This window comes from Triticum aestivum, chromosome 7A (genome assembly GCF_018294505.1).
Source record: "Triticum aestivum cultivar Chinese Spring chromosome 7A, IWGSC CS RefSeq v2.1, whole genome shotgun sequence".
Taxonomy (NCBI): Eukaryota; Viridiplantae; Streptophyta; class Magnoliopsida; order Poales; family Poaceae; genus Triticum; species Triticum aestivum.
The window spans coordinates 728,516,797-728,588,885 of record NC_057812.1 but is presented as its reverse complement, the minus strand read 5'-3'; the positions used below and the strand labels follow the sequence as shown (position 1 = coordinate 728,588,885).

Below are 72,089 nucleotides of genomic sequence, written 5' to 3'. Positions count from 1 at the left end.
AGGCACCGATTTTCACTAGCCGGTGCTCGCATTGCTCACTTCTGGGCTGGCCCAACAATGCGGAGAGCCGCTAACACCTCGATTCGCTTGGTAGAAGCTTGTTAACTGGTTGACGGTTGATCAATTGACTAATCAGCAAAATATATGATTTATTTAATTTTTAAAAAGTGCTTTATAAATTTCTCAAAATTTGGGAAGTTTTTTGTGAATCTGGAAAAAGTTCATGAGTTAAAAAAAGATGAATTAAAAAACAAAGTTTATGAGATTGAAACATGTTCATGAGTTTTAAAAGGTTCATAAATTTCAAAAAGAGTTCGCAAGTTTGAAAAAGGTTCATTATTTTTTTAATGTCCATCAAATTCAAAAACAATATCTCAAATGTGAAAAAAGTTCCTAATTTTGAATAAAAATTCAAGAAACAGAGAAAAAAGGTTCAAATTTCAAAGAAGAAAACGAATGAACGAAAACCTAAAAAAAAAACCAGAACAGAAATGAACATGATCCAAGTCGCGTCATTTGGGAGACTTAGGGTAAGACGCCATAGGAGATTCTTGCGTTGCTGACGGGCACCATGTCAGCTACCGATGTCGTGGAGCTGCCGGTGCCCGCTCTGCCGGATGATGATGATGCTTTGTATACTCTGATTACAAAACGCTCAAGGATTGGTACGTTTGCGTGCCTAGCGATTGATCTAGGGAAGAGTAAGCTGACAATTTGACAAGCTATATATGGACATGGAGGCAGGTGACCTACTCACTGCATTTTGTTTGTCTGATCCACACTCGAACAGCCTGACTCCTGTAGATCAGATCATGGCTACATCACACAAGCTAGCCATAGGTACATGCAATAATGTGTGCAAATCTCATGGCTTTGACAACCCAACCAATCCATCGATGCATTCATAGTACAGCTTAGCTTGATCAAGTTCCGATTGATTAACTGAGCAACTTGGATTCATTAGCTACCTTAGCTAGTACTAATACATTTCTTAGTACATGCTTAGTTTGACCCAATTGCAATAATTAGCTGCGCAACTTGAATTCATTAACTAGCAAGTACTGCCACTAAAACGCTTAAGAGCCTAGATCGGAGAGCTAGGCAAGTGCATGCCCCAACTTGGCCACTTGGATAAAATTAACTAGCTAGAAAGGCTGGAGCTTAGATCGGTACCTGTTTTGCTGTTTATATTAACTCCTAGTGTCGAGCTTTACAATGCTGACTAGCTGTAAGACCCTAGACAGGCCGATAATATTAGGGCAAAACGACGTATGGACAGTCAATAGATTGATTGAGCAAGTCTTCTCTTCACCCCTCTTGGATGAATTTGTCTTAATTGAGAAATGTATGTTGTTCGGTGTGGAAACCATCGGACTTAGTCCTTGCTAGTTGAATTCAGAGAGGACGACGCAACTAAAGTTGTATCCCTCGATGGAGGGATTATGTGATGGGTAAACTTTTTCCTTCATCGCTAGGAGCGGCCATCATGGATCTTCACTCATCAACTAGGGCGTTTTTATTAAGCATCCTGCTGATGGACTAGCTAAGAAAACACTATCTTCTTACAGCTATTGCAGCAACTAAGCAGGACCCTGGAATCATCAACCACGGATATCCTCCACCTGAAGCTCCACATACATGCTTCAGCTCTCAGGGAGGAGAGCCATGGATCTGGCGGATGATCATATCTTCATGCATTTTCTAATTGTTTATCGGTATACCCCTTCTTGGACCACTTAGTCTGTTTAGTTTGAGGGTGTGATCAACTTGCATATTTTAACTGTTCGATTTCACGGGAGAACAGTGATATGCGTAAATTAGGATCAATAACGACTGAGTCAATCTGAAAGTCAGATTGTAAAGTTGGCGATTATGCTTCACAAAAGCTTGTAGATATTGCTCTGAATTGTAGGTTGGAAATGAAACGGGAAGTACTTCACAAGAGCTTGGACATATTGCTCTGAGTTACAGGTTGGAAATGAAACAAGTAAGTGTATTCATGTTCATGTAGGTATACCTAGCCATGTTTGGCCATTCTGCTTTGTATGTTCAGATGAGTAGATATTTGATTCTATAAAATGAGTTGGAACTGGAAGTTGGTTCTGAATCCTATGCTCCATTAAAACGAAGTCTTGAAGTTAGCAGCTTAAGATCTGCTTCCTCCATCTAGAATTAGTTGATGGTCGAACAGATGTATCTATCATTGAAATACGTCTGGATACATTCAATTGAGCGTCAACTAATTCCGACGTCTGGATACATCCCTTTGAGCGTCAATTAATTTGGACAGAGAGAGTACCAAACTTGAAGAGTATATGAAATTGTCCAAACCACACAGTAATGAACAGTTTATGTACGAGTTCCAGATTAGAACAAATCAGTTCACCAGTTTGCACCGGCAGCCTTGTAAATAACAGGATGAAATTGAAGACATCTTTTGTATGCAGTACTACTATTCATGTCAAGCAGCACAAGTCTGAACAAGTGTAGCAAAATCTTATTCTTTGTACTAGCTTCTTTCTCTGTACACTGTGTAGTGACAAATCAGCAAAATATACATGATCTAGCTAATTAAGTTATTTTTCTTCTATGTATACATGAAATGACTAGATGGTGGGCGTCATGATGTTGAGCAGTGAAACTCTGGTCTGCACAATGCTCCTGAACACCAAGTCGCAGGCGCCGTCGCACTCGTGGAGGCACCGTTCCAGCGCGCACAGCCTCTCCATGGCCACCTCGGCCGTCTCCTGTGCGGTGACCTTCCTGGTGGCGAACGCCGGAATAAACGTGGCCGTCTTCTTGCAAGTCGACGCCGCAGACGACATGGACGCAGCGGCCGAGAACAAGGCCGCGGAGGCCGCAGCGCTGGCAGCGGCCGCCTCCACAAGAGCATAGGCCATCTCGGCCTCCTCGCCGCTAACGGCGACGAGGTTCAGGCGCGCGCACTTGGAGGAGATGGTGGAGACCGACGCGGCGAGGCGGGCGAGGTCCTTCTCGGCCCTGTGCTGGGACCTGGAGGCGGACGCGAGCCTGCCCGTGTCCCCTCTGCGGAGTGCAGTGCGGGACTCAGCGGCGGCCTGCCTGAGCTCTAGGAGGCACTCCTGGAAGCCCCTGGTGCGCGTCGGCGAGGAGGAGGAAGGCGTCTAGAAGGCGGTCGCCGGTATTGCTGGTGGTGCACTGAAGCGCGGCCACGGACGCTGGGAGGAGGAGGAGGTCGGCGAGCGCGGCGTGGAGCGCGTGGATGTTGGCGAGGCCGGCCTGGAGGGAGGCCGTGTCCTGGATCCAGGAACGGACGGCGGCGATGTGGGCGTGGAGGTTGGCGAGGAGCGGGTGGGAGGAGGTCGTGCCGGGGAGGCTGACAGAGCGGAGGTGGCGGGACGACTTTGAGAAGGACCTCGTCGGGGTGAGAGGGAAGGAGATGGAACGGCCGAAGTTGGGAGCCATTTCGGTGGATCGGCGGCAGGCTAGCTAATTGCTTCTTCTTCCTATTGTGCGTGAGAACTGAGATGAGATGAGATGTGAGAACTGAGGAGACCGTAGACGTGCTATATATGCAATGCCAAGGAGGAGGGTGGCTTGACATGCAAGTGGTGGTTGCACGTGTGGGTTGCCGGACAGCGGCGTACGTACGTGGGGGACATGATCCGCCGGTGGAGGAGAGGAGGAGGTTGCCGGGACGCCTCAAAGTCAAATCTCAACGTACCAAAGCAACGCCATCGAACCACCATGGCCGTGCATGTGCATGTGCAGCGGCCGTGCAGTGTGGATTAGGTGTCATGTTGGGGGTCGACTTGGTAGCACAGGTGTTGGACATGCATGCACGCACGCACGCTCAAGATGTATGAATGACCTAGACTGGCACTGCTAGCTGCTGGCGCCGTTGGACAGCCGGCAGGACATATGATTGGAGTAATGGAAGATGACTCATTGGGCAGGACAATGCAGCGGAACACGGACATCCACGATCTACCGTTGGATGGATGATGAGTCCAGGTCATCCTCAACGCACGCAACGTGCAAATTGTGCTGTTGCTCAAGGTATATTCGGTCCCATCTACGCAAGTTTTGGCATCTACGCACATGCCGGAGCGACTATCTTGGCGTACGTAGGCACGCCAACCGGACACGCGGATGGCGAGTGGCGAGTGGCGACGAGATCGATGGGATGAGAACTCCGCAATAATCGGATCCGAGCCGGCGTGCAATTTTCTCTTATGCGTTGCAAGTTGGGAGACATGAGAGATTCCATTTGTCGCTTCGTTCAGTGGAGACGAAAACACGCACACCACATGCATGACCTGCATGGTTGGCTAAACTTAGGTGGATGGACATATAGTTCCCTCACTTGACTATTAACGATGCCGGAAAACGAGAGCAGCGCCGGCGAAGACTGTCGACCCGAACGAGGCTGAACCATGACCTTGACAGAGACTGGACGTTGCTGATAGCAGCAGAGAGCTACAATGTCTTAGATGGAGCTACGGAGGCGAGGAAGAGGGTTGACTGGTGCAGGTTCGAGGTGCAGGGTCGTCGCCAACGCTAGAGAACATGAGACTTCGAGAGATGAACAGGGTGGTGGTTCAGGGGAAGCCGTTGTAGTGAGGCTCGAGGGGAGTGAGGCGGGGATTGGGAGGCGGTTACACACGTGTTAGTTGGTGCCGCATAGGGAAACATATCATGTGGAGGAAGAAGATGTACACTAAATTGTCCGAAAGGAAGAAGAAGCTCACTTGGCCCCTTGTTTCAGAGCCAACGCTCACAAATTCAACTGCCCGAAACGTTTTTCTCAGGCAGCCGAGAGATAGGTCCTCCCCTAGTTAATTCCGTAACATGATGATCCTTACCGGGCTAGATCCAGTCTTCCGGGGTTCGTGCCTATTGCGGCTCGTTAATGCCTACCGGCTAGGGTTAATCAGCGTCAAGATGTGGACCAGCTTTTAGTGCTCTCCTTTTTCGGTGACGGCGAAGGTCGTGCGTGCTTGGTAGTCACGGCCAGGGTGGCACGTAGCAGTACAACCGCTTGCATTTTTCTTATTTTTTGTTGCTTGTATAAGTATAGTCTTTTTATTGTTACTATTATGAATACGAGTAGTGTATACCTACGGGTGTATATCTTAAGAGAAAAATGCCGACAAAACACACAGTACGTACACATATGCGATTGTACAGCAGTTAGCTAGAGCTAACTGCAAAATTAGACACTCATTTGGAATCCAACTACTTCCACACTAACTTCTTCCGTATCTTTATCGATCCATCAATCAATTGGGGGCGCAATTATACGCTTCAAGCAGTGCATGTATGATTGTGTAGATTTGACGCTTAATGAATGGTGCATGCGCACGAATGGGTTGTCGTCGTCTTACAACACTGCTGATCATAATCCATAATGTTGTACACGAATGGGTTGTCGTCGTCCTTCCACCCAATTCTCTAGGAACATACCTACTGTTCGTCTGGTAGCAGCTGCTACTAGCCTACTACCCAGATCGACCATACTGATTTTAGCTAATCATGCACCAGCTGCATACTCTGCCTGGACAATCCTAGTAAGCTAATCATGCTGGTTTCCGTAAACACTTGATGAAGCTTCATTGATGATATCTCCATGGATACAATATTAGTATGCTTGTAGCCACCTCGATAAGCTACTAGTTAATCGTACATAGGGAAAACCAGCTAACCACCGGATATACCAAGAGAGATTTGATTCTAGATAAATTATATGTGACAAACGGTGTAACTGGGTTATGCACACTATTAGAGCCTGTGGTGGTCCAGGTTAATGACAAAATTGAGCCATATTTCAAAACTCACAAAGGGCTAAGACAAGGGGATTGACGGTATCCTGGACTAGGAGGTACTCACCACGTCGTCTCCCGATCTATTAGATTGGGCCGAGGCCCCCCATGGCCGTATACTCATGGGCTAGTTCGGACAGCTGCCGCATACAAGGAAGATTTCACAAAGACTTGGCGATCAAGACAAGGACTTCACCCCACCGGCGTATTCGGCTAGGACTCTTGTTAACCTAGGCCTCTGGTGCATTATATAAACCAGGGCCAGGCTAGTCAATAGAACATACAGAACAACAAATCATACGATGGCTAGCTTCTAGGGTTTAGCCTCTCTGATCTCGTGGTAGATCTACTCTTGTACTACCCATATCATCAATATTAATCAAGCAGCACGTATGGTTTTACCTCCATCAAGAGGGCCCGGACCTGGGTAAAACATCGTGTCCCCTGCCTCCTGTTACCATCCGCCTAGATGCACAGTTCGGGACCCCCTACCCGAGATCCGGCGGTTTTGACACCGACATTGGTGCTTTCATTGAGAGTTCCGCTGTGTGATCGACAAAAGGATCGATGGCTCGCCTGCAGATCAACTGCAACTTCGGCGTCTTCGTCACCAGTTCGACTGGTCACCTTGGTTCGACCAAGAATTGCGCCCCGTGTTCGGATCACCATGTTCGGACGAGGGCCTTCATCAAACATCAACTCCGATTTCTATCAAGATCATGGAGGAATCATCTATGGAGCTCGGGGGCTCAACGTCAACATTGCCCACAAGCGACCGCGCTGTTTTTTTTGGACAGCGAACTCGCATCTGCCGCCACCACCACCTCGAGTATCGCTTTGGTGGAATTGTGCGGAATTGAATCTATAACAACCCTAGAAAATTTCGTCGAGTTCCGATGGAGGAATCTCTGGCAATCCACGATATACCGGAGCCCTGTCAAATTTGGATGGGAATTTGGATGAGTTTAGGGCGTGGTGTCCAGCTTCTAGCTCGGACGTCCTTTGGAAGATCCAACTGTTGATCGGCTGCGGAATTCTTATATCTACCACCTCTCAAAATTTCAGCTCGATTCGACCGTCCAAACTCCGGAAACCTTCCGATTAGTGCATCACTTTTTGGATCTGTTTTCTGCGCGAAAACGAATCCGACCCGAGTTCATCTTTTTTATGAACGGGATTTCGGACATCCCTTTTGAAGGAAGTTTTGTATGAGGTATTGTGTTTCGTTCCCGAACACATCCCACTAACTTTAAGATCTTTTAAACATGATCTTCAACATCATGCTGGTGTCAAACCAGTCCGGCAATATTACTCCACGGCTGTCGACCTGCGCTAGACACGTCGTCACTTTAGCCGAGTTCAACTTCTTCAGATCATCATCTCGGCAAGCCGAACAAGAGTCCGGCATCACGAAGGATAAATCATCATCAACATCGCCGCCCCACGGATTACACGGAGCGGGCATACCGGCACCGTCGCACGGTCGCTTCATCAAGCCGGCATCGACCACGTTACGACCTGCATCGACAGGGCCGCACTATTGCTTCTCCAAGCATGTGTCCGTCACGCCGACCTACTTCGACTCATCGGCTGACGTCGAGACTTCGACATCTCGGCTGGACCGGGGGCTTCGCCATCTCTTCATCAACCTACTCCGGACACTTCGGCGTCACTAGCCGACCAGCTCCGTCACGTTAGCTGAGCCGAGGGCTTTGCCTCGGCGAGTCAACCTTAACCAGCATTGCCATGCCGTCGTTTTATCGCCCATCAGGCAATGGGTGTGCGGAGCGAGTCCCAATTTTGGGAATCACCTTCCTTCGGATTGCTACAACAAATAAACCAGGTGCTATTAATCTCAGTATTGCTTGCTTGTTTGGGTTTATTTTTCCCAAGGAATTATTACTCTGGTTTGTCCATGATATGTACACAGGTCTATCAAATGGTGACCGCATTAGCGATGGTCGCGTGGTGGTTCGATCAGTTTCCGTACATAGTCCGGCGAACGCCGCATCCGGAGCTTGGACCGACCTGTGAATTCAGGCTTTGTCACGCCTTTACTACATCACGCTGACGCCCTGCATCGACATTGACTTCGGCGCCAGGCCATATTTCTTCTATTTCTCACTTTGCATAAATTATTTATTATGCACCATTTTTTTAATTATCATTATTACTATTATCTCTGATTTGCACTATTTTTTGTGCACAGGAAAATGATCCGGAGACTTCGGCGTCACTCTGCCGGTCTGCATTAACCGTGCTATGTCACCACTTCGGCGTGTCGAGCTCTCCGCTTCGCCATCTCGGGACCAGCTTGGGGGATGGACCCTTCCCCGCATCAAGCTCGGACCGCGTCATCAATACCGAACACATTAACCAGCTAAGTCACTTTCATGGTCAAAGCTTTAATTTCTAACTTGTGTTCGGTTCGACCAAGCATTATACTTTTTTGGAAAAAAGTTGCTTGTAAAAAATTTCCCTGTCCAAACTTTGTTTGTGACGCATAAATTCAAATACCCAATTCATTTGGGGGCTTCCTCCATGAAGCTTTTCCACTTGCATATGATTATACTTGTACGGCTTCGTTCCTTGTTCGTGTATTACGCCACAATATGCACCATATTGACTTAAGCGATTTGCAAGCTGGGTTGCCTCACTCCTGTGTTTACCCCTACGTTCCCGATTGTTCGGCTAGGGAGTAAAGGGAGCACCTCTGCGATTGTCACGATCGGGTCGCCCGAGCCGGACCTTAGACTGGGTGAAGCCGAAAGCTAGCGCTCTTATAGTTTTCAATGATGGTCGACACACAACAGAACTCATGAGTATAAAAAATCTATTGCACAAGTCTCATAATAACAATGAGCACCGAAGAAAGGTATCGGTGGGGGTACTATTTTCTTCGAAGATGTTTCTTACACTTCACGGTAATATAGCACAAGTTCCCTGAGCGCGCTTTGTCTGTTACAGCCTTATGGCCTGATTGCCTGGTTATTGAAAACACCGTCGATATTCTCGACTGATGGAGTACATAACACTTTTCGGTCCTTGACCGAAGAGCGAGAAGCTGACGGTCGGTTAAGACGCGTTTAAAGTTCGGTTGAACATAGATATGATATAAGTGCTTTGGTACATGCAATCATTCTTCTACCCAAGTCACTTGGGGCTCTTAAGTTTATTTGAGCCGTTTTATAATAAGTGTTCTTCTTCTTAGTTGTTGCAAAGTTTTATTATTATTATTATTATTTATCACTCTTTTTTTCGACACGAGTGTGCGGTCACTAGCAGGGGAACCTAATTTCTCTGTCAAAACCGCTAGAGTTTAGTTTGCTAAACTGGCCTGATGAGAAGTACTCCGCCCTCGGGATAGGAGGTTAAAGCCGTAGGCTGACCCGCTTGAAGTCTTGAGATAGGATGTATCATGTTAAAGCACGACAAAAGCACTTCTTTTTTCTAAGACCAACTTTCGGATTGGCACCGAACACTTGATATTGTTCGGACGTCATGTTTTTACTGACGTTTCTTGGTTTTCCAAGCTTTTTGGCACTTTTAAACTATTTGTGCTTTTCCAGCATTAGTCTCGCTGTGCAACGCCGGACACCTTTAGGGATTCGGCAAAAACATTCTCAGATATTGCTATATATGCATCGGTTTCGAATTGTGTCTTCGGTCAATAGTTGGGTTGCCCCGCTCCTGCACTTGCTTCCTACGTTCCGTTTTGTTCGGCTAGGCGTGCAAAGGGAGAACCACTGTGATTGTGCTTCCAGCTCACATGGTTAAGCACCTCAGTGGAGAAAGCCGAAAACTGACTTTCACAATAAGCGTAAACTGGTCAGCGATCCGATGACTATGTTAAATGATGAGCCGTTCATAACATTGGCCGAAGTGTTTACGGCTTGACCCCGACTGTCGCCAAACACTACCGGGGGCTATTAACTGGCCTCCCAAACTAAATCCTCCATATTTTGCTCTTACATTAGAGCTGAGGTTTAATGATCATGCTTAGCATGACAACCCAAAGAAAGGAACCGATAGCGGGACTATTTTCTTTGGAAGACATTTCTTCTGTTAAACAGTAATATAACTCTCTGCGTACCTTTGTTTATAAAACCGTATGGCCAGATTGCCTTGTTTGTTGTAAATCTTTGCCCTCATAAAGACTTTACAAAGTAGGACAAACACTCCTCGGCTACTGACCGAGGAGGTGGAAGCCGATGGTCGGTCAACAAAGTTTTGTACAATGCGGATCCGAGCATTAATGACGTAAAGTACTTGGATACATAGAGTCATTACACATAATTTGTGATTTTACTATGGATATTGATCCTTAATTCAGCCACCCGTGCCTGCATTAAGGCTCGGGGGCTACTGGGCTTCGGGCTTATTATTTATAAATATTAAAGGAGCACATTGATCCCCTGATCTGGTGTTACCACCTGACCAATGTCTCGGGGGCTACTGCATTGCTTGTCCAATGCCGAAAATTTTATGTGCAATATAGTTTCCGAGGAGATTTTGATCGTCAGGTTGGTCGGCCGCACCCAACCTGAGTCTCGAAGACTGAGCACGCCGCTTTTACTGTTCCGAAGTATTCTGCCGAGCTTGGACATGATCCTCAGGCCGATTTTGCAAATCAACCTGATTCTCAGCGGCTACCGGGATCAGCGGTCTTACGTCATCCTTCAGGTGCATCTCAGGTTTTAGACCGATACACACCTTGAGGGCTACTGGCTATATATCTCAGCAGAGAATAAATTGCACCAATAAAAAATATTCACAAAAATCGGCCCACATTCGGGGTGGTGCACCACCTCGAAAGCAGCCCGGCATAAAGCTCGGGCGCTAGTGGCTGGCTCCATAGAGGGCATTTCCGGCATTAAGCTCGGCTAAACTCCTTCAAACTTCTTTGAACCAAGGTGATTTACGACACCTCGGATATAGTCCGGCATTGGAGCTCGGATACAGTCCGACGTTGGAGCTTGGATATACAGTCCGGCGTTGGAGCTCGGATACATAGTCCGGCGTTGGAGCTCGGATACATTCCGGCGTTAGAGCTGGGAAGCGGTCCGGCATTGGTGCTCGGTTGCAAAAGATACCTCGAATACAGTCCGGCGTTGGAGTTCGGACGCAAGAGGACGCTGCCGCCCGGGAACAACTTCAAATCCGAGGTGTGGCATAAAAATAACAAGGCATTGGTAAAGGCCGAAAACTTAAAGGGGCTCCTCGGATACCCCGACGTGTAAACTCGTCGAATGCATTTCGGCGATCCTCAAGATCGAAGATAAAGAAGATTTGTTGAACCAGTTTTCAAGACCGACGACCGAAGATGAAGAACAATTCGGAATAATCGAGGAGCGTCCCTAACTTGAAGACCGGTTCAGGGGGCTACTGACGGTGTCCTGGACTAGGGGGTACTCACCACGTCGTCTCCCGATCTATTAGATTGGGCCGAGGCCCCCCATGGCCGTATACTCATGGGTCAGTTCGGACAGCTGCCGCATACAAGGAAGATTCCACAAAGACTTGGCGATCAAGACAAGGACTTCTCCCCACCGGCGTATTCGGCTAGGACTCTTGTTAACCTAGGCCTCTGGTGCATTATATAAATCAGGGCCAGGCTAGTCGATAGAACATACAGAACAACAATCATACCATAGGCTAGCTTCTAGGGTTTAGCCTCTCTGATCTCGTGGTAGATCTACTCTTGTACTACCCATATCATCAATATTAATCAAGCAGGACGTATGGTTTTACCTCCATCAAGAGGGCCCGAACCTGGGTAAAACATCGTGTCCCCTGCCTTCTGTTACCATCCGCCTAGACGCACAGTTCGAAACCCCCTACCCGAGATCCGCCGGTTTTGACACCGACAGAGATGCTCTCTCCCATTTATTATTTGATTTAGTTGCCGATGCTTCGGCCATTATTACGAAAAAACGAAGCAAAATGACTTTGTGAATGGAGTTCTTCGGAGAATTTCCACAAAGGAGTCAATATGTCAAGATGTCGCAATATGTTGATGACACATTTTTTTCTTCTACAAGATGATGAAAACAACACTAAAAACATAAAATTCATTTTGAGTGCTTTTGAAAAAATGTCTACATCGGAGTAGGATATACTGCTAGACCAGAGTAAAGTACATGCCTAGATCGGAGTAGGATATACAGCTACACTGGAGTAAAGTCCATGCCTAGATCGGAGTAGCATATACGGCTAGAATAAAACCACTTCGATCAAACTAATGAGCAACTAGGAAGGCTATATGCCTTAGACCGGGGATAGTTCTGCTGTTTAAATTCCAAGCGTCGTGTTTGGCTGCGCTGATTAACTGTGAAAGACCGACCCTATTAAGCCAAATGGCGAACTGGTCAATAGATGGATGGATAGGCCATACCCTCTGGTCTGGGGACGTGATTTCACTCCAAAATAACTCACTTTGACTAGAAAAAGTATGCTAACATTTTAATCAAGCAAAACTACAAACAAATTCAAAACCAAAGTTCCGCTATATATATATGAGTTACTATATTTCTCGTAATAATTTAGTGCGTATATATCTTTCTGGCCATGACAGTTTTTTTTTTAAAAAGGAGGATGACTCCCGGCCTCTGCATCTGGGAGATGCATGCGGCAACTTTATTGATTATTCTCGATAACCTTACAAAGTATTACAACAATATGCCTGAATCCGCCATCTTGACATCATATGCCACTACTCCTATCCATATGATGAAGGGGCGCTAAATGGGCCAAATACCCAGTCCACTCACCTAAGCCTATTATCAAAAGCCAGAAGCCCCAGCCAAGCCACATACCGGTTCTGGGGCATAAACTGGTCTGACGCACTCATATGTGTCGTCGCCGCCATCTTCCATTGGTCCGTCTTCAGAGCAGATATTGAGGCTTCTACCTTGTCAGGCCACTCTGCCATCGACGCCACCATGACGCCAGACAACAACCTCCTCCTGTGCGAGTCCATCACCGTGCATTGGGTGCCGAGTCTCCACTGCACCACGCCACCGAGATCTGCCGTCATCAATGTGTAGGATGAAGCACCGCTCCACCAAAAAAACCACCCACTGGTCCCTCGATCCCGTGTACGCCTCCAAGAATGACGCCCCCAAGGAGGAAACGACACCAACGCGCCGCCGTCATCTGATCTACTGATCTAGGGTTTCCCCCAGAGGTAGCGGATAGAGGTCTCGAGCTTCTCCACGGCGATGCCTTCAAGAAGGTAATGACACAAAAGAGTGCCGCCAACGCCGGTCTTGGCATCAAGCCGAGAACTAGGTTTTCACCCGGATCCGCTCGAGGAACCTCCATCAAGCATCATGTGCACGAGTCGCCGCCGATCTGAGCCGCCGCACATTGAGCAGGTCACACCGGCCAGATCAGATCTGTCCGAAGGGCAAACCACACATGGCGCCGACCCAACCACCAGGCTCTCCATGCCGCCGCCACCGAACCGAGGTCAGATGGTCCATCGCCGCTGACCCGTCCGCCGCCGCCGAACGTAGCCAAGGTCGCTGCCTGAAGCAGGGCCAGCCGTCGCACCTGCCACCATCCGCCCTAGGCCGAGGCGGCCGCCACGCGCCGCCGGAAGGCAGACCCGCCACGCCACCAAGGCTAGATCGGCCGTGCCTCCACACACCGCGGGGCTCCGCACCGCCCCCATGGCGCAGGAGAGAGGGAAGGCCCCCGCCACCGCAGTCAGCCCCCGCGCTATAGGTCGGCGGCGTCCTTCGGCGGCGGCGGAGGGAGGGGTAGAAGGACGGGGAGCCCCCGGCGGCTAGGGTTGCGTCCCGGCCGTGTCGCCCGAGCGGGGGCGACGCGGGGGTGCGGGGTGCTCTCAAAAGTGTGGCTTTGTCCCTCTGGCCGTGACAGTTCAACTGTCCATATTTTTATCCACTTATTATTTATTAACAACACATTTGATAAAGTTTATTCGTGTCAGAGAAAACCGTGTTTGTATTTCAGTGTATGTCAGCACCTCGATCAGGGCAGGCCAGTAGATCAAACTAGAACAGCTAGACTGGCGCATTTTGGTGTTAATTAAAATTCCCAATGTCACCTTTGACAGTGTAGATTTGCTGCAATTCCAAAGTCAAATTAACTCCAAAGCTCTTGATTCTTTATCTAATAATAAATGCCGGAGACTTTCATAGTTCTCCATACGTCATGTGTTTATATTCGTTAACTTTTGTGTAAATCTTAAAGTTTGACGGCTGAGATTTAAAAAAAGGAAGATTTTTTTTGGCTAAACATAACGATTCACACGTTTCTTAGGCGAAGCACACCCTAGAGAAGGAGGGCTGCTCGAGCACGCCCATTCAATTCGGTTTTCTTTCCCTATAAGAATCGTGGAGGCACAAGGGGAATCGCCGGAGGGGTTCTACAAGGTTCTGTTCGCGAGGTTGGGGATGGACAACGTGGAGATCTCCTCCTGCTCAGCGTCTCCTCCAACCCTCACCATCTCCCTGGCGTCCGTCTCAGCACACAAGTTCTTCCGATGAAGACTTTGGTAGCGCCGCCAGCGATCTCGCCCAGAAGCCCAGCGCGCACCAAAGCCGTAGCCCCAACGGGTGGTGCAGGCGCATGCTTCCAGTCCAACGGCCGACGGGCTTGAAATTGGGCGCGCGGTGGCCATACTGGCGCCCAACAAGGAGGTACGCGAGGAGAGCGCGTGGGGTACGCGACGGGAGGCCCTGCACTAAACTCCGCGGACAAATTACTTGGCGTAAGAACTTCAGGCTTTGGTCGTACGGGTAGCAGCAGAAGCCCACATGTACTTTGCTGCATCATTGGTTCGACGGATGGAATGGACGATGTATGAATTTGATTCCTTCTACAGATCCGGCTGCTGGCAAATTGCACCAGCCTGTCCCTCGACGGTTCAGTGGCACTCCAACATGGCACACTCTTCCTCGAGTTGAGACCCCCGGTGCGGGCGTGTGCCTCTAGCAGGAGTATCTACAAGCGTCGGTTTTGCTCGATGCCTCGACACCATCGTTCGCAATCTGGAGGAGGGGGTTGGTAAGACCGAGGTGTGGCATGGCAAGAAGGTGGAGCGGAGGAGTACCTCGTTCTCGAGCGTGCAGCAGGCACTACCCAACGTCCGGTGCGTGCCAGTGGAATGAGCTGCTGCTCTCGGGGCTTTAGATGGAAGCATGAATTTTGCCATCTGTTAACCTGAATGCCGAGTTGCTGACTTGCCTGAATGATTTATTTTGGAGCTTCAACAAAACCTACAAATTGAGATGAATATTCAGAGATATAAGTGATACAAACTGCCAATTATTGGGAAGAGCAGATTTTCGTACTGAGGATTGTCGTACCAGATGTGGAATTAGAAAGAGCAGATTTTCTAGAAGTTACAGCCATGCAAGACAAGTCATGGCACAAGAAGCCAACGGTGGAGGGAGAATCACGGTTTGCAGAAAGGAGGCCATGGAGTGAGACCTTGCCGGCAGAAGGCCAGTTGCAGTTGATGGAGGGCCCATGGCAGCGGTCAGAATCCAATCGCTGCTGACCTGAACGACCGATACTCGTCGGCGAAAGGCAGTGGCTAATCTCCGGTGGATGTCTAGAAGGTATTCGCAGCGATCCAGATGATCGAAGACAGACCCTATCAGCTCATAAACGCACGAAGATTAGAGGATTTATTCACCTAGATGGTGAATAAAAGAGAGGGGGTTATCTACTAATTGGTGTTCAAGTGGCTTGCTAGAGACTCATCTCTGATCCATGTTGTTCATCTGATCTCTGATGGTCCACGACAGAAATTTTCTGATCTTCATGGAAAACCAGTTTTACTGGACACTACGCCACTGATATATGTGCACAGTACCGGTTGCAGCTGATAGTATGATTGGTACTCAATTTGATAGGTAAAGTGCTAATGCACAACTGAGATGGATGCTACTGAATGCTTGCCTCAGCCATATCTGCCTCTCCAAACTGAATATTTTGAAATATTGAAAAAGCTTATTGAGACCATTGATAGTGCTTCTCTACTACTCGAAGGTAATAGATGGCGTTGCCTCGGCCATGTCTGCCTCTCATAACTGAATGTTATGTCTGAAAATATCCAAAAAAAACTTATTGAGACTATTGATAGTGCTTCTCTACTACTGGAAAAGGATAATGAATAATCAATAGCCAATAATGTGATTATTTTCCATTTGAATCCACTACCCTTTTTTTGATGGATTTGTTAGCATCAAACTTTCCCGTCTTTGTAGAGTCATGTTGTGTTGTTTTTTCTTCAGTTGAACACATTGAATACTGTCTAGAATGCAAGCAATTAGGACATGCTTCATACAGTACTTGGGGATGGTAAAAACCATACGGAGTGTTACTGTGTAAATTTTTCTGCCTTACATAAGTGCTACTTATCTAATCTCTACTATTGAGTGAAAGGTCATCAATCCATGTATTGATTACTATGATTAACCAATTTAATATTTTTCTTGAGTAATGTTAATTACTGTCATAGATGGACGCATCTAGATTGTTAGGGAGAAGAGTTCATCGGTTTATTGCATGGAGAGAGCAGTAGCGTTGTCCATCTTTTTGTTCTCAAGGTGGTGATGTGATATAATTTTTGTTTTATCTGGGTGTGATATAATTGCTAAAATTTATTCGTTCCAAAGAATGGTGGCCTTTTGAATTTGTAATTTAGAAAAGGTTGAATCCCTAAAATATGTGCATCCCCGTTGCAACACACGGCCCTTTTCCCTAGTAACCACTCATAGATCATTGACTAATTTGCTTTAGGTTGCACATCTCAATTGCTCAATAAATTTTAGGGTACAGTGGTGGGCGTTAATTAGGAGTTTGGAATGGATAGATTAGGAAATTAGATGGTTATTTTCCCATCTTTTAATCTATTTGGTGTTCTACACCATAATAGCTTGAGGTTTTGCTCCTAGTTTGTACGTTGGAGATGAAAACAAAATAAGTACAATATTTATCCAAGTTATTTTTTTTCTTCTGAAAGGAGGGCGAAACCTATTGATTGATGCACTACAAACTGATTAATGTCATTGATTGGTTACTCGGTTTGCATTTGAATATGAATACAATTTTGTTTTCCTATGTAAGTTGGAACTGGAATTTGGTTCTGCAGTTTGACCACTTCTCAAAGAAATTGACTATCGACATGGTTAGCACAGATTGAGATCTACCAGTCAATTTCATACCAGTTGTTCACTATATCTGTTGTAACAATGAAGAGTTTATGCATGAGTTCCAGATTAGAATAAATTGATTCATTGTTGTTGATATATCAATGTATCACTTCCATCAGATAGGTGTTTGGTAGCATTGGCTAGAACATGCACTTCTACAGTTGTTACTTTGCAGTTTGCACTAGCTCCCTCTGTGCACAACACCTTATTTTATATTATGAAGTTTGTAATGAAGTAGAATTCTAAAATATGGAAGATACTAGCAAGCAAGATTATCTTCTGTGTACAAATCTTTTATTTTTCTGTATTAAATTTTTTACACTATTGTGCAGTACCGTATCAGTAGAATATTTATAACTTAATTTGTTGGGTTTCTACATATTTCCTTGCTGGTGAGAAGGCTTAGGCGCGCGCTCTTGGAGAAGACGGCGGAGACGGATGCAGCGAGGCAGGAGAGCACCTTCATCGGCCCTACTCTGCGACCTCGCAGCGGAGGCTAGCCTATGTGATATATGTGCGTGGGGGACATGATCCGCTAGGCCGAGAGGTTGGCGGTGCTTCTGTGCTGCGTTGCCCGCCTTAAGTCAAACTCAAAGCTCGACGCAAGGCCATGGCATGCAGGATAGGTGTGGCTTAGGTGTCATCTCCGGAACCGACTAGCCAGCAGTGTGTTGAACATAGACAGCGTCAAGATGATCTGTGCTATGACGCACTGCTGGCCGGCCGGACATAGAATGATTGAAGTACTCATTGTGATCTACCGCTGGATGGATGACCAGGTCAGGTCATCAGCAACGCGCAGTAGGTGGTGGTGTGCGTTCGTGTAAACTGTGCCATATCTCTAGCCCTAGCCAGTCGCCAGCTTGCTACGACGCATATTTTTTTAGCAAATATTCGATCGCAGCGATCCATCTTGGGTGGCCGCCAAGACAGCCAGGATCGCACATGCTGGCACGATTATTTTTCTGTGTAGGCACGTCAATCAAGACTGAGAACAATCGATGAGATGATGAGACATCCGCAACAATCGGATCCGAGAGTGCGTGTGATTTTGTCCCTTCGCATTGCAAGTTGGGGGACATGAGAGATTCCAAATGTGCATGTAGCAGCAGCCTAGATAGCAGCAGCTACCTCTTGGTGCCCTCCATCCATCACCATGTGTCAACATGTACGTAACACTAGCTGCTGCTCGCTCTTCGGTGGTTGAATGGCTAACTAAGAGCATCTAGAGCCGCATATGACAAATATGACCCTTTAAACGCGTACGGACGTGTTCACGGATAGTTATCGGACACTCCTCAAATAGCGTCGTCCATATACATGTATCTCATACCCTTATTTTCTGTGAGAAATGTTTCTCATATCCAATCCGCTATATCCATACAAATCATGCAACGTCGATCAAACTATATAGATCAGCAAACGGACATAAAAACGGACATAGGCAAGCACAATACTTTCACCAAAAGATCACGATCCGATGTTTAAAGGACCACCAAAGTTTACATAAACGACGGACAACTTGAAACTACATCTAAAACTTGAAATTAAACTGAAGAAAAGCGGATCTTCACCACTTCCGGTCGCCGGTGCAGCTGTAGCCGTCGGCGGTTGGTGGAGGATCGTCCGAGTTGTCGGACGAGGAGCCGCTGCCATCGTCATCGTCGGAGGAGGAGACGATGATGAGGCCCTTGAGGCGCCGGACGGCCCGGTCTTGCTAGCACTTGAGCTTCGCCAGCCGAGCCGCCTCCGTCGCCTTCTCCTTGGCCTCGCGCTCGGACTGCTCGACAGCTAGCCGGAGAGCCTTGTCGTTCTTTAGGCAGAGCAGCCGAGCGCCCGTCTCCGCCGTTGTAAGCGATCGGCGGTAGACCCACACTAGGAGCCACTCGTCGCCGTCGGGCTCCGCCGGTAACCCGCGGCGGCGGCGGCAGAGCTCTCTGTCGCGTCCCTCTCCCTTGCCCGCTACCTCTCGTGGCGGGCGGCGCGCGCCTCCGACTCTGGCGGGCGCGTCCGGGCCGACGGGGCGGTCACAAGTACCTACCGGTGCCTGCGTGGGGGAGTAGCAGCCGGCAGGTGGAGTGGACGGCGTGGGGGAGGCACGGACTGCATAGCCCGCGCGGAGCCAAGCTTGGGCCGAGAGGATCCAACGCCGGCTTCCTCGCTGCGCCTACGAGGGAGAGGTTGGAGAGGCGAGGCGCCCGATCTGGAAATGCCACCCGTGTCCACCTTGGACCTTTCGAGGGCAATGTGGAGGGCCAACTCGTCGGCGGCGGCGGCGGACGAGCGGCTGCCGGCGCTCGACATGGTCGCTGCACTCACCGGAGTCGTCGGAGTCATCGGAGTGGATCAAATTGGAGAAATCGGAGGGAAGAAGAAGAGACGGATCGAGAGTGGAGTGAGGTAGGGTTTTCGGATTGAAGATATTTATGGAGATGGAGTGGGGTCAGGATGGGCCGGGCTGATGTGTCGGACGCACCCGGGCAGCCCTGGATATAAGGAGTGCCGGACAGTCTGGACGTTTGAGGGTCTTTTGAGGCGTCCGGCTGGGTCAGATTTTTGTGACTAGCAATGGCCGGCCCGGCCGACTGTAGATGCTCTAAGCCACTCAATGCGAAGAAACAGTAAGTACACATGGGGTCAAACGGATGACAGCTCGATCTAAATGCAAAACTGGACATTGCACTGGGACTCCAACCTGTACGTGCGCATCATGTCGTGGAATCGCTTAAGTTCTCCACTGCAATTATATGCGTGATTGTTATAATTTAATAATAGCTACTGATAATAATTTGCGCACGAATGGGTTGTCGTCGTCTTCCTTTACAATTTGTACTAGCTACGTACCGGTCGTTTGGTAGCATAGCTAGCGGCCACTCAAATGTACTCCCTCTATAAACAAATATAAGAGTGTTTAGATCACTAAAATAGTGATCTAACTGCTCTTATATTTCTTTATGGAGGGAGTATCAATCAGTTTGTTTGTGCAGGCACACGTGCATCTATTGTTTTACCGGGTTCAACCAATATATATCCAGGTCGATCAACGGATTTCCTTGCTAAGACTTGCCTACAGAATGATTTAACTGAAGAAAATTGCGGGTCTGTCGGCCAATATGCCTGCATGCTCTGCTAAGCCAATATTCCAAATGAACTCATCGTGCTTGTTTGGTATGCGCTTTTTCTTTAAAAAGGGAAATATATTAGATATCAAGCGCTTGTTTGGTATGCGCTTGAGTGCTCTGGAGCATCGTATGTGGAGCTAGCTACCTAACGACTAGATATCACTAAGACATTTGATTCCATACAACTTATTTACACGCGCTGGTTTTCATAATTCAATGATATATTTCTTCTGCTGTTGAAATGAGCGCAAGTGAGATTAATACAAGCAAATCTACAGCATCAAAGTTAGTTTTAGCCAATCTTTGGTTTTAGATTGAGACCCGTTCGACCAAATGTATGTAACTAGTGACTCATTAAACTGAAGGGACTAAAAACACACTCTACTCATTAAATAGATCAATACATGTAGTTTTTACAGGTAGTTGGAATAAACTAGATTTTAGTTTTTTTTTGCAGGGAAACTAGATTTTAGTTTTAGCCTGAATTGTTTGCACGGAGACATAACCAGTAAAATTTGACCAATCAAGCTGACATGGCGAGAAATGACTCTGGAGTGTGGACAATCGAGATTAGTCTATCTTGGATATTAAATGCTACTGAGAGATGAGATGAGAAATCTAGAATTCTAGACGAAAATTAAATTAGCTGTAAGTTATTTGTTCTTTTTTTGAGTTAAACTTAGCAACAAGTTCATGGAGATAGATTATTTCAAAAAAAAATCATGGAGATAGTGATATGGACTTCTCTCACCTGCAAATTGTAATTAACCAGAAGACTTGCATACGGTAGCAGAGATTCCATGAACCATCTCCAAATCAAGGATAGAAGATAAAGAAACAAAGGAGACCTAGCCATGGATGCATTAAGATAAACTACTTTGGGTCCAGCAGGACAATGATCATGTCCTTTATAAGTGGGGGCATTCCAGCACAGAAGATGAAACACTCCATCACCACATGATCAATTGTTAAGTTTGAATGGATTTCTTGTGTTTGGATCAGTGTTTGAAGTATATATGAGATTTGTATGGACGGCATATATATCAAGATATCCTAGCTTTTACTTTGCTTCAATTACCAAAATGAACAACGGCAGGCATACTTCACTCCAAGTCTGATCGTTAGCTACTCATCTCAAACAATCCGTTTAAAGGAAATTGCATATTGCTATTGTCCAGCGAACTTGCATAAGGATTAAGGAACTCATACCGTTGGAACTACAGTACGCTTGCAATGAACTTACAAACATTGGCAAGAGACAAAGACGAAATGACAACAACTTTTCTTCGACTACTTTTAATAAAAGGGATTTCTCTCCCAGTTTAATCAAGGAAATAACTAGAATTATGCACAGAGTTCCAAAAAGTATAGCATGTAAAGAAGTAGCAACATCCTGGAGGATACAAAGATAGCAATATGGAACATCCACCCAAAAAGACATCTTGCCGGAAACTTAACTATATGAAACATCCGCCCACAAGGACACATGCTACCCCGTAGCCAGCAAGGGAGAAACGAAACTGAAGATATAGCAATTCCTCGCAAACAAGACAATGTCATTGTTAAACACCTCGGCTGCTGCGTCCAAGAGTCCTCTAGATCTAGGTCCAGGAGCCATCATTCCCTTTTCCTTCTGCAATGACAAACACTGTAAGCAAGAGAAGTGAAAATATAGCCCCAATACGATGAACTAGCATTATTATGAAGAAGTCTTACTTTGCCGGTAGCACGCCAAGGATCATATCCTTCATAAGAGGGGGGGGGGGGGGGGGGGGGGGGGGGGGCAGCTCCTGCACAAGTGATCAAAGCCGTCCGTGTCCACCAGCGCCCTCAGGTTGTCCGGACACCGGAGGAACTCGCGGCACGCCTTCTTCAGTCCATGACAACTGTGCTGCCTGGCAAGCGCCAGGATGCTCGTTACCGTACCCACACCGATGTGCTCGCAGAGCTTCTTCTCGCACATCAACCTCAGCCTATGGATATTGTACCTGTCCGCCGCCACGAGCAGGTGCTGCAGCAACACCATGTCCTCGTCATTGGTCTCCTCCTTCACTGCGCACAACGTGTCACCGTAGATGAACCCTAGCATTGCCTTGAACACCGTCGCGTCCATGTCGTCTATCTGCACGACCGACGACGAGGTGCCTGCATTGGACCGAAGAGTGACGCCCTGAAGACAGTAGAGTGGGCTGCCAGGACGGAGCGGTGAGCAGCGATCGTCTTGCCACCAACATAGAAGACCACGTATGTGCCCTGCCCGGCCATGAGAAGGTCAGCAAAGTTCTGTTGCATGTCGGATGGTGGCACCGCAACAAATCGAGAAGTGCCGCATGTTGGATTTAGGACCACGATGTCGCACCGGATGGTGAAACTGTCGTCCTTCAGGTGTTTCTCCAAGGCCTCTCTTTTCATGACCTTGACCTTACAAGTTCGGAAATCGAATATTTCACTGTCGTGGATACATGTCGGATCTTGCTTGTCGGTCTCGTCAACGAAACTGAACTCGAACTGCGCCATCACAGGCTCTTCAGTGCTCTCGATGAGGGTAAGAACAAGTGTGACGATGCGAACATTGTCCCCACTTTTTGCGAAGAAGTGGATGCGCCACCGTTGGCCGCCGATGATGAAGGAGTGAGACCCGATGGGTACGTGGTTTATTGAGTAACCCTGGACGACAAGCAAGTGGTATCCACTGGCTGCGCGGACGTTGAAGATGGGACAGGTGTCAGATCCCAGGAGCTTGCTGCTGGCGATGGCAGATGGCAGATATGCCCGCGAAGCACATGGTGGATTTACCTGCAAGTCAGTAAACCTCCTGTGTTCTTCAGAAAAGAAAAACCTCATCAAGAACGGAAGGGCGTACGCAAACCATGGCTATACCTACACTTACGCCGGAAGTTCAACCACACTGGCGTCTTATACAGAGATGATGAAATCATACGAGGACATGTGCCACAATGGCATAGTACTCAACGCGGTTGTCCACGAGCCTTGAATCAAGTTGAGATGCTCACCTATGGATGCATGCTGGTGAGAATTCCACATTGTGGCTGTAGTTTAGTGGTGAGAGTTCCACGTTGTGGCCGTGGAGAACTGGGCTCGAATCCTAGCAGCCACACTAATTTTTTTCTTTTTTTCTTTGCTCGAATCCCTGCTTTCCACTTGACCATCTAATAGGCGCCATGAGTGGAGAGCACATTGATTTAGATTGCTTTGGTATTTTTGTCGTGCTATGAGGTGTTCGGCTCGGTTGGACGCGGCCTATTCTGCTCCGTGTCCGTCCTCTTCACCATTGTTTGGCTTCAGTTTAGGCAAGGCAAGTTGTGTGCCGATGTTGTGTTGGTGGATGTGGGTGTTAACCTCTCGATGTAGCACTTTGCTGAAAGGCATTGTATCGATCATTTTGGCTACTCCTTCTATGAATATATGATACGCATGATCGTGCATATTTTAAAAAAGAATAGCCAATGGATGCATGCAGGAGACCAAATTGCACTTGATAAACCAAATGCATGCAACGTGGCCATGACCAACCTAGCTAAAACATGACACATGCAAGTACTCCCTTAGTCCCAAAATAACTGTCTTTAATTTAAATTTGCACTAAATCAAAAAATAAAAGACACACAAACACAATTGTGCAGCATGTGTTTCACAGGTTACGGCCCATCGAATGTCTCTTGGGGCAGCTGGTACACGTAGATGTGGGCATGCTGTAGATGCTCACCACGTAGTGACATGGAGGTTGGGGGAGGAGGTACGAAGGAAAAGAGATATCATTTGGCTCATATGATAAAAATGTTTTTACATTGAATCTGAGTTAATGTTTACTTCCCTTAGAAATATCGAGGACAAGAATTAATTCTCTACGGGAACATCGTAGAATTTCTATAGATTTCATATAAATGGAAGAAGCCTAAACTCCCATGATAACAAGACAAGCATACAGTGGCAAAGAAAATCACACACCCATACCGGAAAGAACATAAAATCACACACATGAATTAATACAGATGTCACTGAAATCTCATTAACAGAAACAGTAGTTATTTTGATCTGACTTTAGGTTAGTTTTTGCCAAGTTTAAGTTTAAATGTAGCTTCATTTAATTGTGATCCTAAATTCTGAGATGAGGAGCATATTAGTATCCACTAAATTTTCGAAACATCCTTTGCAATTATGAGGCCGAGGCTTGGCCCACAGGCAAGTCCAGTGGGCAGGCTTCAACAAGCTGAAGCCTGCCCTCTAGAAAAAGCAAAAAAAAAATTACTACTAGTTTGCATTGGCCCGACCCAACTTCTCCACCGCCTAGGCAAGAGCCCATGAGGAAACCTAGCGACCAGTTCTGTATGCGCCGTTCCTTCCCCTCTCGTTCTTCCGTGCTCCTGGTTCGAGCGAACCTGACGCGCCGCCGCCTAACCACGTAGCGGCAGCCTCCGCTCATCCCATCCTCCGGCCATCCCCGCCTCGCCATCCGGCCGACGACGCGCCCACCTCTTGCAGGCGGCTCCACAATGCGCGCGGAGCGCATCCAGCAAGCAGCAACAGTCCGTCCCGTAGCATCAAGCACGTCAGGCGTTGGCGACCTCACCGTTGGCTCTTGGCTGGAGAAGCGGAGGCGCCGGCAGCCAACGGCGCCACGCCCTGCTCCGAGGAGGTTGCGACCCGTTGCTCGCTGCATCCAGTTGTTTAATTTCTAAATTGTTGGCCTCTGTTGATTTCTCTATTAGTTAGTCTAGTGTCAATTACAGTTTGTCTGCAAGTTCATGAACTGTTAATTTATTTAGTGCCAGTTACAATTTGTTTGCAGATTTGAAAATGAAGAGAAAGACTATGGATATGCATAGTTTTTTTGCAAGCATTTCAAACCCTCCCCAAAGGCTTGCTCCAATCCCTACTGATGTCGAACCTGAACTTGACCCTACCAATGTGACTACAAACCCCCTCCGCTTAATTGCTGTGAGCACAATCCCCGCTGAACCCACACATGAACCAACAGATGAACCCCCAAATGTTGAGAGGAATCAGACCACAATTGATTAGAGTACAAACCAACCAACGCAACCTATACCAGAATTTCATCCAAGTCAAATTATTTCAGATCCAAGACTTAGAATACCATGGTTGCAGAAACTATCATGGTTGTGAATGTCATGATACCTCTAGACGGGGCCCGCTACATACCCCTTCCACATCACAAATTATCTTTAAATCAAACTTTGAACACATTTAGGACATAACAAGTCACCGGGGTAAGTTGAACCTAGTGGTGGCTACACGGACTAACGAATTATTCTAATGAATCATAACTCATACAATACGTATGCTATGATTTTGACTATTCAAAGCCATTTAATGGTTGCAAAATACAATATAATTATTATAATAGAAAATTAAGAAAAAGAATAAGGGAAGTTCAAATGTCAAGTATATTAGTTTTCCCAATAAGATTATTATTATGTTTTCTATATAGGTTGAGTAGTGTCTTACACATACATATGTGTGCAAGTTATAATTATAAAAGAAACATTTTTAGTTTTTGTTGCTATCGTTGGCCTTGAACTTGATCATGACGGAATAATATATATTCGCCAAAGTTTAGTTTACTAGAATTATCATTAAATATCTCAATAGAAGATTCGAGAGTGACTATATGTCTGCCCTTAGAATGAATTAGTATGCAATTGTATGGACTGGTGATAATTTCAAATGGGTGTCCCAGGTCAACTTTTAGGGGGCGTGAATAGTCATGTAAGAGGACATGTGAATTAGAATGCGTAGGTTAGTATTATAATTTATTTATTAAATACGAGTTGCCAATATTTACAACACCCCCCTTCACCCACCCACCCACCCACCCCCCCCCCCCCACACACACACACGCGCGCGCGCACGCACGCATGCACGCGCACACACACGCGCGCGCGCGCGCACACACACACACATTGACAAAGTCATTAAGGTCACCACATGCGACGTAAACGTCGCCTTATATTGAAAGGATGATATGCATTAAGAATATACACATGCCCTCGAATCTGGAGTTTGATCTCTGGTGGCCCGAAGGTACAAAACTACCTTCCTAACCATCAAACCAATCGATGACTTACTATAGTTGGTGCCAGAACATTTTGTTGCACCTGAAAAAACTTCCAAACAGAACATTTTGTTGTCATTAATAATTTTTCGATGCTCAGAACCCCTGAATTTGCACCAAAGAAAACTACTCCTCAATTTGATTAAAGTTAACGAATTTACAAAAAGTTCATAATTTTCTTAAAAATGTTCTGGTATTCCCGAATTTCTTAATAGATTTGGAAAATGTTCATGTATTCCAAAATAATGTTCAATTTTTTCAAAAAAATATTCATGAAATTGGAAAACTTATTGCGAATTTTGAATGTAAAAAGAAGGAAAAACCAGTGTACCAGCAGATTTAGAACAGGAAAATGAAAATACAGTCGGCAGAAGAGGATTCTAGTATGTTCCCAAACCAAAATTAACCACACGGCCTGAAGCGGCTATCTGCTGTGTGCGCTGGCCACGAGTAGTGCACTAAATAGGAAACACACGTGAATGACCTTGGTAATGTTGATGTGAATTTCCAATATGATGCACGGTGCGACAAATTTCTGGTGTATCAAACAGGCGCGAGAAGAGTGGGCAGACTCTTTAATGGTAGAAAATTTCTGATTTTAGGAATGTTCTGGAGGAATCTGCATGGTTTTGAGTCATTATTTTCCTGTTGTTTCTTTACTGATTTTTCATTTTTTTATTTGGTTTTCTTCCTGGTTTTCCATTATTCATTTTATTCTTTTCTTATCTGTTTTATTTTTTTATAAACTTCAAAATCGCAAAAAATGTTCAGTATATTCAAAAATTATACAGAATTTAAAAAATTGTTGGCTTTGTTAGAACAGTTTGGAATTTGAAAAATTGTTCGATTTTCTATAAAATGTTTACATTTTCAAAAAAAAAATTGAAAATTGTTCATATTTTTTTTCAAATATGTAAATTTATTTTAAAATGAGAAATTTATCAGAAATTTATAAAAACTTTTAGGAAATTCAAAAAAAAAACTTTCAAAATTGATTTGTAGTTTCTTAAAAAAAATCGTTTTTCGAAAAATGTAAATGTTGGTTTTTACGGATAAAGTTAGCTTTTTATAAGAAAATGTTCATTTTTCAAGAATTGTTCATAATTACAAAATGTTTCGCGTTCTTCAAGTAATAGTATAAAATTAAAATGAAAAAACTTCAAGGTAAGCATGTTGATGACCTTTGCTACGTTGGCCCTCATCGTTACGTCTCCGGCTGCGAGGATGACTGTTGACACCGACGATGGGTTCCACGTGGACTTCTTGGCACAATCGGACTGCAAAACAACGCTGTGTTTTATATAGAAACGAACAGGATCCAAGTTGGGACATCCGGGAGACTTGGTTGAAGACGACGTATACGTAGGAGATGCTCGGCCTGACGATGACGACGCTTAGTAGAATAGTGCGAACGAGAGAATATCTCGATTACAAATCGCTCAAGGGTAGTTTCATCACACTGTGTGGAACTGTGGATGCAGTAGTACCACCTCATTTCTCCCTAATATCTTCTAAATCATATCTTTATAAATTAGTTGTCTGCAGATGTGTGTGGGCCGGTGTGCCACTGAAGTTGTAGACTGCTACAAATCATAAACATGGCATGACTTATTGAAATGGCCCTTGGTACAACAATACCATAGATGACCATGCTGATCACGTTGCTTGCATGTTTCTGAAAGTAAAATATTTACCTCCACATTCAATTCAAATATACAAATCATTTATTTTCTTTTTCAGAGAGTTGTCTTTTTTCAATGATTTTTATCATTGAAAACTGCTGAGTTCCTAATTCTCAATTTGTTGTGTCCAACTTATATCAATGTGGCTGCTTGCCTGCATCGCAAATATGATAGAAGCATTTCTAATTGTTTACATAAGGTATATATCAATTAATTATACTCCCTCCGTATCAAAATATGAGATGTTTTTTTTACACCATCTTAGTGTCAAAAAACGTACTATTATATTTTGATACATAGGGAGTAGTTGTTATTTTAATAATATAAAAGGATTTTATTTTAAGTACAAAAATGTTCAACGGTATAAATTAGAGCTAAAGTGGTAGTTTTTTTGTCAAAGTTCGTAATGTGAACTTTTTTGCCATGGTTGGTTGAGTTGTGCTAGTTTTCGGTTAAATACTCTAGGATTTTTTATATATGGTGGCTTTGCTTCCTACTTCAGTGATAGCCAAGATTAAGGGTGGAGTTCGCTAGGTGGAAAGTGGCTGAGAGTGTGACCACTTTAGGATGGTGTGCAGTTGTTTGTGATCGTCTGTGATTGCCACCAATGTAAATCTTTTCTGTAGACTCGATTCCTCTTTTCCCAATACAAAAGGTGCGCAAACACTAGTGCAGAACCGGGCAATAGCACCGGTTCGTAAGGGGCTTTAGTGCCGGTTCGGTAACCGGCACTAAATTGTAGGCACTAAAGCCCCCCCCTTTAGTACCGGTTTAGCATGAACCGGTGCTAAAGGGCAAACACGTGGCACGAGTCAGCTCCATGGGCGCGTAGGACATTAGTACCGGTTGGTAACACTAACCGGTACTAAATGTTTTGGTGTGTTTTGGTTTTATTTTTTATTTTTACTTTAATTTTGTGTTTTCAATTTAATTTAGTGATTGTTTTACATTATAATGAGTTGTTAAATCATTAGGTGATTAGTTTGACTGGATGCGTGTGGATCCTAGCTAAGTCATCAAGTATATGTCATATCCATATTATATATACTTGATCACCTACTTAAGTGATCGAGGTAATATGGATATGGCATATATATACTTGATCACTTAGCTAGAATCCATCCAGTTGAAATTAATATGCAATTTCTTTCATAAATGGTATAATAACTGATCATCATCATCATCATATTAAATAATATAAAAACTCTTGCATCATATATATCATCACCAACGGTTTTCATAGCAAAGATATCATCGAGTTCAACATGGTAATGATATTATAAGCGTTCATAACACCACAAAAGCAAATCACTCTTTGAGATTAAGTTCAGGACGAAGAATACGGACATGAGAGGACAAGTACTAAGAGCATGAACTAGCTAATTAATCACTCCTGCTGCTCTCTCTCGGATAAAATAGCATAGAACATGTATAGCTTTGCTGATTCATCATATTGAAGCATGCAGATGAACCTATCTCCTAATCGTGGGTTGCGCTTCTGATTGCTGCCCCCTAATACTTCTCTGTGATCGTTCACAATTTCCTTCAGTCTTTTACTATTAAGCATTCCTCGCTATTAGGAATCCTGAATGCACTAAAGTGCATTGTAGGATATCTTGGCCGTAAGCTAACAATATTCATGGTACCTTTAGTCTCGATCCAATCAGGCACAACATTCATCGGGAGTCCCTGTTGAAGAACATCGTATAGTAACATACTTAGCAATGAAGTTTAGCTTAAAAATAATATATGCAAAAGATGCACTGAGGAGAAATAGTAGAAATCTTACCATCTTTCCTAAATATATGTGACCGTAATTCAGTACAAACACTATTGGTCGCACGTTTTGAGTACTAACATTTCTAAGTGCAGGAAAGAAATTTGTCTTGACAGCATCAAGATCCTCAAGCCATGAAACATAATGACTTGTCTCCTCGCAGTTTAGTTCAGCCCCGGGACAGTGGATGGTCTTGTCTATCAAGTGCCGGACATGTTTGCTTGATTGGAAGTAAGCTGTCAATATTAATTGAGATCTATTAATTATTCAACTGGTTCAAATAATCTCATATCGAAGACATAAATATGGTTGAGAAACTCACATAATGATAGAGCTGGAGGCGTCTGCACATCGACCCAGATGTCTCTATTACCTTCAATATCATCTTCCGGACGAATATCAAAGGTGATAACCATATCAGGCTCAAATGCATAAGCCTTGCATAGTGCTTGCCAAGTTTTGCATTCAAAATAGGTGTATGTGTCTGCATTGTATAATTTGACGTTGAAGGTATAACCATGCTCGGTCTTCAAGTAAACTCTTTTTACCTCCATAGTTTCGTTAGGATTGAAACCTATCTTATCCAAGACAAAAATTCTTGCATGGCAGGGGATAGGCTAGTAGAATAGTGAAAAATTAAAATTAAAAGGTGAAGCAAAATGAAGCATAAGTCATGCTTAATTACAAAAAAAGACTTGTCGTTGTGACTTACTGTATCCACTTCGAAGTTCTCATCCAGCTTGATGCTGAAGCGTCTATCATCAACTAGAAAATTTTGGCCGCACAGGCCGCGCTGGTCTTCGCAGTATTCGCACATAATGAAATTGTGTTCGTCGTCAGACGACATTCCTATGTTCATAGGTGAAACATTAAACATTTATTAATTCTATTAAGTCAACTAGTTCTGTTAATTCAACTAGTTCAACTAAGCACTTACGAAGAATATACATAAATAATTAAACTAATTCAACTAACTAGTTCAACTAATTAATTAGATAATGAAATCTCATATAACTAAATTAAATATATATCTAACATATAATTTATATCTAATATGTAACATATATGTTCATATATAGGTGAAACATTAAATACTTACTAGTTCTATTAATTCAACTAAGCATTTACTAAAAATAAACTAGTTCTATTAATTTCTTACTAAAATAAAGTAGGTAGTTCTATATAGTAATATTTTGATTAGATCATCAAATCTCATATACCTAAATTTTCATACTAAAAATAAACTTGTTCTATTAATTTTCATACTAAAAATAAACTAGTTATATTAATTTAACTAGTTCAAATAATCTCATATATATACCTAATTAATATCTAGTTATACTAATTCAACTAGTTCAACTTGTTCTAATTCATGTAAAATATATTTGACATTAATATTTAACATCTTTTCCATATAATTCATCTAACCATTAAGATTCTAACATTATTATCTACGTAATTTATCTAACATTAATCTAAACAACAGAAAATAGAAAATAAGTAAAAACAATGTGTGTGTGTGTGTATGTGTGTGTGTGTGTGGTGTGTGTGTGTCTGTGTGTTTGTGTGTGTGTGTGTGTGTGTGTACGTATGACCGGGGGGCGGCGGCGGGCGAGAGGCGGCGGGGGCGACGGGCCGGGCGGTGACGGCGACAGGCGGCGGGGCGGCGAGGGCGGCGCGCGATGGGGCGACGGGCGCGGCGAAGAAGTTTGGATCGACAAGAACTACTGGTGGTCGATGAACTGATTTTTTCGTAGGTTCCATATATATAGGAAGGGTCTTTAGTGCCAGTTGGAGCCACCAACCGGTATTAAAGGCCAATTTTCGCCAGGCCAAGGGGCGGGAAACGGCCCCTTTAGTACCGGTTCGTGCCACGAACCGGTACTAAAGACCCCCCCTTTAGTACCGGTTGGAGCCACCAACCGATACTAAAGGTTGTGCGCTGCCACCGGCGGTGCACAATGTTTAGTCCCACCTCGCCGAGCGAAGGGCAGCCGCACTGGTTTATAAACCCAGCCGCGGCTGCTCCTTCAAGCTTCTCTATATAGCAGACTTCTGGGCCTAATTAACTAGGGCGCGCTGCCCTGTGAGCCTGCTGGCCCTTCTGGGCCTGCATTTGCACACCCTAGGTCTGGCAGGCCCACTGGGCAGCGCGTCAATAAATTTTTTATATAGTTTTTTCTTTTCTGCATTATTTATTTCTTTCTATTTATTTTTGAGTAATTTTTTATATAGTTTTTTTCTTTTTTGCATTATTTATTTTCTTCTATTTATTTTTGAGTAATTTTTTTGTATAGTTTTTTCTTTTCTGGATTATTTCTTTTCTTCTATTTATTTTCTTCTATTTCCAGTTTGTACACGAAGTGCATCTAGTTTTTGCCGTCACCATCTCTACTCTTTCACACATGCTATGCGGATGAAATGATGATACCATGCCAAGTTTCGAAATTTTCATAATTCATTTTGTAGTGATTTTCAATTTCACGGTCATTTAGCTCTCTAAACAATTAGGTAAATGACCGAAAAACAATAAATGATGTCAGAACATGTTGGAAATTGATGACGTCGCTTTGAATGTTGCATACTGAACACAAAAAAAGTCCGGAGTTTAAATAAGTTTAAAAAACATTGAAGTGGCCGTGTAACAGATGAGTTCTCGTCCGAAACCCTGATAATCCGAAAGAGTTTGTCTAGTTTGTACACGAAGTGCGTCCAGTTTTTGCCGTGACCCTCTCTACTCTTTCGCGCATGCTATGCGGGTGATATGATGATACCATGCCAAGTTTCAACATTTTTAGGATTCATTTTATAGTGATTTTTAATTTCACGGTCATTTAGCTCTCTAAAGAATTAGGTAAATGGCCGGAAAACAACAAATGATGTCAGAACATGTTGGAAATTGATGACATCGCTTTGAATGCTGCATACTGAACACAAAAGAAGTCCGGAGTTCAAATAAGTTATTAAAAATAAAAAAGAGGTGCAATGCTGGTTAATTTGCTTCAAGCCATTCGGAATAGTGTAGACTGCACTGCACATAGCTCAGTGCAATATATGCTATTCCGCAAGGCTTGAAGCTAGTCAACATGCAGGTGAGCATTGCAACTCTTCGTCATTGTCTGTGCACTCACGGCTTATAAACCGCTCATACTGCCTCTCTCTTGCCGAGGTGGGACTATAAATCAGCTTACAAAGAAACTTTAGTACCGGTTCATGGCATGAACCGGTACTAAAGGTCTTCGTGGGGGCCCCAGCCTGACCATAGCCTGACACAACCTCATTAGTACCGGTTCGTGGCATGAACCGGTACTAAAGGTTGCCCACGAACCGGTACTAATGATGCCCGCCCGCCTAGCCGTTGGAACCAGCACTAATGGTCACATTAGTGCCGGCTCAAATTTAAACCGGCACTAATATGCTTCACATTTGACCCTTTTTCTACTAGTGAAAGTTCTTGCGTCTTCTTGAAAAAGAAAGATGTTTTTTTTAGCATCGATGATTGTTAAGTGCCTAAGTCTCAGTGGTTTGTTAAATCGAACTTATATCAATGTGGCTGCATGGCAAACAGGATAGAAGCATTTCTCATATTTGATGGAAAGGTACATATCAATACACACATAATTTAACTACCTAGCTAATAGATGCAGCTGTTTTACAGCAGCACGTTTCAAATTGTCTTGAAAGGGGAAGTGCATATTTCAGTTGAACAGCGGATTACATGCATGCCCACCAGAACCATATATTGGACAAATCATCTCCTAATCTAAACAGACGATTACGAAATATGGAAGAGAGCAAGCAATTGCATTAAGATGAACTAGTACTACTTAGAAGGCAGCACGCCGAGGAGCATGTCCTTCATAAGAGTGGGGTAACTGCTGCAGAGATGTTCAAAACCTTCCGTCTCCACAACCGCCCTCAGGTTCGCCGGATATCGGAGAAACTCATAGCACGCCTTCTTCAGCCCGTCACAGTGGTGCAGGTCCGCAAGGGCCAGAATGGTCGTCGCTGTGCCCACACGGATGTGCTCGCACAGCTTCTTCTCGCACATCAATCTCAGCCTCCGGAGGTCGTACCTGTCCACCGCCACGAGTAGGTGCTGCAGCAGGACGCCTTCGTTTTTGTCTGCCGCAGGGAAAGGTAGCGTGTCACCATAGATGAAACCTAGCATCGCCTTAAACACCGTCCCATTCATGTCATCCACCTGAACCACCGTCGGAGATGTGCCTTTCTTCATGGGGCCGAAGAGGGCCGCCCTGAAGACGGTAGAGCGGGCCGCAAGGATGCACCGGTGGGCGGCCAAAGCCTCGTTACCGACCTGGAAGACCACATCTGTACCCTCTCCAGCCACGAGAAGGTCGGTGAAATTCTGTTGCATGTCGGAGGGCGGCACCGTGATGAAGGGAGAAGTGGTGGTGGGGATCACATCCCCCGCCACAACAATGACATCACACCGAATTGTGAAACTATCGCCCTTGAGGTGTTTCTCCAAGGCCTCTCTTTTGATGAGCTTTTCGTGCGGGATGTGGTTCCAGTCTTGGAACTCAAATATTTCCTGAGCATGCGCATGGTTGCATGCCGTCGCCGGCTGGTCAGTCCCATCAATGAAACTGAACTCGAACTGCGCCTTCACAGGCTTTCCACCTTCCTCGGCGAGGTAAAGACAAAGTGATCCCGGGCCATCCATGTCATGGTTTTTGCGGCCATTGGGGTAGTACAAGATACTCCAGTGGCGGCCCGCCACTGTGAAATAGCGAGAATTGATGGCGATGGATCTGTTGATGCGGGAGTAGCCTTCCACGACGAGCAAGTGGTATCCTATAGTGCTGTCGCTGGCGGTGGTAGGAGAGGTGGGAGAGCCCAGGAGTTTGCCATTGGCGCTGACAGATACACCGGCGAAGGACATGATAGATTGATGAACCTGCAACAACAAGTGATGAAGCTATGACGACGCACATATACGATCCTGCGAGAGAGATGGCAATTCACTAACAAATCCAACAAATTATAAAATTGCAAATGCACAGGTGAACAATTCACTAACAAGCCAATTTCATATTTTACAGTGCTAAGATAGGTTCAAAATTTTGAGTATTGGAGAGAGGAAGTGCAAGTAGCTAGCACCTGTCCTGCAGTGCCCAGATCAGCGCCGTGCTTGCTGGATGCTGCACCGCCGAACTATCGCCTTGCCGGTTGCCGTCCTGTCTTGCGTGCCTGTCGCCGTTGCGCTAATGCCGCGGTCTGCTGGTCCGCTGTAGCGCCGCCACCGTAAGGTCCTAGGGCTAATACTACTACGATTGGATTGGTCACGAGTCGTGCGGTCGATCTTGTCCTGCAGTGTTGCCAGCGTGGAATGCTGACTGGGCTGGCCTGCTGGGCCTCAAAGGTTACTCGACACTTTTTTCTGATATATATGGTGTTGGGCCAATTTCTCATGGTGTGGCCCATCCTTCCGAAAACCCCTTCTGGGTCTGCCTCTGGGGTGGGAAAAAAAACTGTGGCACACCGGTGAGACTTGTCCTCGTTCTTGTGCTTATAAAAAGATGCACGCAGTTCTAAAAAAAAAAGATGCACGCGCTGACTTGCAAATTTGCTCTGGCATCCGTCTGCGGACAGGAAGCATTAGTCCGCGGTCACGGATGCAGGAGCCGGCCATCCAACGATAACTGCATATAGCAAACCGCCTCCTGTTCCGAGTTTAGATTTTCTCCGCCCCCTGCCGGCGTTGCCGCATGTCTGCCTCGTCCCCAGTGGCCTTAGGGTCATTGGAGTCGCGGTGGATCCCAACCCTTGTCGGTGGAAGGGCTCCGTTTCTAGATGTTACTTTAAGTTCTATTAAGGTTTGTGTCCTACTCAGGAAGGCGAGATGGTGGCGGCTCCCCGAAGATGGAATAGAATTCTTCCAGCCTTGCCCTTGCTTCGGTGGTGCCCCTAGCACCGCCTGTGGGCGTGTGGAGATGTGTCCCCGACGGATCTATTTTTGATGGATTTGTTCGTCGTTCGCCTATGTTCATGTGTCTTCAGGTTGGATCCTTTCGATCTACGCTACTTTTCATCGGCGACGGTTGCAGTTCTGGTGTGTTGATCCTATGGTGCCTTTGCACAACGACCTTCAGACTGTCTACTCCAATAAGTTTTACTCGGCTCCGACGAGGGAGAGGCGATGACGGCGGCGCGCCTACGGTTCACTTCTATTGTTTTAATTGTCGCTAGGTCGTCTATGAATCCGGACGTAATTATTATTTCTAGTGTTCGTTGTATTGTCATCATTGGAGATGAATATATCGAAAGTTTTCTCTCAAAAAAAGATAGCCGCACATGTTCATTTACATTTTAAACGAATTTCAATGAAAGCGAACAAAATTTGATGCAAACTCAAACAAATCGGACGATATTAATTTAAAATTTCATAGTTTTTACATTAAACCGGACAAAACCAAAAACCTACAAAAATCTAATCCTACACTACCCTATACTTACCGGTGACCTCATAGGCCATGTCGGGCTGGCCAGCTGCTCCCTCATCATCATCGTCGGAGCTATTGTTGTCGTCGTCGTTGGTCTTCGGGCGGTGGAAGGGTGCGGCGTCGCGGCAGGGTTTTCCGGCTGCAGCCTGACACTTGCAGATGATCCGCTCGGCTTCCTCGTGCGTCATGTGGAGTGCGGGCACAGCCACCAAAGACGTGGGCAGGGGGAAAGGGCAGCGAGCCTAAGAGGAGGCGGCACTGGTGACGGCGATCTCGCTGAGGGACCACTTTTCGCCATACTTGGCCATCTAACAGTCGAGGCGACGGAGACGGTACTTTATCATCTCACCCGTCGTCACAGGCAACATCCATAAGCAATGCCGGACCTCGTCGTCCTCATTGACGATTGTCACCGTTGACATCCTAGAAGCGCGCCCCCAAACGTCCGTTAGAAATGTCAATAGAGCAGATCTAGATGATGAGAGTAGAATGGAAGAAGAAGATTGGGAAACATGAGCTAGAAAGAAGATGAGGTGTCTTCCTCTGTGCCCCGCAAATATTAATGTCCGCGATCACGGGCGTATAACAAGGATCCGCGGACGTATAAAATAAACATGTATACTGCCCTGTATTCAGAAACTTAAAGAATTTACATCCATTTTTCATTCATTTTATGTCCAAACATATGGACGGGTCACGTCGCATATAGAGCACAAGAGGCATTTCAAATGCTGTGTTCCCCGCACTTATTTTCCTTTGCGCATTTTTGGCATGCATATGTTGTTTCCAAGTGTTTAGGGCATCTCAAACACAGACCTCTAAAATGGGCACACCGACACAATATTCATTGATTGCAAATTCAACAATACTCGAGTCAGAATCCGTATGCACTGTACTCCTTGAGCTTCATCCAACAATGCATGAATGTAAATGGCCTGCCCTCGGTTCTGTGGTACAAAACTGCAGCACTTCGGGATATACAACATGATGATTATCACGTTGCAACATTGAGTGAATCAATGAGTTGAAGATGATGTATCACCGATGGGCTAGTGAGTTCACACTGTGTCACGGGATCACATGCAAGTCGTAGGGTGCAAAGTGCTTTTGCTAATGAAACGAAGAATGCATGTGCTGTCAAAAGGTTGAGCCCCATTGCCTCATGCCTACAAAAGTGAGCAGATACAACCTTCCATGCATCACACAACAACTCATCCTTCATTACCGTGTACCCCGCCATCGTGCTTACTCTAGGAAACAAAGAGAAGGTAAAATAAAAGCTCAATGACATTTGACCGAATACTTGTCGGGCGTGATGTCTGCCATGGATGGCGTCGGCTGGGAGAGAGGGTACGTGGCTACGAGTGGATTCGGCGTGGACGACGATGTAGTCAAATGGGGCAGGCGCGTGGGTGGGGGTTGCGGACGTCTGGCAATGTCTGGAAGGCGGCCAGAGAGGTGGACCGGCTGACAAGGTTCATTCCATTTCGGTTACCCATCTCAGTCGGATTCGAGTCCACAAATACCATGCTAGCATCCAATGCTACATTGTTTGTGAGATAGAGGCATCCACTATGTTGCAAGCTACTTAAATAATGTGAGTCCACAACCTTGACGACTAGAAACGAGTAGAACAATTATCATACACCACATAGTCTCACAAACAAGTCACATACTTATTGATATATATCATCGATAATGTTCAAGGACTATATAGATAAGTTCATTGATACATAGATCATCACAGGATGGCCTCTAGGGCACATTTCCAACACAATAGGATACGAATCCAAAAGAAAGGTCAATAAGACCTTATTATCAATGAACATGACCAATAAATTTTGAATGTGAAGGACATACAAAACGGTTTATAATTGAAATGCAAACAAATTTTCTATTTGAAGTATGGATCGGATACTAAGAAGTAAAGCCAGTGACACAAATTAACTTCCAAATTTACTCAAAGAATATTGTAATATCATGCCATTCTTATTGATACTCCCTTTCTTTTTGATATGGTGGGCTAGATTTTTTTTTTTAAATCAAATTGTCTTCCCTAATATCTTCGAAATTATATCTTTATGAATTAGTTACCCACATGTGTGTGGGCCCATGTGCTACAGAGGTTGTAAACTGCTATGCTTGCTATGACTTATTGAAATGGGCCTTCGTACAACAATTCCATATAGATGACCATACCGATCACTTTGCTTGCATGCATGTTACAGAAAACTGAAATAGTAACCTCGACATTCTATTCAAAGTGTACAAATTCATTTATTTCTTTTTAGAGTGGTCTTTAAAAAATGATTTTTATCATGCATAATTGCTAAGTTCCTAAGTCTCAATGTGGCTGCATCACGAGCAGGATAAAAGCGTTTCTGATTTTTTACATAAGATTTATAACTTCGTATCACTAAATTATGGTTGCTATTTTAAGCTTCTAAAATAAGTTGTAACTAGCTGGGTGACCCGCGCAATTGCGCGGCTAGACGTTGATGTGCTATTAGATATATAGACATATCTCATTAGAGCAAACCCAATAGCCAAAGCACTTAAAATTTTTGGTATCTTATGCTAATATTACTTCCGCAGACATGCACTGCCATTCAATTTTACTATGCAAATGTTGGTTCGTGGGCCAAATAAATCCATTATTCTGTGACCCGAAAGGTCAATGGTTTTTTATCTATGGTGCAAAATCAGGAACTTTCAAACTAATTTGTAGGTTATGTCTTGCACACCTCACCCTTTAGTGTCAACCTCCTCACCCCTATTTTCTTAAATTGAAATATATGACTCATACTTAACTTTGCATTCCTCTTCCTCCTTCCTCTGGTAGCCCTAAAGCATTTGTTTTGTTTTGTTTTGTTTTGTTTTGTTTTGTTTTTGTGTGTGTGTGTGTGTGTGTGTGTGTGTGTGTGTGTGTGTGTGTGTGTGTGTGTGTGTGTGTGCGCACTGATATGTCTCTAGATGCTATGATGCATCTATATTCTTCTTTGAACTATATATGTCGCTTGCCCTTGTAGGGTGTGTATGTCGACCAACAATTGTTGAAACATGTATCCCTTGCATGGTCTCGACATAGATTGTATCCATGCATGTTGCTTTGTACAAACTTATATGCTTTTGCACATTGGTATGATTTGTTGCTTCAGACTTTTATTTTGCCGCAACAACACCATTTTTCTTGGCTCATACAATATGCTCACTTGCACACATCGCACGTATTTATTGATATGTCATCCCTCTTCTCGATTTCATGCATGCCTTGTAACACACTTTTTAAAATTTTGATCCTTCCCCGTGTAAAACTTCTCCGTAAACTCCATTTGTCTTGAACATTGCAATTGATCAATTTGTTCTCTGTCGAGACCAACCAACATGGATTTAATCTATACTATAAATATTTTCCCGTAAACTTATCTCAACTATAAATATCTTCTTATATAAATCTTATAGCTAAATCTATGTTTGATACACTAAACTATTTTTAGCGTGTTATCTTTTTAGTGGGTATCCATCATTACATAATATCTCTGTACAATTTGTTTCAATCTTTAGCTTTTCATGGATTCATACCAGTACTGTAATTTTTTTGGTATTTTATATTAAGAATATCATTTGTAAAATAGAGTTATACTTTGAAAATTCAGTAATATTAATTTGTAGCACGCTCTACATGGATGCACGCATTTACAAATTTGAGTCCTTCACGGAAGTCTGTAGGTGGACATATGCTTCGTACGTATTTGCTTTTCTCTGAACCTACGTGTTTTTCTAAACACCTACGTGCTGCAAAACATCTACGTGCTTTTCTTTTATAAGTTTCTGGGAACCCACGTGCTTGTGTTGGCTTGGTGCCGGTTTGTATCTTTTTTTTGTGTGTCCTTTACGGACTCACATTGTCTACCTTTGGTAAACAATGCACGTGACAAACTTGTATAATCGGTTTATTTAGGCAGGCTTGATTCTAGCACCTGGGATGTATAAAAATGGATGGATGGATGGATAGAAGATAGGTAGATTTTAACAACAAAGATGTTCTTTAAAAAAAAACAAAGATGTTCAACGGCATAGCGCAACTAGCTATTAGAATTTTCATCACACTGTGGACGCAGTACAACTTCGTTTTAACCACTCCTGAGAGGGAAATTGCATATTTCAATAGAACTTCGCGGATTGCATTCCCAGCAGATATTGGATGAACCACCTCCAAATCAAGGACATAAACAGAAGATTACAAAATATATAAGAGAGCAAGCAATTGCATTAAGATGAACTTCTACTAATTAGGCGGCAGCACGCCAAGGAGCATGTCCTTCATAAGAGTGGGGCAGCTGCTGCACAGATGTTCAAACCCTTCTGTCTCTACGACAGCCCTCAGGTTCGGCGGGCTACGGAGAAACTCATAGCTTGCCTTCTTCAGCCAGACACAGTCGTGTTGCTCGGCGAGTGCCAGGATGGTGGTCAGCGTGCCCACTTCGATGTGGAGTTTCTTCTCGCACATCGCTCTAAGCCTTCGGAGGTCGTACCTGTCCGCCGCGACGAGCAGGTGTTGCAGCAGGACCCCCTCGCCCTCGTTCTCATCCGTCCTTGGCACGGGCAGCGAGTCTCCGTAGATGAACCCGAGCATTGCCTTGAACACCGCCGCGTCCATGTCGTCTATCTGCACGACGGCCGACGACGTGCCTTCCTTCATGTGGCCAAAGAGAGCTGCCTTGAAGACGGTAGAGCGTGCAGCGAGGACGCAGCGGTGTGCGGCAAACGTCTCACCGCCGACCTGGAAGGTAACATCGGCGCCCTCCCCTGCAATGAGAAGGTCGTTGAAGTTTCTTTGCATGTCCGACGGCGGCACTACGATAGAGGCCAAAGTGTCGACGCATATCGGATCTAGGACTACGATGTCGCAGCGGATGGTGAAGCTGTCGTCCTTGAAGTGTTTGGATTTCTCCAGGACGTCCCTTCGCACGAACTTGTGGAATTCTTCTGTCTCCTCCCAGAGTTGGAACTCGAGTACTCTGCTTGCATGGATGCGTGCCGGCTCCTGCTTCTCCGTCTCGTCCACGAAACTGAACTCGACCTGCGCCTTCACGGGCTCTTCGGTTCCAGTGGCTACCTTTCGGAGGAAAATACTAAGTGAGATGAAGCCGGCGTTGTCAGTGTTATTGCCGTTGGGGTAGCAGAGGATATGCAAATGAGTGCCTCCGACTGTGATGCAGCGTGACAAAAAGGGCTCGCCCGCTGGAGTGCGCGAGAGGCCTTCGACGACAAGCAAATGGTACCCGCTAGTGCCAGCTATGGCAGGTGAGGCTGCTTTGCTCAGGATCTTGCCGTCGGCGATGACAGATAAACCCGCGAAGGACATGATTGATTGATGAATCGGCAACTGCAAGTAATTTGCAACGTTATGATGCCGCACACCAGTAGATATGAGAGAGAGAGAGAGAGAGAGAGAGAGAGAGAGAGAGAGAGAGAGAGAGAGAGAGAGAGAGAGAGAGAGAGAGAGAGGTGAAACAGCAAACGAACTAACCAACGGAGGATCGCCTTATGTCGCCGGCCGGCCGGCCGTGTGGGAGACCAAGCTGTTGAACTTGAACCTAGTGCTCGAACTATGGGCAAGATCACAAGGATCGTACGAGAACTGTGGCTACACTTACCCTGGAATTAATCGCACTTTGTCAAATGCAACCAACGCCTTTGAACTTCCAACCCGTGCATGCAACGTGACCGTGACCACAAATACAAGATGGCAACAATGTCTGTTTCTGGAAGCAGATTGTAACAATAGATTAAACACACGAATAGAAGCCAATTTTGTGTGATGCCTCTTCTTATCTCGAGAGAAGCTGACTAGTGATCCGAATAAGGATGTATCATTTAATCTAAGCAGGAAGTTCGACGTATGGGCTGACTCTCTTAGACTAGCCACAGTGGGAGTAAGATCTCTTTCAATTGATAGTTGCTTAAATAAGGTGCTAAGCACATTAAATAGTTTAGCAAGTATAGTCCCCAATGCATTGGTGTTTAAGTTGTTGTTGCTAAGCTCCCTTCATTTAATGACTTAGCTACTAAACTCTTTACCGAAAAAGGCTTTCGCCCCGCTTTATATATAAAGCAAAGACCAACATCATCCAGAAAAAATGCACGCCAACACCACACACCCAAGGTAGGATACAAAAGCGCTGAGCTCAGCAACACCACCCCTAGCACACTACCACGAAGAGATGAAGTTGCATACAACGAACCATGGACTCCAAAGCGGCGCCTTTAGGAAGGATACGACACCGGAGCGCCGCCACCGCCAGATCCGAGGATCAGAGTTTCCCCTGGAGCCGCACGACGGGTGGTGAGAGCCGCGACGACGCCTTTAAGACGGGAACGAGCTTCACCGTCACCGGTCCGTCCGAAGATAGAGCAGGTTTCACCCCGGCCAACACTCACCGCCACTGAATGCTACACCCCGGCTACCACGCCGCCCACACGGCCATGGTCACCGAGTAGCGCCAAGACACGGGCTCTGCCCAAGAGCACCGTGCTACCGCCACCAGGGCCGCCGCCCCGGCATCCAAGACCTTGACACCACCGCACCCGAGACCTGCCGGTACCCCAACCAAAGAGACGAGCGGAAGAGGACCCGCCTTTGCACCCCTGGTCCACTCCCAGTGTCGAGAACCAATAGGTCGGCCAGCACTGGCATCCATCGACCCATCCTGCAGCCCGGAGCGTTAGACGAGTTCGGTCCTGCAGCACCGTGGGGGGGGGGGGACGAGGTCAGTCCTGCTGCACCGTGCTCGAGACGAGCTCGGTCCTGCGGAATGTGCGCGAGACGAGCTCGGTCCTGCTGCACCGGGCGCGGGACGAGCGATGGACCGCAGCTGGGAAAGGGCCAGCCATTCGAAGGGAGTAGCGACCGGGAGCCGAGGAGATGGGTGAAGGCCAAAACGGTAGATCACAGACAAGTCGACAACGGAGAAGACGGTCGCCGCCGCAGGCAGATCCGCCAAGCCACCATGAAGCTGCCAAGACACTGGGAGTCCACCATCGCCGGACCTCCACAATTTGCCGCCCATAGCCGGAGCAACATCCACCCCCGGCCGCTGCCCTACCCGCGTCGCCCAGGGAGCTCCTAGCGTCGGAGCTGCTGGGCACGCACCACCGATGCCATGCGCCGCCGACCGACCCCCACCGCCCGATCCGGCCGGATACAGCAGGAGGCCGACTTCACGCCACCTCCCGAGACGGGAGCGCCGCAGCCTCCCGCCGCGCGCCAGATCCAGGGCGCCTGCACGCCGCCACCAGCCGGCCGCCCCGCGAGCTGCTGAACCCCGCGATGTCCAGCGCCACCGCTCGAGGAGGCCGCCCCGTGCCAGCATCCCACGAGCACAGGGGGAGAAGGGCATAGCCGCCGCGCCCACCGGGCTTTGCCCGACGGAGCTCGCCGACGGCGGCGGAGGGGAGGGGGGTAGGAGGGGTCGCGGCCCGACGGAGCTAAGGTTTGGCCTAGGTTTGCGTGGTTGGCATTGGTTCTTCCTGGGGTCACCAAACCCATATCTCTTCTCTTAATTGTCCTGCCACATCAGATTTTTTTGCCTACATGGCAGACTTAGCACCTGTACAAGGTGGAGCATTGGGAGGGGCCTAACTTCAGCAGTAACATTGAGTCTAACTCAGCAAATTCTCATTAGCATGCTTCCCTCGTCTAGCCTAATTCAGTAGCCCATCTTAATAAATTTATAGTTGGAATGTTAGGCAATTTTGTGATTAATTCCTTGGCTCATGATTAGCTCTTCTATATTTTGGTATCATCTATCCTTACATATGCATGATTGCATTTTACAATACCCACACAATGCAGGTTGATCGAATCGGTTTTTTGGATGAAATGGCGCATCAGTTATATATCCTTAGATAACTAGTATGCTTTCAGGGCATTTTACTACACGCACGGATGAAATCAGGGGGGCTAAGAGATTTCTTCAGGCAAGTTACGTAACAACCCGTAGGTCCTACGTAAATCTAGCATTTTGGGGGAAACTTGATAACCACGACTTGGTACATTGTGTCCGGTTGGTACACAAACAATTACCCGATGGTACTAGGATTAGGACTTTGTAGCCGGTTAGGTTAGCTTGTGTTGGTTATCCTAGGTGCTTGGATACCAATATATATACCCCTTCAACGAAAAAGGCTTTCGCCAACCATGCACTATTTCAATGTGCACGTTGGCACTGACTATGGTCTTCAACTGGGACTTCTTCCACAATATTCCCATATTTTGTTTTGCTTCAGCACAACCTAGATTATTATTCTTTTTCTGTATGATTATTTTAAAAATAAACCTACAGACAAGTCATTTTTTTTGGGCGGGAAGAGCTACAGACAAGTCAGTTTAACACGGCTGCTATGTTTCAGATACATAGTACTTTCTCTTTTTTTTGCATCGACAATTGCTAAGTTTCAAACATTTTTATTGCAGATTACTAGATCAATATAGCTGCATGGCAACAAACTCGATAGGAGTAGAAGCATTTCTGAATATATAGCAATTGACCAGCGGATTTGCATGCCCGACACAGATACGATGAAGCATCCGGTAAACAAGGACATACAGTAAATAGTAATCCTACTAGAAGATTAACGAAATATATAGATTAAGATCCATTGAATTCGCATGAGCTACTACTTAGATGGCAGCTTGGCAAGGAAAGGACGACGCAGCAAACCATTGCACACCTTCTTCATCCCTTCGAAGTGGTGGTTTTGATCACATCATCCGAGGCCACCCAGAGGTCGCACCGGAAGGTTAAGCTGCCCTTGATGAGGTTGTAGTTCATGAACTCTCTTGTGACGAACTTTTCGCAGCCCCAATCGCAGCCCCAATCCTACTTAGATAGCAATTCGTCCAAAGCTAGAAAACGCCATCCATCACTGAACCAGTGTGAGAAATGGCACCCACCCCTCGACCTGTTAAGCACCTCGGTTGCTGCCTCCAAGAGTCTTCCTAGATCAAAGTCGAAGAGCCTTCATTCCCCTTTCCTTCTGCAATGACAAATACAGTAAGCAAGGGATGTGAGAAATTGACGTGAACACAAGAGCTATACATCAATATGATGATGAAGTCCTAGTTAGCCGGCAGCAGTCCAATGATCATGTCCTTCATAAGAGTGGGGCAGCTCCTGCACAAATGATCGAAGCCATCAGTGGACACCACCGCCCTCAGGTTGTCCGGACACCGGAGGACTCGCAGCACGCCTTCTTCAGCCCATCGCAGCCGTGCTACTCGGCGTGCGTCAGGATGGTCGTTGCCGTGCTCAGACAGCTTCTTATCGCACATTGCCCTGAATCTTGGGAGGTCATACATGTCTGCTGCAACGAGCAGGTGCTGCAGAAGGATGCCTTCATTCTCTTCGGTGCCCGGTGTAGGCAGCGAGCCGACATAGATGAACCCTAGCATCGCCTTGAAGAGGGCCGCGTCCATGTCATCTACCTGTACCACCATCGATGTGCCTTCCTTCATGGCGCCAAAGAGCGCCGCTGTGAACACAACTGATCGGGCAGCGAGGATGCACCGGTGGGCGGCGAACTTCTCGCCGCCGACCTGGAATGCCACGTCAGAGCCGTTCCCAGACAGGAGAAGGTCGTTGAAGTTCAGTTGCATGTCACATGGTGGCACCATGATGAAGGCACAGGTGTTGCATGTGTGACTTAGGATCATTATGTCACACCGGAAGGTGAAGCTGTCGTCCTTGAGGTACTTGATATGTCCATGCCCTCCCTTCTCGCGGAGTTACCTAGGAATTCGAATATTTTGCCAGCAGGAATACATGTCGGCATTTGCTTGTCGGTGTCGTCAACAAAACTGAACTTGACCAGCGCCTTCACGGGCTCTACTGCAGCGGGCTCCTCTTCATCCTGCAGGGAAAGGGCAAGTGATACCACTACCAGAAACTGAAGTTTTCCTCACAGTGATCATTTTTCCTGTGGGGCCCGAAGCATCTCACAGGATAATGAATTTTCCAGGCGGGTTTACTTAAGCACCGAGGAAAATATCACATTTTACTATAGGTTAGTATATACCTCACAGAAAAATGAATTGTCCCATGAGGCTAGCACACAAGAAAATGGTCAGACCAGTCCTCCAGCGGCAGCGAAACCCACTATCGCGCCAAAGAAACTCGTGCGCGCGTGAAAATTCTCTTTCCGGATTCTTTGTGGAGAGAAGTCGCGCGAAGGCTCGTCCGGATTCTTTTTCCCTGTGTGCAGCAGCCCATGGGAGAAAAAAACTTCGAGACAAAAGGAAACCCTACGCAGAAAAATCACTCAGAGCAATTGTCATGGTCAAAAAGAAAAAGATGCCATTCTCTTAATAATAGCAATGACATCCTATCATTAATAAAAATTTCATCCTCTCAATAATAAAAATATCAACCTCTTTGTAATTAAAAATGCCATCCTCGTAATAATAAAGTTGACATCCTCTAAATAATAAAGTTGACGTCCTCTTCATAATAAAATGATATGTTATTAATAATAAAATATCATTACTCGGGGCCAAAAATATAGATAGAGGACAGAGAGATGGTAAAAAGAAAAGGAAAGACGGGTTGATGTCTGTTGTGCCGAAGGCAAAAACTAAACTATGAGAAATTTTAACTAGGTAAAGATGAGATGTTCTATTCTTTACCTGCCCGCTAAAAAAGAGAAAGAGATGTTTCCTTTACCAATCTCCAGCAAATCCATGTTTATATGGTATAAACCCGGGGCCTCAGCATACTCGGGATAAGGAATTTTCTCAGAGATATATGCTGGCACGGCCAGATTTTAAACAGACCGTATCCGATTTGATCTTGCACCAGATTGAGTTTAGGTCTCTTATTCGTTCCTCCATCATGTGGCGTTGCCTTGTATATATAGCGTACGTACCTGACAGACTTGGCCCTAATCTGCGTACCACGATTTCTGCAGGTACAAGTACTTTAGAGCTGTTTCGTCGATCATGATGACGTTCACGGGTGAATCTGTCTACTCCGGCGGCAAGCTCCTCAGCGCGGCCTCCCCCATCATCAACGCGGGCGCAGACAGAGGGTACCACTTGCTTGTCGTTGACGGCCACTCGCGCACCAACAAATTCTTCTGGTCTCTTCCTTTCATCATCGGCGGCCAACACTGGCGCATCTACTATGACCCCCACGTCGACGGCAGCCTGGTAACACTACAACTTTGCCTCGTCATCGGCACTATAGACCTCGTGAAGGCACATTTCGAGTTCAGTTTCGTTGAAGAGAACGACGAGCAAGAGCGGGCACGTATCCATGATGGTAGTGAGATATTCGAGTTCCGAGGCCGGTTCAGCCACCATACAAAGGTCCTCAAAAAGGAGACCTGGGAGAAATTCATCAGAGACGACAGATTCACCATTCTATGCGACGTCATGGTCCTTGCGCAGGGCGCGACAACAAGGATTTCTTCCTTCATCGCGGTGCCACCGTCCGACATGCAGCAGAACTTTATGGATCTTCTCCTGTCCGGCGACGGCACGGACGTCATCTTCCGGGTGGGTGGCGAGACGTTCACCGCCCACAAGTGCGTTCTCGCGGCCCGCTCTGCCTTCTTCAGGGCGCAGCTCTTCGGCCCAATGAAAGAAGGCACGGCGTCGACGAACACAATCCTGCAGATCGACGACATGCACGCTGAGGTATTCAGCATGATGCTAAGGTTCATCTATGGAGACTCGCTGCCAGCTCCTCCCGTGGATGAGAACGAGGGCGTTCTTCTACAACACCTGCTTGTCGCGGCGGATCGGTATGACCTCAGGCGGCTCAGGGCAATGTGTGAGGACAAGCTATGCGACTACATCGACATTAGCTCGGTAGCAACCATCCTGTCGCTCGCCGACCAACACAGCTGCGATGGGCTACCATTTCCTCGACTGTCCGGCGAACCTAAGGGCTTTTGTGGAGACCGAAGAGTTTGATCATCTGCAGAGGAGCTGCCCCCGTATTAGGAAGGAAATTATCCTTAACATGCTTCCCTCGCCTAGCCTAATTCAGTAGCTCATCTTAATACATCGATTGTTAGAAAGTATTACGATCCTTAACATGCTCACACCGATACATACCAGGAAAATCAAGAGCTCTTTTTTGCCGCCCAGAACAGGTTTGCTGAAGCCAGCACAAATTTGCCGGCCCACTCTGCCCATGAGCTGTTTTTGTTTCACATTGTGTCTTAGTAGGTTTTTCAACAACAGGCCCATTGTCGTATTTTAGGAGCTATATATTTAAGAGCCTATGAAAAATAAAAAAATATTTTCAAGATTGTCCAGTATGTCTTTTATCAAACAATATTCAATGTATATTAAGAAAATTTCTCCGTATATTAAAAGATCTTCATCATTTAATTAATAAAGTTCATTGCGTATTAAAAATTGTTCAATATTCCTCCTCCCCGCAAAAAGGAGATTAGTGTTCCTTTGCCTCTCGTGGCCTTAGGTGTTGAGTAAATAGGCAATTTCTCGATTAAATTAATCCATGAATAAATCACTAGCATGGCATTGACTAAGTTGATGACGTACTCACTCTGATCTAAACATGCACGTACTAAGCAAACAGTAGACAAATCTACACATACTGCTAGTACTGCTAATATGAAAATAATCAGGAGCGGGATAAACGAGTTATACCCTCCAGTAGGCCACGCAGAGGCCGCGGCTTTGGTGGCAGCAGCGGCGTCCTCGGCGACCTTCTTGTCGGCTTCAGCTTTCTCGGCGGCGGCACGGTCGGCGTCGGTGGACATGGTGATGACGAAGGCGACGCGGACGTAGAGGAAGTAGACGATCGGAAGCGAGCAGTCGCGTAATCGCTGCCCAAAAACCTATTCGCCCCTCACCCCGTACAGGAACCAGAAGGGCGTGGTTTCGGAGACCTGCTCTCCCGTCGACCGTGTACGTGGCGGACGGGATGGAGTCACCGGCGGCAGCAGCAGCAAAGGAACGACGGTGGGCGTGCGCATGAGCAGATGTGATCTGTTCGTGGCGGCTAGGGTTAGGAGACACCGCATACTTATAGGCGCAGCCGCGTGGAGAGACGTGGGCTCGACCCACGTCCGAGTCCGTGACAGCCCACGATCCGACGTCTCAGATCGTGGCCCAGCTGTCAGAAAACTCTCCGTTAGTGACTGGCAAAAATAAGCGCGTAGGTGTGAGCTCGGCTCGGCTCAATCCCCCAACCCGCGGCGCGTCGTGACGAGGCGTGGCGAGGCGGGCGGCGGAGGAGGAGTGCGCGAGGGCCTCTTCTCTTCTCAAGCTCCAATAGCATGTAGAAGAGAAACCCTTATAAACCACTCCAACTCTCCTTCCACTTCCGGGGTGGGACTAAACTTCCCACCACACCTAGTGCCATATAACCCACATGGGCCCTTAGAGATTTTTCAGAAATTGCAATATGGGCCTAGAGCCCATCTCAGATTTCAGCAATCCCCCACCAGATCTCGAGGGCCCATTGTGTCCTCTGTTCCAATTGCTGTTTCGATATACCAGTGTTTCAGTAAAGACCTGTTAAGGTTGAACTTCACCTAGAACAAGTGGCTACACTCCTTCACAACTGAACAATGGACTATGCCTTGAATTGTCAGTTTGGCGTAAAGAAGTTTCACTACATGTCTTACTAGTACTAGGCTGCCGAAGGCTGACCCCTCGGGTGGAGCATATAAGTCACACTCCTGGCCTATTCATGAGCTTACTAGAGATCACCCCAATCTCATAGACTGTGACCAGCAGTCGGGCTCATATAGGTGTGTTCCTCCAAAGATCGCTCTGTAGGATAGCATCTTGCTTTTATAAGCTTTGGAACACATTGAGACCGTAGTCATCCTACCATACAGTATCGAGAGTATTGCATCTCCAACGGAGTGGGTTAGTATAGTTACTCTCCTCAGTTCACCACTGACTTGTTTTCCCAGGTCCTAGTTCACGGGATCTCCGATCATATAGGTTGGGTTACCACCATGGCAACTCATGTGGGTCTCATACCCATCTCCCTCGATGCATTATCTATCACAACACGTGATAGCCCTTTTGTAAAGGGATCTGCCAGATTCTTAGCCGTATGGACATAGTCCAACGCTATCACTCCGGAGTTTCTTAATTTTCTGACAGCTTTTAATCTCATTCTTATGTGTTTGGTGGACTTCATGTTGTCCTTTGAACTCTTCACCTTGGTGATGACAGTCTGATTGTCACAGTTCATAAGGATAGCCGGAACCGGTTTATCAACCAATGGCAAGTCCATCAAAAGATCTCGAAGCCATCTCGCTTCAACACCAGATGTGTCTAATGCCGTTAATTCTGCTTCCATTGTCGATCTCGTTAAGATCGTTTGCTTGCAAGACTTCCAGGAAACAGCGCCACCTCCAAGAGTAAACATATACCCAGTTGTGGCCTTCATCTCATCAGCATCAGAGATCCAATTCGCATCACTATACCCTTCAAGTACCGACGGGTATCCGGTATAGTGAAGTCCATAGTTCATAGTACCTTTCAGATAGCGCATAACTCTCTCAACAGCATGCCAATGTACATCACCCGGTTTGGAAACAAACCGGCTCAGTTTGCTCACAGCAAACGCGATGTCAGGCCTCGTTGCGCTCGCTAGGTACATCAGTGAACCAATGATTTGAGAGTATCTCAATTGATCTTTAGCCATGCCTTTGGACTTTCGAATCAATACGCTAGGATCATATGGTGTTTGAGATGGTGTGCAGTCCGAATATCCAAAACGACTCAACACCTTCTCAACGTAATGGGATTGCAGAAGTGTGATCCCACCCTCATTATCTCTCAGTAGCTTGATGTTCAAGATAACATCAGCCACACCAAGGTCTTTCATCTCAAAGTTCTGAGATAGAAACGATTTGACCTCCTCAATGACTTTGAGGTTTGTTCCGAATATCAGTATGTCATCAACATACAAGCACAGTATAACTCCTTCGCCCCCACCATGGCGATAGTATACACATTTGTCAGCCTCATTAACAACGAAACCAACAGATGTCAGAGTTGTATTAAACTTATCATGCCATTGCTTAGGTGCTTGTTTCAGGCCATATAAAGATTTTATCAACCTACACACCTTTCTTTCCTGACCATCTATCACAAAGCCATCAGGCTGTTGCATGTAGATTTCCTCCTTTAGCTCTCCATTTAGAAAAGCCGTCTTAACATCCATCTGATGGACGAGAAGACCATGTGAGGCCGCCAACGAGAGTAATACTCGAATGGTGGTCAGCCTAGCCACAGGTGAATAAGTATCAAAGAAATCTTCCTCTTCTTGCTGGTCATAGCCCTTGGCCACAAGCCTAGCCTTGTACTTTTCAATCGTACCATCGGGCATAAGCTTCTTTTTGAACACCCACTTACATCCCAGTGGTTTGCAACCATAGGGACGGTCAGTGATCTCCCATGTCCCGTTAGCCATGATGGAATCCATCTCGCTACGGACCGCATCCTTCCAGTAGTCAGCTTCTGGAGAGGCATACGCTTCTGAAATAGAAGTGGGAGTATCATCCACGAGGTACACGAAGAAATCATCACCAAAGGTCTTTGCAGTCCTTTGTCTCTTGCCCCTACCAAGGGTTTCCTCGTCATCCTCTTCAGGATTTTCATCATGTGTTTGTTCATAATATTCCATAGGGATGGCAGGTTCAGGAGTCTCCTCAGATTCCTGTCTAGAAGTGCTTTGCATATCTCTCATAGGAAAAATATCCTCAAAGAATGTAGCATCCTTAGACTCCATAATTGTACCGATCTTCTGGTCAGGTACCTCAGATTTCACTACTAGAAATCTATAGCCAACGCTGTTCTTAGCGTAGCCCAAATTAATGCAGTCCACGGTCTTATGTCCAAGCTTACGCTTTTTGGGGATCGGCACGTTGACTTTCGCCAAACAGCCCCAAGTGCGCAAGTACGAGAGTGTCGTCCTTCTCTTTGCCCATTTCTCATAGGGAGTGATCTCACTATCCTTTGTCGGAACTTTATTCAGGACATGACATGCCGTCAATATAGCCTCCCCCCACCATGCCTTGGATAAACCCGATGTATCTAACATGGCGTTAACCAAATCAGTTAGAGTACGGTTTTTCCGCTCGGCAACCCCGTTTGACTGGGGTGAATAGGGAGGCGTCCTCTCATGAATAATGCCGTGTTCCGCACAGAAGGAATCAAACTCACTCGAGAAGTACTCTCCACCACGATCTGACCGGACTCGTTTAATTTTCTTTTCAAGTTGATTTTCAACTTCTGCCTTATAGATTTTAAAGTAGTGTAGAGCCTCATCTTTAGTATTTAACAGATACACATAGCAATATCTAGTGGAATCATCTATCAATGTCATGAAGTATCTCTTTCCACCTTTAGTCAACACACCATTCATCTCACAAAGATCAGAATGTATGAGTTCTAATGGTGCCAGGTGTCTCTCCTCCGCGGCCTTATGAGGCTTGCGAGGTTGCTTAGCTTGCACACATGAAAGGCACTTAGAACCTTTGGCTAAAGTGAAACTCGGGATTAAATCCAACTTGGCTAGCCGCGTCATAACACCAAAACTAATGTGACAAAGACGTGAATGCCAAACTTCAGATTCATTAACATTCGAATGAATATGGTTCACGACTTTATTACAAAAATCTGCGAGGGAAAGGCGGAACATCCCTCCGCTCTCATAACCTTTTCCAACAAAGAGTCCATATTTTGTAACAACTAATTTATTAGACTCGAAAACCAACTTAAACCCTTCTCTACATAGAAGGGAGCCACTAACGAGGTTCTTCTTGATGGCGGGGACATGCTGCACGTTCTTCAGCTGCACGATCCTTCCCGAAGTAAACTTCAGATCGACCGTGCCAACACCATGAACAGAAGCACTCGCGCCATTCCCCATCAATACGGACCCGTGACCTGTGACCTGGTAAGAAGTGAACAATGAAATGTCAGCACACACATGAACACCTGCACCTGTGTCCACCCACCAATCGTTGGGTTGAAACACTGAAAAAACAGTAAATAAATTACCGTACCCAGATGCACCATTCTCATTGTTGCCCACAATCATGTTGACAGACTTGGACTTGTTTGGGCACTTGTTGGCCCAATGTTCAACCGAACCACAAGTAAAGCAGCCCTCGTCCTTCTTGTTCTTCTTGAAGGTCTTCTTACCCTTCTTCTTAAAGTCGGTATTGTGTTGGACACCGTTCTTTCCCTTGGGCTTGTGGGAGTTGAAGTTCTTCTGATTCACCATGTTGGCAACAGAAGTCCCTTCGGCCCCTTTTCCGTGCGAGTCTTTTGCCCTCGAATTCTGCTCAACACTCAGATGGCCAATGACATCCTCCACAGAGAATTCACGCCTCTGATGTTTCAGAGTGGTGGCAAAGTTCCTCCAGGAATTAGGGAGCTTAGCGATTATGCAGCCCGCGACAAACTTGCCCGGTAACTCGCACTTGAGAAGCTCAAGTTCCTTAACAATGCATATTATCTCATGAGCCTGCTCCAATACAGGACGGTTTTCAACCATCTTGTAATCGTGGAACTGCTCTATAATATACATCTCGCTCCCTGCATCGGCGGCCCCGAATTTAGATTCGAGCGCCTCCCACAAGTCCTTGGCGACATGCACATGTAAATATGCGTCGACCAGTTTATCTCCGATCACGCTAAGAACTGCTCCGAGAAACACAACGGTAGCCTCCTTGAACGCCTTCTCCTGTTCAGGAGCAATCGTTCCCGTGGAGACACCGGTGACCCAGAACACGTTCATAGCCGTGAGCCATAACGTGGTCTTAGTCTGCCAACGCTTGAAGTATGTACCGGTAAACTTATCCGGTTTCAGTGCAGCGGCAAAGCCACTTGCCGAGAAATTCCTACACATAATAGGTTTTTGGATTGTTGAGTAAATAGGCAATTTCTCGATTAAATTAATCCATGAGTAAATCACTAGCATGGCATTGACTAAGTTGATGACGTACTCACTCTGATCTAAACATGCACGTACTAAGCAAACAGTAGACAAATCTACACATACTGCTAGTACTGCTAATATGAAAATAATCAGGAGCGGGATAAACGAGTTATACCCTCCAGTAGGCCACGCAGAGGCCGCGGCTTTGGTGGCAGCAGCGGCGTCCTCGGCGACCTTCTTGTCGGCTTCAGCTTTCTCGGCGGCGGCACGGTCGGCGTCGGTGGACATGGTGATGACGAAGGCGACGCGGACGTAGAGGAAGTAGACGATCGGAAGCGAGCAGTCGCGTAATCGCTGCCCAAAAACCTATTCGCCCCTCACCCCGTACAGGAACCAGAAGGGCGTGGTTTCGGAGACCTGCTCTCCCGTCGACCGTGTACGTGGCGGACGGGATGGAGTCACCGGCGGCAGCAGCAGCAAAGGAACGACGGTGGGCGTGCGCGTGAGCAGATGTGATCTGTTCGTGGCGGCTAGGGTTAGGAGACACCGCATACTTATAGGCGCAGCCGCGTGGAGAGACGTGGGCTCGACCCACGTCCGAGTCCGTGACAGCCCACGATCCGACGTCTCAGATCGTGGCCCAGCTGTCAGAAAACTCTCCGTTAGTGACTGGCAAAAATAAGCGCGTAGGTGTGAGCTCGGCTCGGCTCAATCCCGCAACCCGCGGCGCGTCGTGACGAGGCGTGGCGTGGCGAGGCGGGCGGCGGAGGAGGAGTGCGCGAGGGCCTCTTCTCTTCTCAAGCTCCAATAGCATGTAGAAGAGAAACCCTTATAAACCACTCCAACTCTCCTTCCACTTCCGGGGTGGGACTAAACTTCCCACCACACCTAGTGCCATATAACCCACATGGGCCCTTAGAGATTTTTCAGAAATTGCAATATGGGCCTAGAGCCCATCTCAGATTTCAGCAATCCCCCACCAGATCTCGAGGGCCCATTGTGTCCTTTGTTCCAATTGCTGTTTCGATATACCAGTGTTTCAGTAAAGACCTGTTAAGGTTGAACTTCACCTAGAACAAGTGGCTACACTCCTTCACAACTGAACAATGGACTATGCCTTGAATTGTCAGTTTGGCGTAAAGAAGTTTCACTACATGTCTTACTAGTACTAGGCTGCCGAAGGCTGACCCCTCGGGTGGAGCATATAAGTCACACTCCTGGCCTATTCATGAGCTTACTAGAGATCACCCCAATCTCATAGACTGTGACCAGCAGTCGGGCTCATATAGGTGTGTTCCTCCAAAGATCGCTCTGTAGGATAGCATCTTGCTTTTATAAGCTTTGGAACACATTGAGACCGTAGTCATCCTACCATACAGTATCGAGAGTATTGCATCTCCAACGGAGTGGGTTAGTATAGTTACTCTCCTCAGTTCACCACTGGCTTGTTTTCCCAGGTCCTAGTTCACGGGATCTCCGATCATATAGGTTGGGTTACCACCATGGCAACTCATGTGGGTCTCATACCCATCTCCCTCGATGCATTATCTATCACAACACGTGATAGCCCTTTTGTAAAGGGATCTGCCAGATTCTTAGCCGTATGGACATAGTCCAACGCTATCACTCCGGAGTTTCTTAATTTTCTGACAGCTTTTAATCTCATTCTTATGTGTTTGGTGGACTTCATGTTGTCCTTTGAACTCTTCACCTTGGTGATGACAGTCTGATTGTCACAGTTCATCAGGATAGCCGGAACCGGTTTATCAACCAATGGCAAGTCCATCAAAAGATCTCGAAGCCATCTCGCTTCAACACCAGATGTGTCTAATGCCGTTAATTCTGCTTCCATTGTCGATCTCGTTAAGATCGTTTGCTTGCAAGACTTCCAGGAAACAGCGCCACCTCCAAGAGTAAACATATACCCAGTTGTGGCCTTCATCTCATCAGCATCAGAGATCCAATTCGCATCACTATACCCTTCAAGTACCGACGGGTATCCGGTATAGTGAAGTCCATAGTTCATAGTACCTTTCAGATAGCGCATAACTCTCTCAACAGCATGCCAATGTACATCACCTGGTTTGGAAACAAACCGGCTCAGTTTGCTCACAGCAAACGCGATGTCAGGCCTCGTTGCGCTCGCTAGGTACATCAGTGAACCAATGATTTGAGAGTATCTCAATTGATCTTTAGCCATGCCTTTGGACTTTCGAATCAATACGCTAGGATCATATGGTGTTTGAGATGGTGTGCAGTCCGAATATCCAAAACGACTCAACACCTTCTCAACGTAATGGGATTGCAGAAGTGTGATCCCACCCTCATTATCTCTCAGTAGCTTGATGTTCAAGATAACATCAGCCACACCAAGGTCTTTCATCTCAAAGTTCTGAGATAGAAACGATTTGACCTCCTCAATGACTTTGAGGTTTTTTCCGAATATCAGTATGTCATCAACATACAAGCACAGTATAACTCCTTCGCCCACACCATGGCAATTTCTCGATTAAATTAATCCATGAGTAAATCACTAGCATGGCATTGACTAAGTTGATGACGTACTCACTCTGATCTAAACATGCACGTACTAAGCAAACAGTAGACAAATCTACACATACTGCTAGTACTGCTAATATGAAAATAATCAGGAGCGGGATAAACGAGTTATACCCTCCAGTAGGCCACGCAGAGGCCGCGGCTTTGGTGGCAGCAGCGGCGTCCTCGGCGACCTTCTTGTCGGCTTCAGCTTTCTCGGCGGCGGCACGGTCGGCGTCGGTGGACATGGTGATGACGAAGGCGACGCGGACGTAGAGGAAGTAGACGATCGGAAGCGAGCAGTCGCGTAATCGCTGCCCAAAAACCTATTCGCCCCTCACCCCGTACAGGAACCAGAAGGGCGTGGTTTCGGAGACCTGCTCTCCCGTCGACCGTGTACGTGGCGGACGAGATGGAGTCACCGGCGGCAGCAGCAGCAAAGGAACGACGGTGGGCGTGCGCGTGAGCAGATGTGATCTGTTCGTGGCGGCTAGGGTTAGGAGACACCGCATACTTATAGGCGCAGCCGCGTGGAGAGACGTGGGCTCGACCCACGTCCGAGTCCGTGACAGCCCACGATCCGACGTCTCAGATCGTGGCCCAGCTGTCAGAAAACTCTCCGTTAGTGACTGGCAAAAATAAGCGCGTAGGTGTGAGCTCGGCTCGGCTCGATCCCGCGACCCGCGACGCGTCGTGGCGAGGCGTGGCGTGGCGAGGCGGGCGGCGGAGGAGGAGTGCGCGAGGGCCTCTTCTCTTCTCAAGCTCCAATAGCATGTAGAAGAGAAACCCTTATAAACCACTCCAACTCTCCTTCCACTTCCGGGGTGGGACTAAACTTCCCACCGCACCTAGTGCCATATAACCCACATGGGCCCTTAGAGATTTTTCAGAAATTGCAATATGGGCCTAGAGCCCATCTCAGATTTCAGCATTAGGAACATGGAACACGATGGATCAAGGCCCTTACGAGTGGGAGGGCTTCATTTTAAGATGTTTCTTTGAGTTCTGTTACGATTTGTGTCGTGCCTAGGAAGACGGGCGGTGGCAACACTGTGAAATAAGTTTCTCCTCGCCTAGCCCCCATCTCGGTGGTGCGTATAGCATGCTTCGACGGCCGCAGTGATGCTACGAGGCATATGCTTCGACGACTATGGCGACGGTGCGATGACATATTTGCAGAGAGAGAGAGAGAGAGAGAGAGAGAGAGAGAGAGGCTAGGCTAAGATGCGGTTGTATTCCTTGAATCTCCAGCGAATAATTGAATATATGGGTAAATTCGTTACCAAATAATTGAATTGCAGCGGACTGAATTCGGGCTCGGACGCAATAAATATCCTGGGCTTCTTTGTATCACGATACGGCCGGTGGGCAGAAGCGCTTTGACAGCAAATTCATCGATCATCATGTCGTTCATGGGTAAATCTGTCATCTCCAACAGCAAGCTCCTCGGGGACAATGCTTCCGCTAGCATCGACGCCGGGGCAGCAAACGGATACCACTTGCTTGTCTCGCACACCCGCGGATCCATCGGCTCTTGCTTTTTCATCATCGGCGGTCAATGTTGCTGCATCTACTACTGCCCCCATGCCTATGGCGGCCTCGTAACACTACAACTTGTTAAACATGTCACATTACATATGACTTGGGCATCACGTAGAGTAGTTAGGAGGATCTAGTTTGTTAGTACTTGTTTATCTTTTAATATAATCCTCCTCTTATCTCTTCAGTTGTTTCAACCAACGATGTAATCTATCTATCGATGTATGCCTCTGCGAGAACTGGCCTCACCAATATCAATATAAATACATGCGGGTTCCCATGTTACGGGAGTTGAGACACTTTACGAAACCTTTCATGGTATACAGAGCCTCCTCTCCCACCTCGTCTAGCCTCCATCGTTCCTCTCCTACCCGCCATGGCTTCCCCAAGCCAAACTCCCTCAGTCGGCCTCAACAACACCATCTCTGAACCCTTAACCCGCACCAACTATGTGCTTTGCCGTGCCCAAGCCCGATCCCAAATCATTGGGGCAGGTCTCTTTGGTTACCTTGATGGAACCATCCCTGAACCATCATCCAAAATCACCTCAAAAAAACTCCGAAGGGAAGGACCAGGTCATTCCCAACCCAGCCTATGCTGCTTGGTTAATCCAAGATCAGCAACTAGTAGCCTATCTGCTCAGGAATCTTTCTAAGGAAGTCCTAGTGCAAGTTGCCTCTCTGGAAACCTCACAAGCCATCTGGTACGCTCTCGCAAACATGTTTGCAGCCCAATCCAGATCGAAAATAAACATCTGCTGCACCGCCCTCACCAACGCCCAGAAAGGATCCCAATCTGCTGCTGCCTTCTTCGGTCACATGAGATCCCTGTCAGATGAACTTGCTATGGCAGGAAAACCCCTCCTAGAGGAAGAACTAATCTCCTTCATAGTTGCTGGCCTTGACATGGATTATCAACCACTTAACTCAGCCCTAGATGTTCGCACCGAACCACTATCTGTTAATGATCTCTTCAGCATGGTGGCGAACTTTGATCAGCGCATGGAGCTTTTCCAGGGCACAGGCGCCGGGGCTTTCAAGTCCTCGGCCAACAGTGCCTCCCGGGGACGCGGCGACGCTCCCAAGGGCGGTTACCGCAACTCACCCAAGGGTGGAAACGGCAGCGACAACAGCAACTACAACAACGGTGGCGGCGGCTACCGCGGCAACAGCAGCGGAGGTGGTGATGGCGGCTACAACCAGGGCGGCGGTGGTGGCTACCGCGGCTCTGGTGGTGGCTACAATGGCGGCTACAATGGCGGCGGTGGCGGGGGCTACTACAACAACAATGGGCCCCCACGCCATAACTACAACAACAATCAAGGTCGTCAAGGCGGCCGTTTCACCGGGTATGAAGAATATGAAAACAAGTGTCAGATTTGCAAAAAAAACTAACCACATTGCAAAGGAGTGTAAGTGGCACTATGCAGAGGACAACTCTCAGAGGAGACGAGTTGCAGCTGCAGCAGATGCCTCATATGGAACAGATTCCAACTGGTATCTTGACTCCGGTGCAAATGAGAACATCACCTCCGAGATAGAGAAAATGACCATGCATGAGAAATACCATGGCCAAGAGCAAGTCCACACTGCAGAAAATGGTCCAGGTATGATGATAAGTCATGTTGGCAAGTCTATTATTAAAACCCCACATCGTGATATTCTTGTAGATGAAGTCCTACACATTCCCAATGCATAAAAAAATCTCCTTTCGGTTCATCGTATTACTCTTGATAATGGTGTCTTCATAGAGTTTCACCCTTTTTTCTTCTTGATAAAGGATCAGGTCACGAGGAGGGTCCTCTATCGCGGTAGATGTGTGGAAGGTCTCTACCCGTTGATTCCCAAGTTTTCCAAGTCAAATAAGCAAGCCTATGGAGCATTCAAGGTGTCTTCAGAACGATGGCACAATCGTTTAGGCCACCCGTCTTTCTCTGTTGTCTATCAAATTCTTAGCAAAAATAAGCTCACTTTTGTTGATGAGCATGATCGTGAAACTATTTGTGATTCTTGTCAAAGAGCAAAAAGCCACCAATTACCATACCCAATTTCCACTAGTGTGTCTACAAAACCCTTGCAACTTATTTTTTCGGATGTATGGGGACCGACTCCCTCCTCTGTTGGTAGGCACACGTATTATGTGAGCTTCATTGATGATTTCAGCAAGTACACGTGGATATATCTTCTTAAGAAACGTTCCGATGTTTTCCAAGTTTTTCTTAACTTTCAGGCTTTAGAAAGGAAATTTTATTGCAAAATACTTGCTATGCAATCGGACTGGGTGGTGAGTATGAGAAACTCAACTCCTTCTTTCAACGGATAGGAATTTCTCATCACGTTTCTTGCCCCCATGCTCATCAACAGAACGGTTCCGTTGAACGTAATCATAGGCACATTGTTGACATAGGTCTCTCCCTCCTTGCTGCCGCATCCATGCCACTCAAGTATTGGGATGAGGCCTTTCTCACAGCCGTCCATCTCATCAATATTCTGCCTAGCCGTGTCATCAATCATGAAACACCCACTGAACGTCTTCTTCACACCAAACCAGATTACTCGTCACTCCGTGTGTTTGGTTGTGCTTGTTGGCCAAATCTACGCCCTTACAACAATCGTAAAATCATGTTTAGATCAACCCAATGTGTCTTCCTAGGTTATAGTGCACAACACAAGGGTGTCAAATGTCTTGATGTTTCTACTGGACGTGTGTATATCTTTAGGGATGTCGTCTTTGATGAAACCGTTTTTCCTTTTGCCAAACTCCACCCAAATGCCGGTGCCCTTCTTCGCAAAGAAATACTTCTTCTGCCCTCAACCTTATCCGGCGTTGATCATGGGGGAGTAAATAATAGTACTGATCAACTTGTACCTAATCATCATATTATGCCTGAGATTACTACTGCAGATTGTTCAGATGGTGCAAATCACAAAGAAAACAGCCTTCATTTTATGTGCCCCCCGGCTAGAGACACAGGCGCAAACCGAGGCATATCCACCTCGGGATCTCCATCGCAGCAGGGGCCAGAATCCACCCCGGGACTTGGGCGTATAGCACCTGGCCCCGCCTTGGGCCTGGAGCGCACTACTGCACGCGACAACGACGGCTCGGGCCCGCTCCAATCTCCAGATGCAGCTTGGCGGGCGGTTGCGCCTGGCTTACCGGATTGGCCCGCGCCAGATTCGCCAGGCCCCAGTCCGGCCCGGTCGCCCACGCCGCAGTTGTCTCCAGCAAGCGCGACACAATCTGCCTCGGGATTAGAGGCGACAACGCCTGAAGCTGATGCATCCGAGGGATCTTCTACGCCTGCACACGCTGGAGTTTCTCCTGTGGCTCCGCGTACAAGACTTCAAAAGGTAGTAACAGCTCGTTTAAATTAGAAAAATTTCTCTAAGTTTGGTATGTCCTGTACAACTGGTCAACCTAACAATTTGATAACAGCACTTGGTGATCCTAGGTGGAAATTGGCCATGGATGAAGAAATCATGGCATTGAAGAAAAATAAGACGTGGCATTTGGTTCCTCCTCAGCAAGGCAGAAACTTAATTGATTGCAAGTAGGTCTATCGAATCAAGAAAAAAAATCTTATGGCACTGTAGATCGGTACAAGGCAAGACTTGTAGCAAAGGGTTTCAAGCAAAGGTATGGCATAGATTATGAAGATACATTTAGTCTTGTTGTTAAAGCTGCAATGATACGCCTTGTGCTGTCAATAGCTGTGTCCAGGAGATGGAGTCTCAGACAGCTAGACGTACAGAACGCGTTCCTTCATGGTGTTCTGGAAGAGGAAGCGTTCATGAAACAACCTCCTGGGTTTGAAGACAAAAATGCACCTTTTCATGTTTGCAAGCTTGATAAAGCACTGTATGGATTGAAACAAGCACCTCGGGCCTGGTACTCACGGTTGAGCATGAAACTTCAATCTCTTGGTTTTGTTTCATCAAAATCTGACACGTCTTTATTTATCTATAACAAACATGACATCCATATTTGTTCTCATATATGTTAATGATATTATTGTTACTAGTTCTTCTGATGGAGCTGTAACAACACTGCTCAAGGACCTAGGCTCTGAGTTTGCTCTCAAGGATTTGGGAGATCTGCATTTCTTCTTGGGTATTGAAGTTAAGAAACATGGTAATGGTATTCATCTATCTCAAGCAAAGTATGCCGCTGAACTGTTAAGTAGAATTGGCATGCAAAACTATAAACCTTCTCCAACACCACTGTCTAGTTCAGAATCATTATCTCTGACAGAAGGCGAGCCAGTGAACCAAGAGGATATTACTGGTTACAGGATCTTAGTTGGTGGTCTACAATACCTGACTCTTACTCGACCTGACATCTCCTTTGCAGTTAACAAGGTGTGTCAGTTCCTTCATGCACCTACCATAGCTCACTGGACAGCAGCAAAACGGATCCTAAGGTATATAAGGAATACTATAACCACAGGTCTTACATTTAGTAAGTCTTCTTCCACACTTGTCAGTGCCTTCTCAGATGCAGACTGGGCTAGTTGTCTAGATGACAGAAGGTCAACAGGTGGTTTTGCTATCTTTTATGGGTCTAATTTGATATCATGGTGTGCAAGAAAACAAGCTACTGTTTCCAGGTCAAGCACAGAAGCAAAATATAAGGCATTAGCAAATGCAACAACAGGAGTCATTTGGGTTCAGTCCATGCTCAAAGAACTTGGAATAGCACAAGATAAATCTTCTTGCTTGTGGTGTGATAATCTTGGTGCTACCTATTTGTCTGCCAATCCAGTTTTCTATGCTAGAACAAAACATATTGAAGTAGACTTTCATTTTGTAAGAGAACGTGTTGCCAACAAACAGCTTGAGATCAGATTTATACCCTCCAAAGATCAGGTTGCGGATGGATTCACAAAAGCATTGCCTACCAGAAGTTTTGAAGAGTTTAAGCGTAATCTCAACTTGGTACAGTTGTGATTATGGGGGAGTGTTAAACATGTCACGTTACATATGACTTGGGCATCACGTAGAGTAGTTAGGAGGATCTAGTTTGTTAGTACTTGTTTATCTCTTAATGTAATTCTCCTCTTATCTCTTCGGTTGTTTCAACCAACGATGTAATCTATCTATCGATGTATGCCTCTGTGAGAGCTGGCCTTGCCAATATCAATATAAATACATGCAGGCTCCCATGTTACGGGAGTTGAGACGCTTTACGAAACCTTCCACAACTTTGCCTTGTCCAGGGCACTATAGATCCTGTGAAGGCACATTTCGAGTTCAGTTTCGTCGAAGAGACCAAAAAGCAAGAGCCGGCTCGTATCCATGGTGGTAGTAAACTATTTGAGTTCCCAGACCAGTACGACCACCATAAGAAAGTCCTCAAAACAGAGTTCTTGGAGAAATTCGTCAGGACAACAGTTTCCCCATCCGGTGCGATATCATGGTCCTTGACGAGGATGTGCTCCCTACTGCAACTTCTTCCTTGATCCCGGTGCCACCGCTCGACATGTAGAAAAACTTTATGGACCTTTTCCTCAATATTGAGGGCACGGACGTCATCTTTGAGGTGGGCGGCGAGACGTTCAAAGCCCACAAGTGCATTCTCGCCGCCCGCTCTACTTTCTTCAGGACATTGCTCTTCGGCCCCATGAAAGAAGGCACATCGTCCACTGCCATGATCGTGCAAATAGACGACCGACATGCACGCTGCGATATTCACATGATGCTGGGGTTCATCTACAGTTACTCGCTGCCAGCTCCTCCGGTGGATGAGAACAAGAGCGTACTTCTGCAACACCTGCTCATCGCAGCGGATCGGTATGACCTCCGGCGGCTGAGGGTGATGTGTGAGAAGAACCTATGTGGGTACATCAACATTGGATCGACGGCAACCATCCTGACACTCGCCAACCAGCACAGCTGCACCGGGCTGAAGAATGTGTGCTACCATTACCTCCAGTATCTGGCGAACCTGAGGGCTATCGTAGAGACAAAAGAGTTTGATCATCTGAAGAGGATCTGCCCCCATCTTATGAAGGAAATTCGCATTAGCATGCTTCCCTCGCCTAGCCTAATTCAGTAGCCAATCTTAATAAATTTATTGTTGGAAAGCTAGGCAACTTCGCGATTAATTTCTTGGCTCATGACTTGGTATATTTTGTGCGCAAGTTTTCATCCATAGGAAAACTTCATAACCACGACTTTTTGTGTCCGGTTGGTACACAAAACAATTACCCAATGGTACTAGGATTAGGACTTTGTAGCTGGTTAGGTTAGTTTGTGTTGGTTATCCTAGGTGCTACTACCAATATATATACCCCTTCAACGAAAAAGGCTTTCTCAACCATACACTCTTTCAATGTGCACGTTGGCACTAACTATGGTCTTCAACTGGGACTCCTTCCACAATATTCCCATACTTTGTTTTGCTTTAGCACAACCTTGATTATTACGTCCTCCTTTTCGGTCTATAGGGTTTATCTCAAAATCTTAGTTTTTCCATTTTATAAGGCTCAATTTGGTTGTTCCCCATCACAATTTCAGATTCGAAGGTGCATTAAATAATTGCATGCAAGTATTAAGAGAAAATCGACCAATGCATGTACTTTATGTATGCATGCATTGCAATTAATACATTGGTAAACATAAATTTTTGAGGAAAACAAGAGCATTAATTGGGTGCTTTTGCAAATTATAAAAAATATTCCATCACTCACCATCTATCTTGGTTGGTGAGATTGTTGAATTGAGCCCTATAAACCGGAAAGGATGGAGTATTTTTTTCTACCTGAAATCTAAAAAGTGCTTACGCACTACTTAGACGAATCGAGCGGTCGGCTCTTGTCTGCACATCACGCTGGCTCCGTCACTTATCGAATGCATGTATGAGCATGTTTTGTCTCTTAGTGCATGTGATTGATGGCATTATGTGAATAGAAAAAACATATCCACATGTATTTATTTCGGATTTTCAATTTTTTTTAAAGTCATATCTTTCAAACCACACATCGAAATTCAGATCCGTCTTCGCCGTTGGATTCCTTGTGACGAGATCTTTAAAACTAGATCACGCATGGGCATGTTTCGACGAATTTTGTTCGATGCCAACTTTCGTGCTATATTATGCAACTTCAGTACTGTATCGTGCAACTTTTTCCAAAACCAAATTTTGGATTTGCATCATTCAACTTTCATGAGGTTGCAATGTAGCAATCATGACAACTTTGATGTGCAACTAGTCTACTATCCTGACCAACTACCAAGTAGTCGTTGTGCAACCCTCCTCCCTACTCGTGGATTCGTAGTTTTTCACTATTGGTACACCCTACTCTCACCTCCCCTGCAAGCGATTTGTGCAACTTAGTTTATTGTTCAAGCCAACTGCCTATTAGTCAATGTGCCACTCCTTCCCCTTCCTATTTGTGGACATGTATTTTCAATTGGGGGGTAGCAAACAGAGTTGCACATACTCTGCTAGGTAGTTGGTCAGGGCAACATAAGAAGTTACACATCTCACAAGCAAGGACGGTTGAATGGTAAAAAATTAACATTCATGAGGGTTGTGCAAAGTTACATATAGACAGAGTGCGAAAGTTGCGAATATCACTAGTAGGGGTGGTTTGGACCGTGTGCTAGCAGGAAAACTACACATCCATGGGGGTACAGGAGAAAGTTGCAAATCACTGTTAGCCAGTTGGTCGTGGCAGTATCCGAAGTTGCACAACCACTACTAGAAAGTTGACGGATGCAGTAAATAGTGAAAGAACATCCACAGGCAAGCGGAAAGTTGCACGTCAATTATTAGCAGTTGGCCTGAGCAACGGACGAAATTGCTCATCTCACTGGAAGGGGTAGTTTGAGGGGATGGAGGTGACATCAGTGAAAATTGTGTGTCCACGGGGTAGGCGTGAAATTGCACATCCATGGTCAGCTAGTTGCATAACGACTACTAGGCAGTTGCACAAAACAAGGTACTAAATTGCACACAAAAAATTCATCGAAACATACTCATGCGGGATCTAGTTTCGAAGAGCATGTCGTAAGGGTTCCAATGGTGAAAGTGGATCTTAATTTTGATGTTTGATTTAAAAGTTATGGCTTTTAAAATGAAAAGGAACTCTAAATTAATGTGTTCACATCTGGGTGCTTTTCAGTCCGTAATTAAAACATGTTGCATGTCCTTTCTATCTTTTTTATAATGAGAAAGAATCTTTCTTTTTTGTTTGATGGAAACATGAACTTGCTAAAAGTGACAGCCGCTGCGGAGCGCCTGCCGCTCACTAGATGCGTCCCTTTTTTTATATGTTTATTTCAATAATAAACCTACTGACAAGTCAGTTGATGGCTGCTATGTTTTAGAACATACACGGTACTTCCTCTTTTTTTGCAGCGACAATTGCTAAGTTTCAAACAATTTTATTGCAGATTACTACATCAATATAGCTGCACAGCAACAAACTTGATAGGCGCAGAAGCATTTATGAATATATCCCAATTGACCAGCGGATTTGCAAGCCCGACACGGATACAATGAAGCATCCGGTAAACAAGGACATACAGTAAATAGTACTACTACTAGAAGATTAACGAAATATATAAAGATAAAGATCCATTGAATTAGCATGGGCTACTACTTACTCCCTCCGTCCGCGAATAAGTGTACATCTAGCTTTTGTCTTAAGTCAAAGTTTTAATACTTTGACCACCTTTCTAGGAAAGAGTAAAAGCATTTATGGCACCAAATTAGTATCACTAGATTCGTTTTGAAATGTACTTTCATAATATATCAATTTGATGTCATATATGTTATTACTATTTTCTATAAAGTTGGTCAAAATTTTAAAACTTTGACTTAGTACAAAAACTAGATGTACACTTATTCGCGGACGGAGGGAGTAGACGGCAGCATGGCAAGGAAAGGACGACGCAGGAAACCATTGCACGCCTTCTTCAGCCCTAGATCGCATCACCCGGGGCCACCAAGAGGTCGCACCGGAAGGTTAAGCTGTCGTAGATGAGGTTGTGGTTCATGAACTGTCTTGTGACAAACTTTTCGCAGCCCCAATCGGAGCCTCGGAACGTGAACTTTTTGTCACCATGGGGATGTGCCCACTAGTAGAAAACAGGGCTATGGTCCAGGCCGGCTCAGCCCATTAGTGTTCAGTGTAGAACCGGGACCAATGTGGGCATTGGTCCCGGTTCGTGAGCCCAGGGGGCCGGCCGGGCCACGTGGGCCATTGGTCCCGGTTCATCTGGACCTTTTGGTCCCGGTTGGTGGGACGAACCGGGACCAATGGGCCTCGCTTCTGGCCCACCACCATTGGTCCCGGTTGGTGGCTTGAACCGGGACCAAAGGCTCCCCTTTAGTCCCGGTTCATGCCACCAATCAGGACCAATGAGGTGCCTATATATACCCCCTCGCGCAAGAGCAGAGCACAGTGCTCTGTTTTTTCTGGCCGAGGGGGAGAGGGCTATGTGGTGCTCTAGCTCACCTCCTATGCACATGAGGTGTTCGATGGAATGCCCGAGCCACACTACTTAAGCTTTCTCCTCTCGAAGCTCGACCTCCAAGCTCCATTTTCCTCGAGATTTGTCTAGATTTAGCGGTCCGTCACGCCCCATCCCCGTCTTCACCGCCGTCGATCACCCGCGCCGATCTCATCACCGACACCACCGTGGTGAGCCTCTTGTTCTTATCTTCTTTCTGAAAGGAAAAATATTCTTACTTGTATGTTTAGATAGATACTTGTATCATTTTCTTACATTTATTATTGCATCTTATATAGTGTGATCGTTTTGGTATCCGCCCCCGTCGGCCCTCATCCTGTCTATGATTCGGATTTGGTATGTATATTATCTTTATAACTATTGGTTCATTTATTGTTTATGAAAATTATGCCGACCAACGTGACATAGATTTTATTTATCTAGGATGTATGTGAATCGGAAATGCCAACCGACCCTATTGTCGAGAGGTTAAATTTAGTTGAAGAAGAAAACAATTTGTTGAAGGAAAAAATAAAAAAAATTGAGGAGGAGAAGATGATATTGGAGTTGCATGTTGCGGATGTCGTCGATGATCACAAGATCAAGATGGATGCAATGCTCTTGAAGATTAGAAAGATTAGAAAATATGCCATTCATACCGAGGCTTGGTATCATTATGCCGTTGGCTCAATTGTTACCTTGGTTGCGATTATGATCGCATTTGTTTTCGCATTGAAATGTTTTACATAGTTTCAATGTATGGTTTAATTAATTAGATGCTCTGGAGAGCTATATGTTGTTAGATGAGAACTATGTATGCACTTTGGTTTTAATGTGATGATGAACTTCTATTAATTTGGACACTTAATTATATATAATGCACGCAGATGAACCGGCAATGGATGTACGGTGACAGACACACCCACGAGTACATTAAGGGCATGCATGAGTTTCTCGATGCGGCTGAGGCAAACAAGCAGAATGGTTTTATGTGTTGTCCATGCACTGAATGTGGGAATACGAGGTCTTACTCTAACCGGAAAATCCTTCACTCCCACCTGCTTTACAAGGGTTTCATGCCACACTATAATGTTTGGACGAGGCACGGAGAAATAGGGGTTATGACAGAAGACGGCGAAGAAGAAGAGTACGATGACAACTATGTGCCCCCTGAATACGGTGATGCTGCAACGGGGGGAGCTGGTGAAGATCAAGAGGAACCAGCCGATGTGCCCAATGATGCTGCCACGGGTGAACCTGCTGAAGATCAAGAGGAACCAGACGATGTGCCCGATGATGATGATCTCCGCCGGGTCATTGTCGATGCAAGGACGCAATGCATTAGTCAAAAGGAGAAGCTGAAGTTCGATCGCATGTTAGAGGATCACAAAAAAGGGTTATACCCCAATTGCGAAGATGGCAACACAAAGCTCGGTACCATACTGGAATTGCTGCAGTGGAAGGAAGAGAATGTTGTGGCTGACAAAGGATTTGAGAAGCTACTAAAAATATTGAAGAAGAAGCTTCCAAAGGATAACGAATTGCCCGACAGTACATACGCAGCAAAGAAGGTTGTACGCCCTCTAGGATTGGAGGTGGAGAAGATACATGCATGCCCTAATGACTGCATCCTCTACCGCGGTGCATACAAGGATCCGAACGCATGCCCGGTATGCGGTGCGTTGCGGTATAAGATCAGACGAGATGATCCTGGTGATGTTGACGGCGAGCCCCTCAGGAAGAGGGTTCCTGCGAAGGTGATGTGGTATGCTCCTATAATACCACGGTTGAAACGTCTGTTCAGAAACGAAGAGCATGCCAAGTTGATGCGATGGCACAGTGAGAACCGAAAGAAAGATGGGAAGTTGAGAGCACCCGCTGACGGGTCGCAGTGGAGAAAAATCGAGAGAAAGTACTGGGATGAGTTTGCAAAGGACCCAAGGAATGTATGGTTTGCTTTAAGCGCGGATGGCATTAATCCTTTCGGGGAGCAGAGCAGCAATCACAGCACCTGGCCCGTGACTCTATGTATGTATAACCTTCCTCCTTGGATGTGCATGAAGCGGAAGTTCATTATGATGCCAGTTCTCATCCAAGGCCCTAAGCAACCCGGCAACGAAATTGATGTGTACCTAAGGCCATTAGTTGAAGAACTTTTACAGCTGTGGAATGGAAACGGTGTACGTACGTGGGATGAGCACAGACAGGAGGAATTTAACCTTAAGGCGTTGCTGTTCGTGACCATCAACGATTGGCCCGCTCTCAGTAACCTTTCAGGACAGACAAACAAAGGATACCACGCATGCACGCACTGTTTAGATGACACTGAAAGTATATACCTGGACAAATGCAGAAAGAATGTGTACTTGGGCCATCGTCGATTTCTTCCGACCAACCATCAATGTCGAAAGAAAGGCAAGCATTTCAAAGGCGAGGTAGATCACCGGAAGAAGCCCGCCATGCGCACCGGTGATCACGTGCTTGCTATGGTCAATGATTTACACTACGTAATCTTTGGAAAGGGTCCCGGTGGACTAGCTGTTCCGAATGACGCTGAGGGACACACACCCATGTGGAAGAAGAAATCTATATTTTGGGATCTACCCTACTTGAAAGACCTAGAGGTCCGCTCCTCAATCGACGTGATGCACGTGACGAAGAACCTTTGCGTGAACCTGCTAGGCTTTTTGGGCGTGTATGGGAAGACAAAAGATACACCTGAGGCACGAGAGGACCTGCAACGTTTGCACGAAAAAGACGGCATGCCTCTGAAGCAGTATAAAGGTCCTGCCAGCTACGCTCTTACGAAAGAAGAGAAAGAAATCTTCTTTGAATGCCTGCTCAGTATGAAGGTCACGACTGGCTTCTCGTCGAATATAAAGGGAATAATAAATATGCGAGAGAAAAAGTTTCAGAACCTAAAGTCTCATGACTGCCACATGATTATGACGCAACTGCTTCCAGTTGCATTGAGGGGGCTTCTACCGGAAAACGTCCGTTTAGCCATTGTGAAGCTATGTGCATTCCTCAATGCAATCTCTCAGAAGGTGATCGATCCAGAAATCGTACCAAGGCTAAGGAGTGATGTGGCGCAATGTCTTGTCAGTTTCGAGCTGGTGTTCCCACCATCCTTCTTCAATATCATGACGCACGTCCTAATTCATCTAGTCGACGAGATTGTCATCCTGGGGCCCGTATTTCTACACAATATGTTCCCCTTTGAGAGGTTCATGGGAGTCCTAAAGAAATATGTCCGTAACCGCGCTAGGCCAGAAGGAAGCATCTCCATGGGCCATCAAACAGAGGATGTTATCGGGTTTTGTGTTGACTTCATTCCTGGCCTTAACAAGATAGGTCTCCCTAAATCGCGGTATGAGGGGACACTGACTGGAAAAGGCACTCTTGGAAGAGACTCAATAATATGCAGAGACGGATATTCTTGGTCTCAAGCACACTACACAGTTCTACAGAACTCTACCTTGGTGACCCCGTATGTCGATGAACACAAGAACAATCTGCGCTCCAAACACCCGGAGCAGTGCGACGACTGGATTACATGTGAACACATCACGACTTTCAGCAGTTGGTTGGAAACACGTCTCAGAGGTGACAACACTGTTTGTGATGAGTTGTACTTGTTGTCCAGGGGACCATCTTTGACTGTATTGACTTACAAAGGATACGAGATAAATGGGAATACATTTTACACGATCGCCCAAGATCAAAAGAGCACCAACCAAAACAGCGGTGTCCGCTTTGATGCAGCAATCGAGAGCGGAAAGGACGCATATTATGGTTACATAGTGGACATATGGGAACTTGACTACAGACCTGATTTTAAGGTCCCTTTGTTTAAGTGCAAATGGGTCAATATGTTAGGCGGCGGGGTATAGGTAGACCCACAGTACGGAATGACAACAGTGGATCTGAAAAATCTTGGGTACACTGACGAACCGTTCGTCCTAGCCAATGATGTGGCACAGGTTATCTATGTGAAGGACATGTCTACCAAACCGAGAAAAAGAAAAGATAAGGAAGCGAATACATCATACGATGAGCCAAAGCGCCACATAGTTCTTTCAGGAAAAAAGGGACATCCTGGGAGTGGACGGCAAGACAGACATGTCTGAAGATTATGAAAAGTTTCATGAAATTCCTCCCTTCAATGTCAAGGCTGACCCAAGCATCCTGATAAACAATGAAGATTATCCATGGTTACGGTGCAATAAGCAAATGACACAAGCGAAGAAAAAGTGAAGACTTTCTCCCGCAATAAGCAAATGCTATGTGGGTGAAATTATGATACCATCCCAACTTTCAACTTTTTCAGAGTTCATTTGAAATGCTTTCATGTCTTATGGTTCGAAACTTTGATACTTCGAAAGTGATTGTCCATTTTGTACACGAAGTGCATCAAGTTTTTGTCGTAACCCTCTCTACTTTTTGGAACATGCTATGTGGGTGAAAT

At 46.0% G+C, this 72,089-nt stretch overlaps 2 protein-coding genes and 3 pseudogenes across 2 annotated transcripts; 1 reads left to right on the top strand and 4 right to left on the bottom strand.

Moving 5' to 3' along the window:
- Window positions 1-2,581: 2,581 nt before the first annotated feature.
- LOC123147145 (uncharacterized) lies at window positions 2,582-3,500 on the bottom strand (annotated as a pseudogene).
- An 18,324-nt stretch (window positions 3,501-21,824) lies between these two features.
- Window positions 21,825-22,956, bottom strand: LOC123153900 (BTB/POZ and MATH domain-containing protein 1-like; annotated as a pseudogene).
- A 10,350-nt stretch (window positions 22,957-33,306) lies between these two features.
- LOC123147144 (BTB/POZ and MATH domain-containing protein 2-like) lies at window positions 33,307-34,942 on the bottom strand. The gene is made up of 2 exons (XM_044566377.1): window positions 34,793-34,942; window positions 33,307-34,589 (listed from the first exon to the last, which is right to left on the bottom strand). The coding sequence occupies exon 2, from the start codon at window positions 34,572-34,574 to the stop codon at window positions 33,492-33,494; it is 1,083 nt and encodes a 360-aa protein (XP_044422312.1). The 5' UTR covers window positions 34,575-34,589; window positions 34,793-34,942; the 3' UTR covers window positions 33,307-33,491.
- A 5,481-nt stretch (window positions 34,943-40,423) lies between these two features.
- On the bottom strand, window positions 40,424-41,503 carry LOC123153899 (BTB/POZ and MATH domain-containing protein 2-like). The gene has a single exon (XM_044572792.1). The coding sequence runs from the start codon at window positions 41,501-41,503 to the stop codon at window positions 40,424-40,426; it is 1,080 nt and encodes a 359-aa protein (XP_044428727.1).
- A 5,592-nt stretch (window positions 41,504-47,095) lies between these two features.
- On the top strand, window positions 47,096-48,280 carry LOC123147143 (BTB/POZ and MATH domain-containing protein 2-like; annotated as a pseudogene).
- The last annotated feature ends 23,809 nt before the right edge of the window (window positions 48,281-72,089 follow it).

Coding starts and splice junctions, on each gene's coding strand:
- LOC123153899 (XM_044572792.1), bottom strand. CDS start 41,503: ATGTCCTTCGCGGGTTTATCTGTCATCGCCGACGGCAAGATCCTGAGC.
- LOC123147144 (XM_044566377.1), bottom strand. CDS start 34,574: ATGTCCTTCGCCGGTGTATCTGTCAGCGCCAATGGCAAACTCCTGGGC.